The sequence below is a fragment of the Hemitrygon akajei genome, chromosome 11 (assembly GCF_048418815.1).
Source record: "Hemitrygon akajei chromosome 11, sHemAka1.3, whole genome shotgun sequence".
NCBI lineage: Eukaryota > Metazoa > Chordata > Chondrichthyes > Myliobatiformes > Dasyatidae > Hemitrygon > Hemitrygon akajei.
The window spans coordinates 170,142,531-170,214,619 of record NC_133134.1 but is presented as its reverse complement, the minus strand read 5'-3'; the positions used below and the strand labels follow the sequence as shown (position 1 = coordinate 170,214,619).

Sequence of the window (72,089 nt, the reverse complement as noted above, 5' to 3'; positions counted from 1 at the left end):
CTGCCACCCCCCCCCCACTCCCTCTCCTCCCCCCACCTTCTTACCCAGACTTCACCCCCCCCCCACTCCCTCTCCCGGTTCCACCTGCCACCCCCCCCCACTCCCTCTCCTCCCCCCACCTTCTTACCCAGACTTCATCCCTCTTCTTTTCCAGTCATAATGAAGGGTCTCAGCCTGAGATGTCGACAATTTATTTCAATCCAGTACATTGTGTGTGTTGCTCAGTGGAAAAAGCCCGCTTGCATTTGCCCTGACTATACCCCTCAATCTGGTACACCTCAGTCTCCAGTGTTCCGAGGAATAAACTCCTAACTCATTCATCCTTTCCCTATAACTCAGGTCCTCCAGACCCAGCAACATCCTTGTGAATTTTCTCTGCACTCTTTCAATCTCATTTATATTTTTCCTGTAGGCAGGTGGCCAAAACTGCACACAATGCTCCAGATTAGGCCTCACCGATGCCTTATACAACTTCAACAAAACATCTCATCTCTTGAATTCAATACATTGATTTATGAAGGCCAATGTGCCAAAAGCTTTCTTTATGACGTTATCTACTTGTGACACCACTTACAACGAATTATGGACCTGTACTCCCAGATCCCTTTGTTCTACCACATTCCTCGGTGCCCTACTGTTCACTGTGAAAACTTAACCCAGTTGGCCCTCCTCCAGGAGGACGGCACACTTGCCGTAGGGTTTGGAGGCTCGTGTGTCTCAATGACCCGGAGAGCTATGTTGGCTGGAATCAGGGCTTTATGCTTTGGCTCTTGGTGGGGTCACCCAGGCCAAACAGGTCAAAGTGTAGAGGCCTGAGTAAGAGTGGCCCACTGGTTCTCCTGGTTTGGGAGTTGAGTTCAGGGCTAAGAACTGTAACTGGTCGGTCAGACGGTTACAGAAACAGCAATGAAGAACCCTTCTACATCTGTGTGTGATATTATTTCTGAGACTGACTTCAGTGAAAACCGAGCTTCTGACATGATGAAGGAAGCCCCAAGCACCAGCACAGATGGAGGCCCTTCTTTGCTGCCCTAAAAGCCAGTGGCATAACTGGCAGTAGAGAGGTCGGTCCTACCTCACACCTGTCTGCATTAAATTCCATCTGCCACTTTTCAGCCCATTTTCCCAGCAGGTCCAGATCCCTCTGCAGCCGTGGTAGCTTTTCTCACTGTGAAAGCTGATAACCAGATTCTCTCAGACACTGAGAGAATGGGAGAAATTGACATGGAACAAGGCCTGTGGTGAAAACACAGAATGAATCCTTTTTGACAGGAAAATCAGTTAAAAAAAAACAACTCCTTCAAGGCTTTCCTGAAACTTGGTTTAAGTAAAATTAAATTATTGATGTGGAAGAAGATTGGTGGAACCCTAAGGCTGGGAGAACCAGCGATGTTCAGCGAACAAGCGAGTAATGAAAACCATCAAGTATAAAAAAATGGAAATAAAACAAAATTAAAAGTGAGAGGAAATTGAAGCAATGAATTAAAAGTTAAGAAATACAAAAACGAAGAGTTGCATTTTTCTAGTGTTAAGTCCACACACAGACCAATTAGTGTACCACAGACTCCAACAAGAGCAGGGGGAATAATCATTTTCAGTCACATTAGTTTAAAGGCTATCTTGATAAATATATGGATGAAAGGTTTAGAGAGCTATGGGCCCTGTAAATGATCTTGAGAATGAAAGGGTTAAGATATGAGGAGTGTTTCATTGCCTTGGGTCTGTTCTCACTGGAACTTAGAAGAATGAGGGACGATCTCATTGAAACCCATTGAAAGGCCTAGACAAAGTGGATGTGGAGAGGATGTTCTCTATAGTGGGGGAGTCTAGGACCAGAGGACACAGATAGAGTGGATGTGGAGAGGACGTTCTCTATAGTGGGTGAGTCTAGGACCAGAGGACACAGATAGAGTGGATGTGGAGAGGATGTTCTCTATAGTGGGGGAGTCTAGGACCAGAGGGCCCAGATAGAGTGGATGTGGAGAGGATGTTTCCGATAGTGGGGGAGTCTAGGACCAGAGGACACAGATAGAGTGGATGTGGAGAGGATGTTTCCGATAGTGGGGGAGTCTAGGACCAGAGGACACAGATAGAGTGGATGTGGAGAGGATGTTTCCTATAGTGGGGGGAGTCTAGGACCAGAGGACACAGATAGAGTGGATGTGGAGAGGATGTTCTCTGTAGTGGGGGAGTCTAGGACCAGAGGCCACAGATAGAGTGGATGTGGAGAGGATGTTTCCTACAATGGGGAGTCTAGGGCCAGAGGACACAGATAGAGTGGATGTGGAGAGGATGTTTCCTATAGTGGGTGAGTCTAGGACCAGAGGACACAGATAGAGTGGATGTGGAGAGGATGTTCTCTATAGTGGGGGAGTCTAGGACCAGAGGGCCCAGATAGAGTGGATGTGGAGGATGTTTCCTATAGTGGGTGAGTCTAGGACCAGAGGACACAGATAGAGTGGATGTGGAGAGGATGTTTCCGATAGTGGGGGAGTCTAGGACCAGAGGACACAGATAGAGTGGATGTGGAGAGGATATTCTCTATAGTGGGGGAGTCTAGGACCAGAGGGCCCAGATAGAGTGGATGTGGAGAGGATGTTTCCTATAGTGGGTGAGTCTAGGACCAGAGGACACAGATAGAGTGGATGTGGAGAGGATGTTCTCTGTAGTGGGGGAGTCTAGGACCAGAGGACACAGATAGAGTGGATGTGGAGAGGATGTTTCCTATAGTGGGGGAGTCTAGGACCAGAGGACACAGATAGAGTGGATGTGGAGAGGATGTTCTCTATAGTGGGTGAGTCTAGGACCAGAGGACACAGATAGAGTGGATGTGGAGAGGATGTTTCCTATAGTGGGGGAGTCTAGGACCAGAGGACACAGATAGAGTGGATGTGGAGAGGATGTTTCCTACAATGGGGAGTCTAGGGCCAGAGGACACAGATAGAGTGGATGTGGGGAGGATGTTTCCTGTAGTGGGGAGTCTAGGAGCAGAGGGCACAGACAGAGTGGATGTGGAGAGGATGTTTCCTATAGTGGGGGAGTCTAGGACCGGAGGGCACAGATAGAGTGGATGTGGAGAGGATGTTCTCTATAGTGGGGGAGTCTAGGACCAGAGGACACAGATAGAGTGGATGTGGAGAGGATGTTTCCTATAGTGGGGGAGTCTAGGACCGGAGGGCACAGATAGAGTGGATGTGGAGAGGATGTTCTCTATAGTGGGGGAGTCTAGGACCAGAGGGCCCAGCCTTAAAATAGAGGGACATGAATTTAGAATAGAGATGAGGAGGAATTTCTTTTGCCAGATGGTGGTGAATCTGTGGAATTCACTGCCACGGGTGGCTGTAGAGGCCAAATCATTGAGTATATTTGAAGTGGAGGTTTATACTGTAGGTTCTTGATTAGTAAGGGTGTCAAAGGCAAGAGAATGGAGCTGAGAAGGATGTTAAATCAGCCATGTTTGAATGGTGGAGCAGAGTCGATTGGCCAAATGGCCAAATTCTGCTCCTCTGTCTTACAGGACGAAAGTGGGCAGGTGGGACTAGTTCACTGTGCAACAGGATTAGCATGGAGGATGTGTTAATTGATGGCTAAAGCTGGACAGGAAATGAGGGCATCTTCACATTGACATAGTTGTGGGCAGGTAATTGGTTTAGTGTTGGTCGTATAGTCAGAGTCATAGAACACTACAGCACAGAAACAGATCATTCAGCACAGTCCCTGTTATTCTGCCTAGTCCTATCAAATTGCAACTGAACCGTAGTCCTCCATGCCCCTCCCATCCACGTACAGTGCTGTGCAAAGGGCTTAGGTACCAATATATAGATAGGGTGCCCAAGACGTTTGCACGGTAATGGAGTAATTTTATGTATTGCACTGTACTGCTGCCAGAAAAAAGCAAATTTCTTGACATATGTGAGCGATGATAAACCTGATTCTGATATGGATCTCTATTGCGGACTGAGAGTGGGAAGGGGGAAGGGAGAGGGGAATCATGATTGGGAAAAGAGGAAGGGAGAGGGGAGGGAGCAGGAAGCCCCAGAGAGACATTCTGTAATGATCAATAAACCAATTGTTTGGAATCAAATGATCTTGACTGGTGTCTCAGGGCTGGGTGTGTCCGCACAGGCGCCATCCCCACTTCGACACTCCTCCTTTGTCACCTGTCCCACACTCTTTCCGCAGAGCTCCACCCTCGCCATTCCCGAAACCCTTCGCTCCTGCCGCATTTACAAACTCGCTCTCCGCTCCACATTGACAAATACAGTACTGTGCGAAAGCCTCAGGTACCACTGCGCAGATTTCCCTTCAATGTTGAAGTCAAACCCATGCCCACCGCCTCTCACGGCTGCTCGTTCCACTCTTTCTCCAGGCTTATCGAACACTTCACCTTTCACCTCTAATTGTAGCCATATCCTCATAATTTTCTACACCACTATGAAATCTCTTTGCATTCTCCGATGCTCCAAGGAATAAAGTCCTAACCTATTAATCTTTTCTATATAGCTCGAATTGTCTGAGAGCAGCCCTTCTGCATGCTTTGTATTCAAGTTGCAACCTCGATTTCTCGGTCCCAGGAAACTGAATCTGAATCAGGTTTAATATCACCGGCATGTGTCGTGAAATTTGGTGTTATGTAACAGATGTACATTGCAATAATTATTATTTTAAAAACTACAGTATATATTACAATAAGAAATTTATATATAAAATAAATTAAGTATGTAGTGCAAAGAACAGCAAAAGAGTAGTGAGGTAATGTTCATGGGTTCATTGTCCATTCAGAAATCTGACGGCAGAGGGGAAGAAGCTGTTCCTGAAACATTGATTGTGTGTCTTCAGGCTCCTGTACCTCCTCCTTGATGGTAGCAATGAGAAGAGGGCATGTCCTGGGTGATACGGGTCCTTCATGATGGATGTCACTTTCTTTAGCATTACCTTTTGAAGGTCCTTGATGTGGGAGAGGGTAGTGCCCATGATGGAGCTGGCTGAGTTTACAACTTTCTACAGCTTTTTCTGATCCTGTGCGGTAGTCCCAACCCCCTCACCCCCATACCAGATAGTGATACAAACAGTTAGAATGCTCTCCACAACACACCTGTAGAAATTTTTGAGAGGCTTTGGTGACACACTAAGTCTGCTCAGACTCTTAATGAGATATAGTTACTGTGTTGACTGGAGATGGATTTGAATTCCGAAACTCCGGACTCCTGACTCAATCTACCCGCAGAGCCCCAGCTGACACACTGAGTGTGATTATATATCATTGAACAACACCTGGCAAATGTGGATTGCCTGAAATAGCAATTATCAGGAGAAAAGTGAAGGCAAAGATAATTACAATAACTCCTCAACTTAGGAAAGAGATAGGTTCCTGTCATTAAACTAAATAGCATTGATTAAATAGACTGAGCAAAATGTATTTCAGTGCCGTGTATTCTCATGGGCAGTGCACTATTCCCTACAGCTCAAAATAGCTTCTTAGCTTGAAGATGCATACCTTATAATGTACACAATTTTCAACGGTGTGATAATGACAATGTGTAAGCTAGACATTCAGAAGCTGGGGGATCACTGTGTAAAATGGGTAAAAGAAACTTGAGCCATCATTGAGCACATCTATAAGGAGCACAACCACAAGAAAGGTGCATCCGTCGTCAAGGAGCCCCCACTGTGCTGCCATTGGGCAGGGGGCACAGAAGCCTCTGGTCCCATGCCACCTGTGAGAGTTACATAGAGACCTCAGCAATTCAAACCAAACTAAAGATTTATTACGGAAAAACTATCAAGAGCTCAAGTATGCTGTACACTGACAGTACCCAGAGAACTCGGTCTGAGTTTCACCAGACTGAGCAAAGAGGGGTTGGCAAGCCCCCTGAAATACCCCTTGGAGCATGTAGAAATTCAGGACCAATCAGACAGCCCCAGTGTCCAGACAAGCCAACAACTCCAATACTGTGCTAATCAATTTATCCTAAACTGAATAAAAGAGCTAAATACAAAGAGAGCTTTTGATCCCTATGATCCCAAATGAGTCGTCTGCAATGCAGAGTGAAAACCCAGACCTCGTTCAAAGACAAACAATTAGACATAAAAGGAAGACAATGCATAATCACAAGGTGTCACTGAGAAAATACAGTCTGCATCCTAATTGAAAGGAATTCTCTTTTTTAAAACGAACCCTGGTTGTGGCACCACCAGGTTCAGGTGCAGTTATTACCCTTCAACCATCAGGCTCCTGAACCAGCGTGGATAACTTCACTCACCTCAGCACTGAGTACCGGAGTTGGGATGTTATGATGAAATTGTGTAAGACATTGGCGAGGCCTAATTTGGAGCATTGTGTGCAGTTTTCCTCCCCGACCTACAGCAAAGAGGTAAATAAGGTTGAAAGAGTACAGAGAAAATTTACACGGATGTTGCTGCTTCTGGAGGAGCTGAGTTCTAAGGAAAGTTTAATTAGGTTAGCAACTTATTCCTTGGAAATGACAAGACTGAGAGGAGATTTGATAAAGGTATATGACTGGTACAGATAAGGTAAATGCAAGCAGGATTTTCCACTGAGATTGGATGGGATGACAGCCAGAGGTTATTTAAGAAAGTTTGGGTGGTCAGGTATGGGGGGCTCTGGGCTGGGTGCAGGTCGGTGGGACTGATGGCCAGGAGAAACTACTGTTACAAGGATCTCCCCTTGTAATACTGATCAGCGAGCACAGAGAATCTATATTTACTGACAAGTAACTTCTATTGTCGTCACAATTAAAGACACGTGGATTTACAAACTAACTACCTGTGTGCACCCCACTAGAATTCCTGACCCTCCATGAACAGTCAATGAAGAGAAAAGGTATTACCCGGGAAAGGAGTCTACACTGGCCAGGCATTCCTCGTAGTCCTGATCTCCACGTGTCCGTGGGGTCCTCCTTATCCATGATGGTTGGTCTGTGGTTGCTGGGCGTTATCACCTCTGAGTATTTGGAGCTCCTACATAGGAACATCAGAAATAGGAGCAGGAGTCGGCCATCTGGCCCATCGAGCCTGCTCCGCCATTCAATAAGATCATGGCAGATCTGGCCATGGACTCATCTCCATCTACCTGCCTTTTCCCCGTAACCCTCAATCCCCCTGCTATGCAAAAATCTATCCAACCTTGTCTTAAATATATTTACTGAGGCAGCCTCCACTGCTTCATTGGGCAGAGAATTCCACAGATTCACCACTCTCTGGGAAAAGCAGTTCCTCTTCATCTCCATCCTAAATCTATGCCCCTGAATCTTGAGGCTATGTCCCCTAGTTCTAGTTCTAGTCTCGCCTACCAGTGAAAACAACTTTCCTATCTCTACCTCATCTATCCCTTTCATAACTTTATATGTTTCTATAAGATCTCCTCTCATTCTTCTGAATTGCAGCGAGTACAGTCCCTGGCGACTCATAATCTAACCCCCTCATTTCTGGAACCTCCTCTGCCCCACCTCCAAAGCCAGTATATCCTTCCTCAAGGAAGGAGACCAGAACTGCATGCAGTACTCCAGGTGTGACCTCACCAGTACCCTGTACAGTTGCAGCATGACCTCCCTGCTCTTAAATTCAATCCCTCTAGCAATGAAGGCCAACATTCCATTTGCCTTCTTGACAGCCTGCTGCACCTGCAAACCAACCTTTTGTGTTTCATGCACAAGCACTCCCAAGTCCCTCTGCACAGCAGCATGCTGCAATTTTTACCATTTAAAAATAATCCCCTCTTCCATTTTTCCTGCCAAAGTGGATATTTACCAACATTATACTCCAGAGTAACACCCATGTCTACCAAATCCCTGCTTTCTATCAGTTAACCAATCCTCTCTCCGTGCTAATATATCACCCCCAACTCTATGCATGCTTATCTTATGGATAAGTCTTTTATGCAGCACCTTATCGAATGTCTTCTGGAAATCCAAGTAAATAATGTCCATCTGTTCCCCTCTATCCACTGCGCTCATTATATCCTCAAAGAACTCCAGTCAGTTTGTCAAACAGGACCTGCCTTTGTGAATCCATGCTGTGTCTGCCTGATGGATCCATTTCTTTCCAGATGCCTCACTATTTCTTCTTTAATGATAGCTTCAAGCATTTTCCCAACTACAGATGTCAAACTAACTGGTCTACAGTTACCTGCCTTTTGCCTACATCCTTTTTTGAACAGTGATGTGACACTTGCCATCTTCCAATCCACCAGGACCTGCCCAGAGTCCAGAGAATTTTGCTAAATTATCACCAAAGCCTCTACCATAACTTCTGCCATTTGTTTCAGTACCCTGGGATGCATTCCATCAGGACCAGGGGACTCGTCTGTCTTCAGGCCCACAAGTTTGCTCCTGGCTCTTATAGTGCTCCTCATCAATTGAACTGTTGGCTCTCCATCCCATTGGCTTAAGGTCACCTGACCTACCTGGGTCACTTTCTTACTGGCCATTGTACAGGGCTACAACCAATATTGTTTCATGGCTCTGCCCACCCCAGCCCTGTGTATTTGAATCTTTCAACCAAACCAGTTAAATGAGACGACCCAGACAGAGTCTAATGAGGTTACAGATTGTTTCCTTAGCATGTCTGGCATTTTATGTAGTAAGTAGTTACTCATCAGAGAATGGTCATTACCTGAAGCTCCTTGTGTCCACACTCAATTGCTCCGATTAGATTGTCCCAGAGCGAGAATCAGGTCAGAGTCGATGGCTACCTCTTTGAGAACGTGCTCAGGTTTAGCAGATCATTACCTGAAGCTTCTTGTGTCCGCACTCAATTGTCTGATTAGATTGTCCCAGAGCGAGAATCAGAGGCCATGAAATGGGGAGGGGGAGGAACAAAGACAGCTGGTTTGAATGCTTCCCCTGTCCTTGATTAGACTGTAGTTTCTTCTGACCAACACTACAATATGCAGTTAGCGGATTTGATGAACCAAAGGCAGGGGAAACAGCCAAACCAAATTGTTGTCTTTTATGTGGACTCTGACCTGATTCTCGCTCTGGGACGATCTGATCAGGCAACTGAATGTGGACACAAGGAAGTTCAGGTAATGACCTGCTAAACCTGGGCCCACTCTCCGATGAGTCGCTACTTACTATGTAAATGCAGATCTACCAAAGAGGCAACCTGATACTCCATCTGGGTTGCCTCATTTAACTGGTTTGGACCAGCCAGGAGTGAAAGACAGAAATACACAAGGCTGGGGTGGGCAGAACTATGAAACAACATTGGTTGTAGCCCTGTACAAGAATCAAAATGAAAGTAACAGAGGTAGATCAGGTGTCTTTGAGCTAATGGGATGGGTGTTCAATTGATGAGGAACACTATAAGAGTTAGGAGCAGCAAATATGTAGGGACTATAACTCGCCAGCAACCATCGCGAATGAGGAGGACATGTGCTGGCGAATGCCTGGCCAGTGTAGACTCCTTTCCCGGGTAATACCTTTTCTCTTCATTGACTGTTCATGGAGGGTCAGGGATTCTAGTGGGGTGCACACAAGTAGTTAGTTTGTCAACCCACGTGATCTTTAGTTGAGACAATAAACGTTACTTGTCGGTAAATTCAGATTCTCTGTGTCTCACCGATCATTATTACAAGGGGTGATTTTTGTCACAGAATTGGTGTCCCTGTTGGGCGCTCGAGGATAAAGCTCTTCGTTCAGTGGGAGACTTGAGTTGTACTATGTGGGTGAGGTACAGAGAGACCTGAGGCTGGGTAATTTGCGGTTTCTAACCCAGGATGAAGAATTCGGGAAATTCTGCAAATCCAAAGGATTCGGATTATTTTGATTGGAAGGGACATCTCCAGAAATACGTGTTGGGGAAGTGGCCACAATATGAGGAGTCTGTAGGTCACCTGGCTGTGAAGGGAGATCTACGGGGCAGGAAGTTTAAACAATTACAAAAACCAGTAGCAGCTGGCTGTTTAATTGAGAAATTCATAGAATTACAAAAGAATGCTAAGGCAGAACGTCACAGATTAGAATCGGAAAACGAATATCGGCAAAAAGCTGAAGCCGAGTGAGATAGGTTAGAAGGAGAGCGTAAAAGGCTCCAAAAGGAGGTGGAAACCTTTTGAGAAAAGGTTACTGATTTACAGGGTCAGACAGGTATGGATCTGATGCTTATGAACCAGTTTCAGAGGAAGTGTGAGAAATCACTTAAAGAGAAAAGTAAACTAGAGGAAGGATGAAGTGGAAGGATTAAGGAAAGAGTGCAGTGATTTAAAGACGGCTATGAATGTGGTTCAGAAATCGGCACAGGAAAGGAAGAGTAACTCTGGCCATCGTGCAACATGTTTAAAGCAGATTCAAAAGCTACAGGACCAACTTGCTGCACAGCAAGCAATAATATGTGCTTTTGTATATGAATAAGGGGAGGAAGATGAATATGGAGCTGTGGATTGGCGTGATTTAGCAGATGAAGCTACAGTTAGCATAATTATGAAGCACCATTTGCTGAGGAATTCCCACTGACACCATCCCAACGGGAGCCGGTGGTACTGTCTGCACAATTGGCACCCCTAGTTACTATTAGAGAGGGGGTAGCAAATCAAAATCAGAATATAACACCATTTGGGGTACAGCAGCTGAGGCCGGGCGAGATTACTAAGGATATCAGGACATCCAGACGATCGGCCTGAGCTTTTCCAAGCAACTAGTCATCAGAGAGTAATACATGGCCTAGAGGAAAGGAAACTCGTTACAACATGTTTACATCCAAATATACACTCAGCTTTGCCAGATATACAACGACACGGTGGGGGAATAAATGAGGAACTGAAAAACGTAATAATGACTGTTGTGGGAGTTAACGGGGGGACCCGGTAGACGCACTAGCCAAATGTTACCAAAGGAGAGGTGAACATCCCACTGCATTTGTATCCCGTTTATGGACTGTGTTCCAAGGGGTGTATGGGACAGCATTAGAGCAGGACCAGTTAGGACCAGAGGCCTCAAATAGATGGTTGAGGGCACTGGTGTCTCACTGTACCAATGAATCTAAAAAGGCACTGGTCCTTCTGAACCCACACACACTGAGGCATGGTCACTGAGGAAAATGAGTAGAGTGGGGGAAAAAGGAGATACAAAGACCAACTAAGCCTTTCAATGGGAAGGTGATGCCTGTGAAAAGCCTGGAGAAATGAGGGTAGGGGACCCACCCCGAGGGCCTCCCTGCCACTCTGTCAAAGGACAAGGAAGAGCAGAGGAAATGGAACAGGGCCAGGAACAGAAGGTGGAGTTTCTTGACCCCTCTTGACCACAGTTATAACATTTAATTACTCCACCTTCAGCGGTCAAACATTAAGAGAGAATGTCCAAACCCGAGTTGAGAAAGAGAGAGCAATGTAGTTTGCCCTTGGAGGGGCCAGAAAGACGGAGCCCACAAAATAACATGGTGGAGACACCACCATCCAGGGGATTGTACCCTGAGCTTCAGTGACCGTGTCAGGCCTCACCAATGTGGGTGTGTGACACACGGTGGGATGAAACCGGAAAATCTCTAGTGAGTGGTAGGGTCAGACGTGGCCCTGTTACCTTTTTATGGGAGATACAAGGCAAAATTATCTTGTGGATTCACAGGACATTCACAAATGGGACATGTGAGTGTACCATTGGAAGTTAGAATAGGAGACATAGCATTGGAACATTCACTGGTGTTAGTGGAATTACCCAGGGAGCGGGAACATATACTGGGGTGTGATTATATGGCCAAAGTGGGGCTTTGCTTTGACCCAGTTAGTTGTATGATTTGGCAGATGCCAACTGGCATGAATAACATATGCCACATGCAGATCCCGGCAGGAGAATATCAGGACAGAATCTGCACAATGGGTGAAATTTGGATACAACTGGAAGAGCTGAGCAATGATCAGAAGGTGCAGCAAATTTTTGTACAGAACTCGGGGGCATTTGCAAGGCACAAGCATGACTGTGGAAAGATAGCTGGCATTGTGTGCATACAAGGTCCAGACCCCAAACCACAGAAGCAATATGGGTTTCCAAAAAGAGCAGAGGAAGACGTTGGTAAAGTAATACAAAGTTTGGTACAACAAGGGGTACTGAGGCCAGTAGCCTCTAATAACAACTCACCCATGTGGCCAGTGAGGAAACCAGATGGTAGTTGGAAGTTGACAAAAGACTATCGAGAGCTGAATAAAGTAACTCCGTTAACAGCCCCAACTGTAGCAACTAACCCGGAGACAGTGGTCAAACAGAATGAAAGAGCGTAATGGTGCACAGTTCTAGACATAAATGATAGATTCTGGGTTATCCCACTCAAACAAGAGTGTCAATACAAGTTTGTATTTACCTTTCAGGGACAGCAGGGACTGTCCTACAACATGGGTTCCATAATTCCCCATCTATATTTCATCTGCGCTTAGGGGAAGGGTTAAAACAGTGTTCAAAGCCTTTGCGCTTGGTACAATATGTAGGTGATCCATTTTCACAGAATGAAGCCAAGCAGGAACATTATTAACTATTGACAGAACTGCTGCAATTATTACTTGCATTGAGACTAAAGATAAACCCTAAAAAAAAAAACAGGTAATGAAACAAGAAGTTAGTTATTTGGGAATAATCTTGACACTGGGAAAAAGAAAAATTGGTAAGTGAGAAGTAGAATCAGTTATGAAACTGCCTATTCCCCAAGACCTGAAATGCACTTAGCAAGGAAAAATGGAAGAGCAGATTATTATTTAAATGGTAAAAATATTACAGCATGCTGCTGTGCAGAGGGACTTGGGAGTGTTTGTGCATGAAACACAAAAGGTTGGTTTGCAGGTGCAGCAGGCTGTCAAGAAGGCAAATGGAATATTGGCCTTCATTGCTAGAGGGATTGAATAAGAGCAGGGAGGTTATGCTGCAACTGTACAGGGTACTGGTGAGGCCACACCTGGAGTACTGTGTGCAGTTCTGGTCTCCTTCCTTGAGGAAGGATGTACTGGCTTTGGAGGCGGTGCAGAGTAAGTTCACCAGGTTGATTCCAGAGATAAAGGGGTTAGACTTTGAGCAGAGGTTGAGCTGCCTGGGACTGTACTCGCTGGAATTCAGAAGAATGAGAGGAGATCTTACAGAAACATATAAAATTATGAAAAGAGTAGGTAAGATAGAGGCAAGAAAGCTGTTTACACTGATAGGTGAGACTAGAACTAGGGGACATAGCCTCAAGGTTCGGGGGAGTAGATCTGGGAAGAAGATGAGGAGGAACTGCTTTTCCCAGAGGGTGGTGGGTCTGTGGAATTCTCTGCCCAGTGAAGCAGTGGAGGCTGCCTCAGTAAATATATTTAAGACAAGGTTGGATAGACTTTTGCATAGTAGGGGAATTAAGGGTTATGAGGAGAAGACAGGTAGGTGGAGATGAGTCCATGGCCAGATCAGCCACGATCTTATTGAATGCTAGAGCAGGCTCAACAGGCCAGAAGTCCTACTCCTACTCCTGTTCCTTATGTTCTGGTGGCCTAAGATGAAGGATGATATGGTCCATTATGTTAAAAATTGCTTGATTTGCACACAATATAATCCTGTCAGAAATGTAAAGAAAGGAGCCCTTTGACACATCAGGCCAGTGGAGGGGCCTTGGACTAATTTGCAGATAGATTCTGTTGGTTCCTTACTACACCCCCCCCCCCCCCCCACCGGAGGGTACAAATATATTCCGGTAGAAATAGGTATCTTTATGAAGTGGGTGGAAGCTTTCCCAGCTAAGACAAACACAGCAAAGGTCACTGCGAAAATCCTATTGGAAAGGATATTCACTCGCTGGGGACTACCCCAGAGTATCAGGCACACATTTCACTGCCCAGGTAAGGCAAGATGTCATGGCACTTTTAGGGATCAAACGAAGATTTCACATACCCGATAGACCTCAGTCTAGTGGGATTGTGGAAGGGATGAATCAAACACTAAAAATGATGAATGCCGAAATGGTGCAACAAATGGAACAACATGGCAAGTAGTTTCGCCTTATGCCTTGATGATAATAAGGAATACAGTGGCATCTTCAACCGGTTACACTCTTTATAAACTTATGACTGGAAGGGACATGACAGGATTAGAGAAGTGTTAGAATTAGGTTTGTCAGAGCCCAAAATTGATGGGATTGTGTCAGAAAACTGGGTACAACAATTGGTAGAGACAGTGAAAGAGGCCAATTATGTGGGAGCCCACCAAACAGGAAAGAAGAAGCAACAGAGTAAAGCCGACTTTGACTCAAACGTCAGTCCCATGGAATTAAGCCCAGGACAAAGAGTAATGATTAGAATACACCAACTCACTTCATTTTTAAATCCAAGGTTTGCAGGGCCCTATGAAATTATAGACAAAGCAAGTCCTTCAGTTGACAAAGTACTGACTTCTCCAGATAAGATACCTTATCAACCAGCTCAATTTGGTGAGAGAGAAACAAGAATGTTATTACCATGGACACGTAACAATTGATGTCCACGATGGCCCCGTTTGGAGAATGGAACAACTGCTTCAGGAAGATTGGACAGTAATTTTCAGTTCCCTCATCCTGAGAACCAGGGGAATTTTGTCAGATAGTCAAAGAAAAGGAAAATATGCCAGTGCTTGTCCCTTCTATCCTGAGGAAAAACGGATGCCTTGACTCCAAAGACAATTGGGAGTCTGGATGGTCCAGAAAAACAAATAGAAAAAATGGACTTAAAATAATTTAAGATTTAAACTGAAAATAAGAGCAGATATTACCCTTGTGTGTTACAGGTTTAATTCAACATGAAGAGAATAATATATATTGCTGCGATGGAATTAACCATGACTGGGACCGTGGTCCATCTTGCTCCAGAGCCAGTACAGTGGACAAATGTTTCAACAGTGATGTCATTGTTTGGAAAACATTCAGTGAACAAATACAAATCTTCTCAATGGACACGGGGAATATGGTCTATCAAGGAGAAATGGAGGACTCAAATTTGTTTTATACTGGGGTAGATGGCTTGACAAGCGTGGACAAAACCCTAGGTATTGTAGAAGCAGCAGTTGCCATTCAGAGTTGAACTCAACATAGGATTTTTTTCTCTCAGGATTTTCTCCTGAAGTCTTCCCTATGAGTGAGTACAGCCACAAGGCAGCGGGTGTTACAAGGAGACGTTGGGAGTGGATCCAGGTGCAGGACACAGACAACAGAGGTAGTATAAACAGAACAGAGTTTATTGAAGGCCAGGGAGCAAGGACAAAAAATGTCAACATGGACATAAACATTGGATAACAAACTGATAAACCCTGGACTAGGGCTTGTACTCGGACTCAACTTGGACTTGGACTCGACTCGGAACTTGGATCTTGACTTGGACTCAGAACTTGGACTTGGAACTTGGCTGGGACACAGAGCCTGGAACTGGAACATAGCTTGGAGCCTGGAACTTGGACTGGACTTAGACAATGAAAAGACAGAACACCCAACTCGGAGTAATGGCAAACAGCCGGACCTACTCAGCTGGAAGGACTTGGACAATGAAGGGACAAAACCACACTACAGTCCATTCTTATCCAGGCTCAGAGTGGAAGCAAAACAACCTGCAACACTCAGCTGGACGGCAGGCTCTTGGCTCGACCCCAGGAACTTGACTCGGCCCCGGAACTTAACTCGACTCAGCCCCAGAACTTGACTCGACTCGGACCCGGAACTTGACTCGACTCAGCCCCGGAACTTGATTCGACTTGGGCTCGGTACTTGACTTGACTCAGAAGATGGTCCCTTATTCCCAGTGGCATACACGCATACCGCGCCGGCTACGGTGAGCAATTCTCAGCCGAACACAAAAACAACAGAATTCGTACCTTACTCAGAGCTATGGCAAAACGGCCAGCAACTCAGGTGGGCACGAAAATGACTGAGTTGGCTAAGCAGCTACAGGCACCGACGCAACTTAGAGTCCATGATTCTCAGTGGTACCGGTGATGGTACAGACTTCTCGGCAGCCCGGAGCGTGAATCGCCAGACTGGCTTCCGGTGACAGTCCAGCAAATGAGTAGCTGTAACCTGGAGCTTATATGCTCCGGTTTGATCAGGTGCCTTAATCAAGGTGCCCAACAGAACACGGGGAAAAGGAAATAACTGGAATGAGGATTTCACGGACCAGACCATGACAGCGGAGTTTTGAGATCAGAGTTTTCCTTCTCCTAGATAAGCTGCCAAACATGGCTGACAGGCCCCATCTGCCCAAAGCAACAGTTTTATTTAAGTCACCAGTAACTCACCTTTGCCTCTTCTCCTGTCAGTAGAAATGGTTCTCCCGGGCTTAGTAGCTAAACCACATGTGAAGGCCAGGAGCTGGTTTTGGATGTCAAAGGCTATTTGAGATGCCCGTCATTGGGAGCATTTACAAGGCAATGTGGAGCTTATCGCCACTACCATTCCCAGCTATAAAAACATTAAAGAATCGACTTCTCTAACTTCCGTTAATGCCCCTCCTCCCCTTTTTACCCCATCCCTGACATATTTAGTTGTTTGCCTGTTCTCCATCTCCTTCTGGTGCTCCCCCCCCCCTTTCTTTCTCCTGAGGCCTCCCGTCCCATGATCCTTTCCCTTCTCCAGCTCTGTATCACTTTCGCCAATCACCTTTCCAGCTCTTAGCTACATCCCACCCCCTCTGGTCTTCTTCTATCATTTTGCATTTCCCCCTCCCCCCTCTACTTTCAAATCTCTTACTATCTTTCCTTTCAGTTAGTCCTGACGAAGGGTCTTGGCCCGAAACGTCGACAGTGCTTCTCCTTATAGATGCTGCCTGGCCTGCTGTGTTCCACCAGCATTTTGTGTGTGTTGTTGATTAAAGAATCTGTGACATTTTTGAGCATTTGGAAAAGCATGACTTTGCATGGGGCATTTCAGGTTTTATATTTTTAAGGAGTTTGTATGCTCTCCCCATGACTGTGTGGGTTTCCTCCAGGTGCTCCGGGTTCCTCCCACATTCCGAAGAGGAATGAGTTAGGGAGGACATGCTGTGTTGGTGCCAGAGGTGCGCTGTCATGTCAGGGCACATTTTGCTGTGTTTTAATGTACACGTGACAAATAAAGCTAATCTTTCAATGTCAAAGAAAAGCTAAAATTAATCTTTGACATATTCATCAAAATCATTAATAAATATCACCAAAGCAAAGTACGCTACTCTGATTCCTGCAGCACGGCATCTGTCACAGAGCCTCCAATCTGAAAACCAACCAGGTGGGCACGAAGAGAGTACTGATGAAGGTTCTCGGCCCAAAACGTTGAGTGTTTATTCCCCTCCTTTGACGCTGCATGACCTTCTGTGTTCCTCCAGCATTCCATGCATGCTAATCTGCTTGGTCACATCTGCACATGCGTCTGCTGTCCTTTCCCTTCTCACTTTTTGTAAATGTTATTTAGTGATACAGTACAGAACACGTCCTTCTGGCCCTTTGAGTCACTCTGCCCCAGCAACCCGTGACAACCCCAGTTTAACACGAACTCAGTTATGGGACAATTTTACAATGACCAGTTCACACTGTTGACTTTGTGAGGAACCCCACACATTCCATGGGTGGAATTTACAGAGACTCCTTAAAGAGGACACTGGGTTGAACTCCAAACTCCAACGCCCTGAGCTGTAATAGTATTGTGCTAACCCTATGCTACCATGGAGACCACCTTAGAGTTGAAGCAGTTTTTAAGAAGGAATGGCCTAAAATTCCTCCAAGCCGGTGTGCAGGATGGACCAACAGTTACTGGAAACGTTTGGTTGAAGTTATTGCTGTACAAGGGGGTCGCACCTGTCCCTGAAAGCAAAGGTTCACATACTTTTCCCAACAAGTACATGTAATATTAGGTCATTTTCTCAAGAAATAAATGAACAAGTGTAATTTTTTTTTGTGTTATTTACTTAATTGGGTTCTCTTTATCTCATTTTAGGACTTGCATGAAGATCTGATTACATTTTGGGTCATATTTATGCAGAAATAGAGAAAATTCTGCAGGGTTCACAAACTTTCTAGCACCAATGAATAAGGACTTCACGTTGTCATTGTTAGTCATTACTAAATCAACTGTAAATTACTTTCTCTTTTCAATGTATTTAAAAAGAGGCTCATCTATTGTGCATCAGTGTTGTTATTGTAGGAGCTTGTCTTGGAAGAATTGGTCAGCAGAATACAATCAAATTCAGCACCAGCTTCCCAATTGTCCTTCTCAAACCAGCTAATGAATCTGCATGAAGTGTAATTGTGCTGGTAATTCCAACATTCTCAGCACTCAATGTCTTTCGTTTCTAGCCACATACAAAATGCTGGAGGAACTCAGCACCTGTGGAAAAGAGTAAACTGTCAACGTTTTGGGCCGAAACCCCTCCTCAGGACCCTTTTTCTCTCTCTTTTCCAGTCCATAAAATTATGTTCCCACCATATCTCCACTCTCCTACCTTAACATCTCTTTCATCCACTTTAACCCAATCCTTCCTTCCTTCAGTGTGAGAGATAACCACGTCCTTTCATCAGCACAGTTGCTTTACAGCGTCAGTGTTCAACTCCCGTCACCATCTGTGGGCAGTCTGCACATTCTCTCCATGATTGCGTGGGGTTCCTCGCACATTTAGGGTTAGTAAGTTATGGGCGTGTTATGTTGGTGTCAGAGGTGTGCTGACACGTGCAGGCTGCCCACAGCACCTCCTCGGACTGTGTTGGTCATTAATGCAAAAGATGCATTTCGCTGTAGGTTTCGATGTTTTGATGTCATCATAGTCATTACGTGCGTGTCGTATGACATGGGCATCATGGTTTCATGACCACGATTGTTCTACAGAAGCGGTTTGCCATTGCCTTCTTCTGGGCAGTCTTTACAAGACGGGTAACCCCTGCTATTATCAATACCCTTCAGAGGTTATCAGTGGTCACATAACCAGGACTTGTGATCTGCACCATCGACCATCCACCACCTGCTCCCATGGCTTCGCGCAACTCTAATCGGGGGATAGGCAGGTGCTACACCTTGCCCAAGGGTGACCTGCGGGCTAGCGGAGGGAAGGAGCATCTTACGCCTCCTTTGGTAGAGACGTATCTCCATCCTGCCACTCTACATGAAGTACACGTGACAAATAAAGCTAACCTGGCAAAGAACCACGTCAAATCACTCACCTCATAGACAAGGCGGTGGCAGCTGCAGTGGCCTCTTGGACATGCTACTTCTGTAGTTCTCACAGCTTCCATCACTTTTTATAGCGTCCTCCCTCCTTGCTGCTGCTCCTTCTCTTTGTCGTGCATTTGCATCTGCTCCCAGAATTACAGCCTCCGTTCCCGAGACTGCAGGTCCATCCGTCTCTCTGGCGACTGTCGGAAACTCAGTCCTGTAGTTCACAGCCTCGGTGGTAAAGCAAACTGTTGATCACATTTGCAGATTCAGATTCAGATTTATTTATCACATGCAACATACATTGTTCACTTTAACAACCATCTCAACTAGGGATGTGCTGGGGGGGGTAGCCTGCACATGTCACTATCCATTCTGGCACTAATATTGCATGCCTACAATGTTCAGCAGAACAACAGAAGCAGCAACACAAACAACAGTAAAACAAGCAACTCACACAAAATGCTGGAGGAACTCAGCAGACCAGGCAGCATCGAGGAAAAGACTACAGTCGACTGCGTCCTGCCAAAGGGTTTGGGCCTGAAACGTTAACTACATCCTGCCAAAGAGTTCTGACACAAAACGTCGACTGGACTCTTTTCCTAGATGCTGCCTGGACTGCTGAGTTCCTCCAGCATTTTGTGTGAGTTGCTTTGGATGTCCAGCATCTGCAGAGTCAACAATAAAACAAACTAAGGAACATTTGATGCTCTGGGCTCCTACTCACTGGAACTCAGAGGATGAGGAGTGACCTCAATGAAACCTGTCGAATGTTGAAAGGCCTTAATAGAGTGGACATGGAGACGATGTTTCCTATGGTAGGAGAGTCTAAGGCCAGAGGATAAGCTCAGAACAGAGTGGCGTTCTTTTAGAACAAAGATGAGGAGGAATTTCTCTGGCCAGAGAGTGGCGGATCTGTGGAATTCATTGCCACAGGTGGCTGTAGAACCCAAGTCATTGGGTATATTTAAGGCAAAGGTTGAAATATTCTTGATAGAGTCAGAACATGAAGGGATATGGGGAGAAGACAGGACTGGGGTTGAGAGGGAAAATGGATAAGCCATGATGAAATGGCAGAGCATACTTGATGGGCCAAATGGCCTAATTCTACTGCTATATCTTGTGATGTTATGGTCTAAAACAACAACAGCAATTCAAACCACTTTTTCTCACTGCCACCCACCCACTCACACACACACAGAGGCCTGTATCCCAGGACAGGCTGCCTCTGGACTTGTAGTCCTTGTCCCTGAAATCTCAGACTCGCCAATATGGGGCCTGTGACTTATAGACAAGCTGACTGTGATTTTCATAGCATGTGTTACAAAATAACTAAAAATCTTTAAACTGTTGGTATTTAGATCATGGGTATGTAGAGAATGAAAGGATATGGTGTGGAGTCGAGGGTTTAGATTAGAAGAGGATTAAGATATGTAGAGGGTTTAGAGTAGTAGAGGGTTTAGATTAGTTGAGGGTTTAGAGTAGTTGAGGGTTTAGATTAGTTGAGGGTTTAGAGTAGTAGAGGGTTTTAGATTAGTTGTGGGTTTAGATTAGTTGAGGGTTTTAGATTAGTTGAGGGTTTAGATTAGTTGAGGGTTTAGAGTAGTAGAGGGTTTAGATTAGTTGAGGGTTTAGATTAGTAGAGGGTATAGAGTAGTAGAGGGTTTAGATTAATTGAGGGTTTTAGATAAGTAGAGGGTTTAGAGTACTAGAGGGTTTAGATTAGTTGAGGGTTTAGAGTAGTAGAGGGTTTAGATTAGTTGAGGGTTTAGATTAGTAGAGGGTTTAGATTAGTTGAGGGTTTAGATTAGTAGAGGGTTTAGAGTAGTAGAGGGTTTAGATTAGTTGAGGGTTTTAGATAAGTAGAGGGTTTAGAGTACTAGAGGGTTTAGATTAGTTGAGGGTTTAGATTAGTTGAGGGTTTTAGATAAGTTGAGGGTTTAGATTAGTAGAGGGTTTAGATTAGTTGAGGGTTTAGAGTAGTAGAGGGTTTAGATTAGTTGAGGGTTTTAGATTAGTTGAGGGTTTAGATTAGTTGAGGGTTTTAGGTAAGTAGAGGGTTTAGATTAGTTGAGGGTTTAGAGTAGTAGAGGGATAGAGTAGTAGAGGGTTTAGAGTAGTAGAGGGTTTAGATTAGTTGAGGGTTTAGATTAGTAGAGGGTTTAGAGTAGTAGAGGGTTTAGATTAGTTGAGGGTTTTAGATAAGTAGAGGGTTTAGAGTACTAGAGGGTTTAGATTAGTTGAGGGTTTAGATTAGTTGAGGGTTTAGAGTAGTAGAGGGATAGAGTAGTAGAGGTTTTAGAGTAGTAGAGGGTTTAGATTAGTTGAGGGTTTAGATTAGTAGAGGGTTTAGAGTAGTAGAGGGTTTAGATTAGTTGAGGGTTTTAGATAAGTAGAGGGTTTAGAGTACTAGAGGGTTTAGATTAGTTGAGGGTTTAGTGTAGTAGGGGGTTTAGATTAGTAGAGGGTTTAGATTAGTTGTGGGTTTAGATTAGTTGAGGGTTTTAGATTAGTTGAGGGTTTAGATTAGTTGAGGGTTTAGAGTAGTAGAGGGTTTAGATTAGTTGAGGGTTTAGAGTAGTAGAGGGTTTAGATTAGTTGAGGGTTTTAGATTAGTTGAGGGTTTAGATTAGTTGAGGGTTTAGATTAGTTGAGGGTTTAGAGTAGTTGAGGGTTTAGAGTAGTAGAGGGTTTAGATTAGTTGAGGGTTTTAGATAAGTAGAGGGTTTAGATTAGTTGAGGGTTTAGAGTAGTAGAGGGTTTAGATTAGTTGAGGGTTTTAGATTAGTTGAGGGTTTAGATTAGTTGAGGGTTTAGAGTAGTAGAGGGTTTAGATTAGTAGAGGGTTTAGATTAGTTGAGGGTTTAGAGTAGTAGAGGGTTTAGATTAGTTGAGGGTTTTAGATAAGTAGAGGGTTTAGAGTACTAGAGGGTTTAGATTAGTTGAGGGTTTAGATTAGTTGAGGGTTTAGAGTAGTAGAGGGATAGAGTAGTAGAGGGTTTAGAGTAGTAGAGGGTTTAGATTAGTTGAGGGTTAGATTAGTAGAGGGTTTAGAGTAGTAGAGGGTTTAGATTAGTTGTGGGTTTTAGATAAGTAGAGGGTTTAGAGTACTAGAGGGTTTAGATTAGTTGAGGGTTTAGTGTAGTAGGGGGTTTAGATTAGTAGAGGGTTTAGATTAGTTGTGGGTTTAGATTAGTTGAGGGTTTTAGATTAGTTGAGGGTTTAGATTAGTTGAGGGTTTAGAGTAGTAGAGGGTTTAGATTAGTAGAGGGTTTAGATTAGTTGAGGGTTTAGAGTAGTAGAGGGTTTAGATAAGTTGAGGGTTTAGATTAGTTGAGGGTTTTAGATTAGTTGAGGGTTTAGATTAGTTGAGGGTTTAGAGTAGTAGAGGGTTTAGATTAGTAGAGGGATAGAGTAGTACAGGGTTTAGAGTAGTAGAGGGTTTAGATTAGTTGAGGGTTTAGATTAGTTGAGGGATTTAGATTAGTTGAGGGTTTAGAGTAGTAGAGGGTTTAGAATAGTTGAGGGTTTAGATTAGTAGAGGGTTTAGATTAGTTGAGGGTTTAGAGTAGTAGGGTTTAGATTAGTAGAGGGTTTAGATTAGTTGAGGGTTTTAGATTAGTTGAGGGTTTAGATTAGTTGAGGGTTTAGAGTAGTAGAGGGTTTAGATTAGTAGAGGGTTTAGATTAGTTGAGGGTTTAGAGTAGTAGAGGGTTTAGATAAGTTGAGGGTTTAGATTAGTTGAGGGTTTTAGATTAGTTGAGGGTTTAGATTAGTTGAGGGTTTAGAGTAGTAGAGGGTTTAGATTAGTAGAGGGTTTAGATTAGTTGAGGGTTTAGAGTAGTAGAGGGTTTAGATTAGTTGAGGGTTTAGATTAGTTGAGGGTTTTAGATTAGTTGAGGGTTTAGAGTAGTAGAGGGTTTAGAATAGTTGAGGGTTTAGATTAGTAGAGGGTTTAGATTAGTTGAGGGTTTAGAGTAGTTGAGGGTTTAGAGTAGTAGAGGGTTTAGATTAGTTGAGGGTTTTAGATAAGTAGAGGGTTTAGATTAGTTGAGGGTTTAGAGTAGTAGAGGGTTTAGATTAGTTGAGGGTTTTAGATTAGTTGAGGGTTTAGATTAGTTGAGGGTTTTAGATAAGTAGATGGTTTAGATTAGTTCAGGGTTTAGATTAGTTGAGGGTTTTAGATAAGTTGAAGGTTTAGATTAGTTGAGGGTTTAGATTAGTTGAGGGTATAAGATTAGTTGAGGGTTTAGATTAGTTGAGGGTATAAGATTAGTTGAGGGTTTAGATTAGTTGAGGGTTTTAGGTAAGTAGAGGGTTTAGAGTAGTAGAGGGTTTAGATTAGTTGTGGGTTTTAGATTAGTTCAGGGTTTAGAGTAGTAGAGGGTTTAGATTAGTTGAGGGTTTAGATTAGTTGAGGGTTTTAGATAAATTGAGGGTTTAGATTAGTTGAGGGTTTAGATTAGTTGAGGGTTTTAGATAAGTTGAGGGTTTAGATTAGTTGAGGGTTTTAGATAAGTAGAGGGTTTAGATTAGTTGAGGGTTTAGATTAGTTGAGGGTTTAGATAAGTTGAGGGTTTAGATAAGTAGAGGGCTCTGTTATAGGATTCAAACTAAACACTTTGGAAGCTGTGGTAGAACAAATGGAAAATCCTGCCAATTCTGGACAACGTTTCTCACCCTCTGCATGTGCCTTGGCTGAACAGAGGAGCCCTTTTAGTAATAAACTAAGACAACTGCACTGCTCCAAAGAGAATCATATGAGTCAGCCTATAGCTGGGAAAGTGATGACCCCCTCCTGTTAGACTGATTGTGGTAACGTTTTTTTTTATTCTTGCTACTTCTTTTCTAATATTTATATCTGTGCACTTGTAATGCTACTGTGACACTGTAATTCCCTTTGGGATCAATATGGTATCTATCTACCTATCTATCTATCTATTTATCTGTCTATCTAACCTGCGGATGTATCTCTGTAGGGATGCAGAATTAACTTGGAGATGTGTCGCTGTTCGGATGCCTGAGTAACTTGGAGATATATTTCTGTAGCGATGCAGAAGTAACTTGGATATGTATCTCTGTAGGAATATCTAAGAAACTGGGAGATGTATCTCTGTAGAGTTGTCTGAATAACTGGAGTTGTAACTCTGTAGGGATGCAGGAATTAACTTGGAGATGTATCTCTGTCAGGATGGAAGGAATAAATTGGAGATGTATCACAGTGGGGATATATGAGTAATTTGGAGATGTATCTCCATAGGAATGCAAGCAGAGCCTTGATCTGAATCTCTGTGAAATGCAGGGAATAATTTTGAAACTTAGCTCTGTAGGGATGCTCGGAATAACTTGGAGATGTATCTCTGTAGGGATGCAGCAAGTAACTTGGCGATGTAACCATGCAGGGGTGTCTGATTACCTTGGAGATGTATCTCCGTAGGGATGTAAGGAGTAACTTGGAAATGGTACCTCTGAGGAGAAGGAGTAAGTAACTTGGAGATGTATCTCATCAGGAATGCAGGAAGTAAGAACATCAGAAATAGGAGCAGGAGTCGGCCATCTGGCCCATCGAGCCTGCTCCGTCATTCAATAAGATCAGTGCTAAAAACACAAACAAGAGAAAATCTGCAGAGGCTGGAAATCCGAGCAACACACACAGAATGCTGGAGGAACTCAGCAGGTCAGGCAGCATCTTTGGAAAAAAGTACAGTTGACGTTTTGGGCCAAAACCATTCGGCAGATCAATGCTGATCTGGCCATGGACTCACCTCCACCGACCTGCCTTTACCCCATAACCTTTAATTCCCCTACTATGCAAAAGTCTATCCAACCTTGTTTTAAATATATTTACTGAGGGAGCCTCCACTACTTCATTGGACAGAGAATTCCACAAATCTACCACTCTCTTGGAAAAGCCGTTCCTCCTCTTTCCATCTTAAATTTACTCCCCCAAATCTTCAGGGTATGTCCCCTAGTTCTAGTCTCACCTACCAGTGGAAACAAATTTCCTGCCTCCATCCTAACTATCCCTTTCATTATTATATATGCTTCTATAAGATCCTCTCATCCATCTGAATTCCAGTGAGTACAGTCCCAGGTGACTCAATCTATCCTCATAGTCTAACCCCTCATCTCTGGAATCCCCCTGGTGAACCTCCTCTGCTCTGCCCCCAAAGCCAGTATATCCTTCCTCAAGTAAGGAGACCAGAACTGCACACAGTACTCCAGGTGTGACCTCACCAGTGCCCTGATAGCCTGCTGTACCTGCAAACCAACCTTTTGTGATTCATGCACAAGCACTCCCAAGTCCCTCTGCACAGCAGCATGCTGCAATATTTACCATTTAAATAATAATCTGCTCTTTCATTTTTCCTTCCAAAATGGATGACCTCACATTTAACAACATTGTACTCTATCTGCCAGACCCTTGCCCACTCAGTTAACCTATTCATATCTCCTTGCAGACTCTCCATATCTTCTCAATTTAGTATCATCAGCAAACTTAGATACACGACACTCGGTCCCCTCTTCCAGATCGTTAATGTATATCGTGAACAGTTGAGGGCCCAGCACCGACCCCCGCGGCACACCACTCACCTACTCTCTGCTTTCTATTAGTTAACCAGACCTCTATCCATGCTAATACATCACCCCCAACTCTATGCACGCTTATCTTATGGATAAGTCTTTTATGCAGCAACTTATCGAATGTCCTCTGGAAATCCAAATAAATAATGTCCATTTGTTTCCCTCTATCTACTGCGCTCATTATATCCTCAAAGAACTCCAGCAAGTTTGTCAAAATGGACCTGCAATTGCAGAATTCATACTGTGTCTGCCTGATGGATCCATTTCTTTCCAGATGCCTCGCTATTTCTTCTTTAATGATAGCTTCAAGCATTTTCCCAACTGCAGATGTTAAACTAACTGGCCTATAGTTACCTGCCTTTTACCTACATTCACTTTGGCATTTGCTATCTTTCAATTTGCCAGGATCTGCTCAGAGTCCAGAGAATTTTGGTAAATCATTACGAAAGCCTCTACTATAATTTCTGCCATTTCCTTCAGTACCCTGGGATGCATTCCATCAGGACCAGGGGACTTGTCTATCTTCAGGCCCACAAGCTTGCTCAGCACTACCTCATTAGTGATAGCTGTTGTATCGAAGTCCTCACCTCCCATCACATCCATTCCCATTCTCTAAGCAACTTGGAAATGAATCTGTAGGAATGCGGGACATGTACTGTATCTCTTTAGGGATGTCAGAGAAACTTTTAGCTGTATCTCCGTAGGGATGTAAAGAGTAACTTAGAGATGTATCTCTGTGGGAATGAAGGAAGTAACTCGGAGATGTAAATCTGCAGGGGAGAGGACATAATGGAGATGTACTGTTTCTCTGTACGTATGTCCGAGAAACTTGGAGAAGAATCTGTGCAAGAATGCAGCAAGTAATGGAGCTGTATTGTATCTCTGTAGGGTTGTCTGAGTAACTTGAAGAGGAACATGCAGGAATGCAGGTAGTAGCAGAGATATACCTCATCTCTGTAGGAATATTTAAGAAACTTGGAGATGTATCTCTGTAGGGGTGTCTGAGTAACCTGCAGAGGTATCTCTCTAGGGACGCAAGGAGCAACTAGTACATGTATCTCCAATAGGGATGCATCAAGTAACTTGGATGTATACTTCTGTAGGAATGTAGGAACTAACTTAGAGATGTGTCTTCATAGAAATGCGGGAACAAACTTGGAGAACTATCTCTGTAGGGATGCAGGAAATATCTTGGAGATGTATCTCCATAGGGATGCATCAAGTAACTTGGATGTATACTTCTGTAGGAATGTAGGAAATAACTTACAGATGTGTCTTTATAGAAATGCGGGAACAAACTTGGAGAACTATCTCTGTAGGGATGCAAGAAATATCTTGGAGATGTATCTCTGTAGGGATGTCCGAGGAACTTGGAGATGTATCTCTGTAAGCATAAGATGTACTTCCTGAAAACATACAGAGATACATCTCCAAGATACTTAGACATCCCACAGAGATAGATCTTTCTTCATTCATCCCACAGAGGTTCATCTTTCTTCAAGTTACTTCATTCTTACAGAGAATGTCTGAATAACTTGGAAATGTATCTCTGTAGGGATGCAGGAATTAACTTGGAGATATATTGCTGCAAGGATGTCTGAGTAACTTGGAGATCTCTGTGGGAATGCAAGACGTATCAAAGATGTACTATCTCTGTAGGAATGTCCGAGTAACTTGGAGATATACCTCTGTAGAGATGTTGGGAGTAGCTTGGAGATCTCCCTAGGGCCGCAGGAGGTTACTTGGAGATATATCTCCTTAGGGATGCAAGAGGTAGCTTGGAGACGTATCTCTGTAGGGATGTCAGGAGTAACTTGGAGATCTATCTCTGTAGAGATGTTGGGAGTATCTTGGAGATGTATCTCTGCCAGGATGCCCGAGTAATTTGGAGAAGTATCTTTGATGGGATGCCTGAGTAACTTGGGATGCAGGAACTAACTTGGAAATGTATCTCTGCAGGGATGTCTCTATCTGGCACGTTGCTCCCCATTCTATTCCATGGCTCCTTATTTTCCCTCCTCCTCCCTCTTGCCAGCTGAGTACTGCAATTTCCCGAGCTTATGACTCCATTCTTTGCTTCTCTTTAATCATTTATAATTCCCTACTCACCAGATAGTCTAGCCGTACGTTCCTTAGAATCCCATGGAAATGTCATACCACATCGCCTCTGAACTTCTTTTTGATAAGCTTCCAATGGACAATTGGGAATACTCCCAATGGAAAGTTAATGTCAAGATGTCATGGAAAGGTGGAACATAAAGAAAGCTCCATTTGCTGAGATGTTATAGACTTTTATAAGATTATGAGAGGCATAGATAGAGTAAGTAGTGAGTACCTGTTCCCCAGGGAAGAAATGCCTAAGAGCAGAAGGCATGCATTGAAGGTGAGAGGGTGTAGGTTCAAAGGGGATGTGAAGAGGAAAGGTTTTGTTCGGGGAGCGTTGGATGCCTGGAGTGCTCTACCTGGTGGAGGCAAATACGTTAAAGACTTTTAAGAGACATCTGGATAGGCACATGGATGTTTGGAAGCTGGAGGGATATGGGCATGGTGTAGGTAGGAGTGATTAGTGGGTGTTTTTGATTTGCTCTTTAGCTGGATCGCAACAACAATGTGGGCCGAAGTCCTGTTCCTGTGCTGTACTCTTTTAAGTTTTATGTTCTGTTCATTCTTTCTTTCTTTCCTCTCTTCCCCCAGCTAAAGTTTGGCCTCTCCTTACCTTCTCTTGCTTCTATACTTCCTTATTTTTACTGAACTGCTGTGTACTAAGATGAAGCATTGTCATCTCCAGCTACTCAGTATGCTGTTTAAATTGAACTATTTTATCATTGACCATGTTGTTGATACAATCACCCTGGAGTCTGCTTCCTTTTGCTGTTCTTTCATTGAGTTTATATGATCTGTAATGAGCATTCACTTTGCATTGTGAGGCTTCAATTGATTGAAGAGAGTATCAACGACTTAAATACTTTTGGGTATTTTGAAACATATAATATGTAAATTACTGAGTCATAATAGAGCAAAACCTTCTCACTCAGTAGAATTTAAAGTTCATAGTAAATTTCTAATCAGTAAATAAATGAAGAAATAAATAATACTGAGAACATGAGTTGTAAAGAGTCTTTGAAAGTCAGTCTATGTGTTGTGGAATCAGTTGAGGTGAGTGAAATTGTTCAAGCTAGTTTCGAAGCCTGATGGAAGTTGTAGGTGATAACTGTACCTGAACGTGGAGGTGTGGCTCCTGTACATCTTGCCCAATAGTAGTAGCAACAGAGAGCAGGGCCTGGTTGGAGGGTGGCCTTTGATAATGGATGCTGCTTTCTTGCGGCAGCATGCCTCATAAATGTGCTCAGTGGTAGGGAGAGCTGTAAGGATGAAGGGGAAGGAAAATCTTGAGCAATAGAGTTCTTATAGTATAGAAGGAGGCTACTTGGTTCATTGAACTGATGCCAGAGCAAGAATTGCACCAGTTCCATTCCCCACCAATGCCTAGTATCCCACAATCCAGAACCTATCCAGTCTCCTTGTTGATCCACTCCGGGCAGCGGGCTTCAGATTATCACCACTTTGTGAACAGACTGTCTTTCCTCATCTATCAGGTCCCTTCTTCTTCAGTCCTTTACCTCTTCCACCTGTCACTTCAGTCCCCCCATTCTCCACCCACCCACCTTCCCCCTACATGGGCTGCCAGCTTGTACACACCCCCTTCCCTCCACCTTCTCTTTCCAGCTTCTTCCCCCTTCCCTTCCGGTGCTGATGAAGAGTCTCGGCCTGAAACGTTGACTGTTTATTTCCCTCTATAGATGCTGCCCAAACTGCTGAATTCCTCCAGCACTTACTGTGCTCGATAGAGCAGATTTGATGGGCCTAATGGCCTATTTCTACTCCCATGTCTTATGATCTTATAAGAAACTGCAAGGGTAAAAGGATCCAGCTGGGATGTGGACCACAGATCACAACGGGAAACAGAAGAGGCGCATCAAAAGGGCGAAGTCATGGGAAATTTCAACATGCAGGTCGATGGGGAAAATCAGGTTAGGAATGGATCTCAGGAGAGCGAGTTTGTTGAACGCCTGCGAGATGGCTTTTTAGAGCAGTTTGTCATTGAGCCTACTAGGAGATCAGCTATACGGGATTGGGTGTTATGTAATGAACCAGTGCTGATTAAGGTAAAAGAACCCTTAGGAGGTAGTGTTCACAATATGGCTGAGTTCAATTTGACATTTGATAAGGAGAAAGTAACAGTATTTCAGTGGAGTAAGGGAAATTACAGTGGTATGAGAGAGGAGTTGGCCAAAGTGAATTGGAAGGAGCTGCTGGCAGGGATGTCAGCAGAGCAGCAATGGCGTGTGTTTCTGGGTAAAATGAGGAAGGTTCAGGATAGATGTATTCCAAAAATGAAGAAATACTCAAATGGTAAAATAGTTCAACTGTGGCTGACAAGGGAAGTCAAAGCTAAAGTAAAAGCAAAAGAGAGGTACCAGCCTTGAATCAGCCGGTCTCCAGAGCTACAAAAATCCAGCACCCTGAGGGTGCGCTAGTCCTCCTGGCCGTGTCCTTGGGATGTCAAAAAGTGGCTGGTCGTGAGGCCCTGAGAGCCGGTCCCTTTCCTGCAAAAAACCACGTCAGAGTGTAACTCTGGGTCAGGGTCTTCAAGAGAACCTTGAAAAGGTAAAAAAGAGATATCAAAGACAGAAATAGAGCTGCTTTGCATCAGCCTTCACTGTGGAAGACAGTAGCAGTGTGCCAGGTGTTAAAGGGCGTGAGGGAAGAGAAGTGAGCACAGTTACTATTACAAGGGAGAAGGTGCTCGAAAAGCTGAAAGACCTAAGGGTACATAATAGACAATAGGTGCAGGAGTAGGCCATTCGGCCCTTCGAGCCTGCACCACCATTCACTGTGATCATGGCTGATCATCCACAATCAGTACCCCGTTCCTATCTTCTCCCCATGTCCCTTGACTCCACTATCTTTAAGAGCTCTATCTGACTCTTTCTTGAAAGCATCCAGAGAATTGGCCTCCACTGCCTTCTGAGGCAGAGCATTCCACATGTCCACCACTCTCTGGGTGAAAAAGTTTTTCCTCAACAATCTAAATGGCCTACCCCTTATTCTTAAACTGTGGCCTCTGGTTCTGGACTCCCCCAACATTGGGAACATGCTTTCTCCCTCTAGCATGTCCAATCCCTTAATAATCTTATATGTTTCAATTAGATCCCCTCTCATCCTTCTAAATTCCAGTGTATACAAGCCCAGTCGCTCCAATCTTTCAACATATGACAGTCCCGCCATCCCAGGAATTAACCTTGTGAACCTACGTTGCATTCCCTCAATAGCAAGAATGTCCTTCCTCAAATTTGGAGACCAAAACTGAACACACTACTCCAGGTGTGGTCTCATCAGGGCCCTGTACAACTGCACAAGGACCTCTTTGCTCCTATACTCAACTCCCCTTGTTATGAAGGCCAACATGCCATTAGCTTTCTTCATTGCCTGCTGTACCTGCATGCTTACTTTCAGTGACTGATGAGCAAAGACACCTAGATCTCGTTGTACTTCCCCTTTTCCAAACTTGACACCATTCAGATAGTAATCTGCCTTCCTGTTCTTGGCACCAAAGTGGATAACCTCACATTTATCCACAGTAAACTGCATCTGCCCACTCACCCAACCTGTCCAAGTCACCCTGCATTCTCCTACCATCCTCCTCATATTTCACACTGCCACCCAGCTTTGTGTCATCTGAAAATTTGCTAATGGTACTTTTAATCCCTTCATCTAATTCATTAATGTATATTGTAAATAGCTGTGGTCCCAGCACCAAGCCTTGCGGTACCCGACTAGACACTGCCTGCCATTCTGAAAAGGACCTGTTAATCCCTACTCTTTGTTTCCTGTCTGCCAACCAATCTTCCATTCATGTCAGTACCCTACCCCCAATACCATGTGCTCTAATTTTTCCCACTGATCTCCTATGTGGGACCTTATCAAAGGCTTTCTGAAAGTCCAGGTACACTATATCCACGGGCTTTCCCTTGTCCATTTTCATAGTTACATCCTCAAAAAATTCCAGAAGATTAGTCAAGTATGATTTCCCCTTCGTAAATCCATGCTGACTCAGACCGATCCTGTTACTGCTATCCAAATGTGCCGTTATTTCAGCTTTTATAATTGACTCCAGCATCTTCCCCACCACTGATGTCAGGCTAACTGGTCTATAATTCTCTGTTTTCTCTCTCCCTCCTTTCTTAAAAACTGGGATAACATTAGCTACCTTCCAATCCACAGGAACTGATCCTGAATCTATAGAACATTGGAAATGATTACCAAAGCATCCATGATTTCTAGAGCCACCTCCTTAAGTACCCTGAGATGCAGACCATCAGGCCCTGGGGATTTATCAGCCTTCAGTCCCATCAGTCTACCCACTACCATTTTCTGTCTAATATGAATTTCCTTCAGTTCCTCCGTTACCCTAGCTCCTCTGGCCACTATTTCATCTGGGAGATTGTTTGTGTCTTCCCTCGTGAAGACAGATTCAAAGTACCTGTTCAACTCATCTACCATTTCCTTGTTCCCCATAATAAATTCACCCGTTTCTGTCTTTAAGGGCCCAACTTTGGTCTTAACTAATTTTTTCCTCTTCACATACCTAAAGAAGCTTTTACTATCCTCCTTTATATTCTTAGCTAGCTTACCTTCGTACCTCATCTTTTCTCCCCATATTGCCTTTTTAATTATCTTCTGTTGCTCTTTAAAAGTTTCCCAATCCTCTGGTTTCCCACTCCTCTTTGCTATGTTATACTTCTTCTCTTTTATTTTTATACTGGCCTTGACTTCCCTTGTCAGCCACGGTCGCCCCTTACTCCCCTTGGAATCTTTCTTCCTCTTTGGAATGATCTGATCCTGCACCTTCTGAATTATTCCCAGAAATACCTGCCATTGTTGTTCCATTGTCATCCTTGCTAGGGTATCCTTCCAGTCAACTTTGGCCAGCTCCTCCCTCATGGCTCCATAGTCCCCCTTGTTCAACTGTAATACTGACACTTCTGATTTTCCCTTCTCCCTCTCAAATTGTAGATTAAAACTTATCATATTATGGTCACTACCTCCTAATGGCTCCTTTACCTTGAGTTCCCTTATCAAATCTGGTTCATTACACAACACTAGATCCAGAATTGCCTTCTCCCTGGTAGACTCCAGTACAAGCTGCTCTAAGCATCCATCTTGGAGGCACTCCACAAACTCCCTTTCTTGGGGTCCAGTACCAACCTGATTTTCCCCGTCTACCTGCATGTTGAAATCGCCATAACAACCGTAGCATTACCTTTGCGACATGCTAATTTTAACTCTTGATTCAACTTGCACCCTATATCCTGGCTACTATTTGGGGGCCTGTAGATAACTCCCATTAGGGTCTTTCTGCCCTTACAATTTCTCAGTTCTATCCATACTGACTCTACATCTCCTGATTCTATGTCACTCCTCGCAAGGGACTGAATTTCATTCCTCTTCAACAAAGCCACCCCACCCCCTCTGCCCACCTGTCTGTCCTTTCGATAGGACGTATACCCTTGAATATTCATTTCCCAGCCCTGGTCCTCTTGCAGCCATGTCTCTGTTATTCCTACAACATCATACTTACCAACTTCCAACTGAGCTTCAAGCTCATCCACTTTATTTCTTATACTTTGTGCATTCATACTTTTAATCCATTACTCCCCTCACCTTTCACATCGGTCCCTATTGCACTTGGCCATACTCTCCGATCCCTTCCTGAGCTTTCTGCCCTGTTAATTCTGTTGTCTTTCTTAACTTTTCTTATTCTCTCTTTCCCTTTAACTCCATCCTTATATTTCCAGTTCATCTCCTCTCCCCCACTACTTAGTTTAAACACACCCGTGTAGCAGTGGCAAACCTGCCTGCCAGAATGCTGGTCCCCCGCCTGATAAAGTATCCCAGAACAGATCCCAGTGGTGTAAGAATCTAAATCCTTGCTTCCCGCACCAGCTCCTCAGCCATACATTCAGATCCCCTATCACCCTGTTCCTGCCCTCTCCAGCATGAGGAACTGGAAGCAAACCGGAGATAACCACCCTGGAAGTCCTGCTTTTCAGCCTTCTTCCGAGTTCTCTGAAGTCCCGCTGCAGAATGTCCTTCCTCTTCTTCCCGACATCATTTGTGCCAACATGCACAAACCAGATGAACTGCACCTAGGATTCTGAAAGAGGCAGCAGTAGAGAATGTGGAGGCATTAACAATGATCTTTCAAAAATTATTGGACTTTTGCATGGTGCCAGAGGACTGGAAAATTGCAAATGTCACTCTACTCTTTAAGAAAGGAGGAAGGCAGCAGAAATTAAATTATAGACCAGTTAGCCTGACCTCAGTGGTTGGGAAGATGTTGGAGCCAATTGTTAAGGATGAGGTTTTGGAGAATTTGGTGACACAGGACAAGATACGGTTTCCTTAAGGGAAAATCTTGCTTGACAAACCTGTTGGAATTCTTTGAGGACATTGCAAGTAGGCTAGATAAAGGAGATGCATTTGGATGTTGTATATTCGGACTTTCAGAAGGCCTTTGACAAGGTTTCACACATGAGGCTGCTTACCAAGTTAAGAACCTATGGTATGACAGGAAAATTACTGGCATGGTTGGAGCATTGGCTGATTAGTAGGAGGCAGCGAGTGGGAATAAAAGGATCCTTGTCTGGTTGGCTGCCAGTGACTAGTGGTGTTCCGCAGGGAATGGTGTTGGGACCACTTCTTTTTATGCTGATGTTAATGATTTGGATGATGGAATTGATGGCTTTGTGGCCAAGTTTGCAGATGACACGAAGATTAGTGGAGGGGCAGGTAGAGTTGAGGAAACAGGTAGGCTGCAGAAGGACTTCGACAGATAAAGAAAATAGGCAAGAGATTGACAAGCGAAATAAAACATTGGAAACTGAACTTTGGTAGTAAAAATAAATGTGGAGACTATTTTCTAACAGGGAGAAAATCCAGGAATCTGAGATGCAAAGGGATTTGGGAGTCCTTGTGCAGAACACCCTAAAGGTTAACTTGCAGGTAGAGTCAGTGGTGAGGAAGGCAAATGCCATGTTAGCATTCGATTCAAGAGGTTTTGAATACAACAGCAAGGATGTGATGCTAAGGCTTTATAAGGCACTGGAGAGGCCTCACCTTGAGTATCGTGAGCAGTTTTGGGCTCTTCATCTAAGAAGAAGATTGGGCTCTGGTTCAGAGGATGTTCACAAGGATGATTCTGGGAATGAAAGGGTTATCATACGAGAAACGTTTGATAACTCTGGGTCTGTACTCACTGGAATTTAGAAGGACGAAGGGGGAACCTCATTGAAACCTTTCGAATATTGAAAGGCCTAGACAGAGCAGATGTGGAAAGGATGTTTCCCATGGTGGGGGAGTCTAGGACAAGAGGGCACAGCCTCAGAATAGAGGGGTGTCCATTTAAAGCAGAGATGTGGAGAAATTTCTTTAGCCAGAGCGTAGTGAATTTGTGGAATTTATTACCACGGGCAGCGATGGAAGCTAAGTCGTTGGGTGTATTTAAGGCAGAGCTTGTTAGATTCTTCACTGGACAGGGAGAAGGCCGGGGAGTGGGATAAAGGATCAGCCATGATTGAATGAATGGTGGAGGAGTCAGAATGGCCTAATTCTGCTCCTATGCCTTATGGCCTTAGTGTGCGTTTTCTCATCCATCCTCTGTTTCGTTATGTCTGAGTGACAGTAACAGCATTTGAGTGGGAACACTGGCTTCAAGTTCATCTGTGGTGACATGGTGATACATGCGTTCATAGTCAGGTTTATTTTCATATTCTCAAGTACTATAAAATAAAGTAAGTTTTTTATTGCACCTGTGAATGCATGCCCTAGTGCATATGACAATAAATTCCTTTTTGATGGACTTTTTCAAGTCCTCTTTTTGAAAGAGAAGCTACGCTGACTGGGAAAAGCTCGCAGTTCTGATCTTATTGCTGCAACTCTTCTGGATGTTCAGTGCCGCCCGGGTAACACCTCATTTTCATTTGGAGACACAGTGGGTAGCGGGCCCTCTGGCCAACAAGCCTGCACACCCACAACTAAACCAGCAATGTGGGAGGAAACCAGAGCACCTGGGAGAAACCCATGCGGAGAATGTGCAAACGTCTTAGGCACATTTATTCAGCTAGGACGCCTCAGACTTTTGCACATTACTGTATTTGTCAATGTGGAGTGGGGAGCGAGTTTGTAAACCTGGTGGGAGCAAAGGATGTTGGGAACATTGAGGATGGAGTGCTGCAGGAGGGGTGTGGGACAGGTGATGGAGAAGGAGTGCCAGGGATGGGGTGCAGACACACCCAGCCCTGAGACACCAGGCATGGTCATCTGATTCCAAACAACCAGTTTATTGATCATTACAGAATGTCTCTCCGGTGCTTCCTGCTCCCTCCCCTCTCCCTGCCCTATTCCCACTCTCAGTCCACAATAGAGACCCATATCAGGTTTATCATCACCTAACTACGTAATGATTATTTTTGCAGCAGTACAGAGCAATACATGAAGTTACTGGAGGACAGAGCAAATGTCTTAGGCACTCTATATATGTATGTGCGGAAAATCATTTGCACAGTACTGTGCAAACTCTTTCCAAGCAGCAGCAGGGACTGAAGCCCAGTCACTGGTGCTGTAATAGTGTGACCCTTACTGCTACACTACCGTATGGGGGAGATAACTGTAAGTGCAATCTGAACGAGTTTAAAATAACCCCATTGCTTTTGAAATGTTATTACTGGAAGAGATGTACCTTAGAGCTTTTTTTTAGATCTTTTATGCCCTTGTTAACCCGTGTCACTTGGTTTAATGAATTCTCCTTCTCCTGAGTTGGGGATTTATCACTTGAAATTCAAGGCCACAACTTCAGGCCATAACTTATTCCAACTGCCAAGATAAGAATGACTTAATAAAATGAGAAGCCAAGCACCAAGGGATCCAGAAGTTGGTGTTTTACTTGGCACGTAACTGGCGGTTTGTTGAGCTCCACTCGCCCTCATTCCCAGAGGAGAATTGGCTGGCTACCGGAGGAAGATGTGCCAGGGGCTTTGCACACCTCTGTTTCAGTGCTGGCTGTGCGTCACAAACACTGCAGTCAGAAAATGGAAACCAGTCTATGCAATATTAGGCTCAGTAAACCACTGCGCATTTTGTTTTTATTCTCATCACTCCAGGATAATTTCCACGATTGGTTGTCTTCCTTGTCACAATCAAAATAAAGTAGGAATAGGAGGAGGTCACTTTGCCCTGCCTTTTATTCAAGAGGCAAAGATCGAGTGGACAGCTGGAGAGCTTTTCCCAGGATAGAAATGACTGGTATGAGGAGGCATCATTTTCAGGTGTTTGGGGGTAAGTATGGGGGGTGGTGTATGTCAGACAGGAGTTTTTTTACACAATGAAGGGTTGAAGGGTGGTGGTGGAGGCAGATACATTAGAGGTATTTAAGAAGTTTTTAGATAGGCATGTGGATGATAGAAAAATGTAGGGCTGTGTGGGAGAGAGGGGTTAGATTGATCTTAGGGTAGGTTAAAAGGTCGGCACAAATTTGTGGGTGAAGTAGCCTGTGTTGTGTGGTAATTTTCCATCCATGCTCTGTTTTCTATTAACAGAATTGGAATTATTTCAGCTTGAGTTCCCCAGCCGTCATGGTGAGATGTGAACTTGTTGCCCCTGGACCAAAGGTTCAGATTTCCAGCTACTAATCCAGTGACTTAATCATTGCGCAGTCACATCCCTTTTCAAAGAACCTTCAAGGAAGAGGTTAAACACAGGAGCTTCTGCACGATGCTCAAAATCCAGAAGAATGCACACAAAACGCTGCAGGAGCTCAGGAGGTGAGGTAGCATCTATAGTGAGGAATAAACAGCCGACGTATTGGGCCATGACTGTTCTTCAGGATTCACGGGCAGCCACCACACGGTCCTTGACAGATTGGGAGTCGGGGCCCAGTGTCATGGAATGCAAGATGACGGGGGGGCCCTTTGCTGCTGCCGCCTTCCTCCACCTTCACTGTCATTGCGATGTGTCATCACCTTCCGCCAGCTCCACTTGACTGGACCGCTCTTTGACCGCAACTTTACCACCGTAGGTGGGCGACCCCACCAGGAGCTAAGCACCGGGAGGAACTGCTCTCAGGATCCCCAGAACTAAAAAGCCACAAACTCACCACGACAAAGTGACAATCCTTAGAGATTTCCATCAAAGCCAGGGCAAACCGCACATTTTTAAACACGTATCCGTCAGTACCAGGTAAATAAATCTTCAGAGCAACCATTTTGCTAATGAAACTTGTTAGTTTTAAAACTCAGGGCACTGGTACAGAAAAATTAATTGGCTCAGCCTTGTAGAATCTATTTTCACAGTGAGCATTACCTTGTCAAATCCCTCACGGAGAGGGCTCAAAATGAATCGTCATTCAAGCCACCATCCAGAATTTTAAATCTGGTTGTTCCCTTGATTTTTCAGAGGCAGATTCTTTCAGATAAATTTAACAATGTTCTGTTGAAATATGCATCGTATTCTTCCAGTATAATTAATGTGGGTGTTTAGAGCAGATCCCAACAGATAAGGCTTCTCAGGATCAATAGTCTAGACACTATGCCAAAGTGTTTAAAGAATTTTACTGTTCATTTTATTTTTAGAGTGCTGCCTACTTGGTCGAGGCATGAGTGGACGACCGAGGCCTCCGCTGATGTTGCATCCTACCTCAGGGCAGTACGATTCAGAGAGCACGCTGTTGTCCACGCAGCGGGCTCCCCCTCTCCGTGCAGCTGACGAATCCGAAGGAACGGCGGAGACTGATACAGTTTGACACCAGTGGGGTCACAGAAGTTGCCAGTCAGCGTTGAACCGCTTTAGGGACTCCAGCTCCAGAATTTCCCTCCTGAAGCCTTCCCCATGAGTGGGTGTAGCCGCAAGGCAGCTGGGCTTTTGAGATCAGAGTTTTCCTTCTCCGAGGTGAGCTGCCAACACAGCTGACGTGCCTCATCTGCACAAATTAACGGATGATGGATGATACAATAGCTTTGGCCTCAGCTCGGGCTGGCTACATAGGTAGGCACGTTTAATGTCAGAGAAATGTATACAATATACATCCTGGAAATTCTTTTTCTCCGCAAACGTCCACGAACACAGAGGAGTGGCCCAAAGAATGAATGACAGTCAAATGTTAGAATCCCTACTCCCTCCCACATATAAACAGAAGCAAAGCTACGACCCCCCTCCCAGCACCAGCATCGGCACCCCCCACCGAGCACTGAAGCGTGCAGCAAAGTGTGAATGAGGACACAGGCTTGCAGTAGCCCAAAGACTATTGTTCACCCAGTAGTCAACATACTCTCTCTATCTAATAAGGGGAAAAGAGGTGTGCCATTTTACATTACTGCTGTTAGGGAGTGTCTCCACAGGGTGGAGTGGGGCGAGGCTTGCTTTAGAGTGTAGACAAAGTACTCAGGGGTTGGCAGGGCAGAGAGACCATTTCTTCAGGTGGAGATTCTGGAACCACAGGGCAAAACCCAAAACAGGTCCAATATCACTGGCATGTCATGAAATGTGTTGTTATGCAGCAGCAGTAAAAATACTATGAATTACTACAAAAAGTGTATAAAAATTAAGTTAAATAACTGGTGCAGAATGAGAGGAAAAATACAGTGAGTTCATGGATCCCACAATCTACAGACTCACATTCAGTATTTATTTATTTATTCGTCTATGTATCTATTTATTTATTTGTTTGTTATTAGTTTTGATTTGCATTTGCGCAGTTTGTCAGTCTCTGTTTGTAGTTATTCATTGATTCTATTCTAGTTCCTTGTTCTACTGTGAATGCCCACAAGAAAATCATTCTCAGGGTTGTATATGGTGACATATACGTACTTGACAATAAATTTACCACCAGGTTCTAGGACAGCTTAAAGCTGAAAAGGGTGACCAAAGTGAATGTGGGTTCTTTGGAGGACGAGAAGGGGGAATTGATATTGGATAATGAGGAAATGGCCGAGGCTTTGAATGCCTATTTTGTGTCAGTTTTCATGGTGGAGGACATGTCTAACATGCCAAAGAGAGATGTTATGGATGTGATGGGAGGTGAGGACCTTGACACAATACCTATCACTAAAGAGGTAGTGTGGGCCTGAGGATAGCTAAGTCCCCTGGTCCTGATGGAATGCATCCCAGGGTACCGCAAGAAATGATAGAGGTTATAGTTGAGGCTTTGGTGATAATTTACCAAAATTCTCTGGATGCTGGGCAGGTCCTGGCAGGTTGGAAGATGGTGAATGTCACACCACTGTTCAAAAAAGGATGTAGGCAAAAGGCAGGTAACTATAGGCCAGTTAGTTTAACATCTGTAGTTGGGAAAATACTTCAAGCTATCATTAAAGAAGAAATAGCGAGGCATCTGGAAAGAAATGGATCCATCAGGCAGACACAGCATGGATTCACAAAGGCAGGTCCTGTTTGACAAACGTACTGGAGATCTTTGAGGATATAATGAGCGCAGTGGATAGTGGGGAACAGATGGACATTATTTACTTGGATTTCCAGAAGCTGTTCAATAAGGTGCTAAACAAAAGACTTATTCATAGGATAAGCATGCATAGAGTTGGGGGTGATATATTAGCGTGGCTAGAGGATTGGTTAACTAATAGAAAGCAGAGAGTTGGGATACATGGATGTTACTCTGGTTGGCAATCAGTGGTGAGCGGTGTGTCACAGGGGTCAGTCCTGGGCCTGCAATTGTTCACGATATACATTAACGATCTGGAAGAGGGGATCGAGTGTAGTGTATGCACATTTGCTGATGATACTAAACTGAGTGGAAAAGCAAATTGTGCACAAGATGCAGGGAGTCTGCAGAGAGATATAGATAGGTTAAGTGAGTGGGCAAGGGTCTGGCAGATGGAGTACAATGTTGGTAAATGTGAGGTCATGCACTTTTGAAGGAAAAATGAAAGAGCAGATTATTATTGGTCACCACAGGGTGACCAAGGATGGGAGCTCAACATCCAGGGATATTCAATATTCAGGAGGGATAGACAGGAAAGAAAAGGAGGTGGGGTAGCATTGCTGGTTAGAGAGGAGATTAACACAATAGAAAGGAAGGACATTAGCCTGGAGGATGTGGAATCGATATGGGTAGAGCTGCATAACACTAAGGGGCAGAAAACGCTGGTGGGAGTTGTGTACAGGCCACCTAACAGTAGTAGTGAGGTTGGGGATGGCATTAAACAGGAAATTAGAAATGCGTGCAATAAAGGAATAGTAGTTATAATGGGTGACTTCAATCTACATATAGATTGGGTGAACCAAATTGGTAAGGGTGCTGAGGAAGAGGATTTCTTGGAATGTATGCGGGATGGTTTTCTGAACCAACATGTCGAGGAACCAACTAGAGAGCAAGCCATTCTAGATTGGGTATTGAGCAATGAGGAAGGGTTAGTTAGCAACCTTGTCGTGCGAGGCCCCTTGGGTAAGAGTGACCATAATATGGTGGAATTCTTCATTAAGATGGAGAGTGACATAGTTAATTCAGAAACAAAGGTTCTGAACTTAAAGAAGGGTAACTTTGAAGGTATGAGATGTGAATTAGCTAAGATAGACTGGCAAATGATACTTAAAGGGTTGATGGTGGATATGCAATGGCAAGCATTTAAAGATCGCATGGATGAACTACAACAATTGTTCATCCCAGTTTGGCAAAAGAATAAACCAGGGAAGGTAGTGCACCTGTGGCTGACAAGGGAAATTAGGGATAGTATCAAGTCCAAAGAAGAAACATATAAATTAGCAAAAAAAAGCGGCACACCTGAGGACTGGGAGGAATTCAGAGACCAGCAGAGGAGGACAAAGGGCTTAATTAGGAAAGGGAAAAAAGATTATGAGAGAAAGCTGGCAGGGAACATAAAAACTGACTGTAAAAGCTTTTATAGATATGTGAAAAGAAAAAGATTGGTCAAGATAAATGTAGGTCCTTTACAGTCAGAAACAGGTGAATTGATCAGAGGGAATAAAGACATGGCCGACCAATTAAATAACTACTTTGGTTCTGTCTTCACTAAGGAGGACATAAATAATCTTCCGGAAATAGTAAGGGACCGAGGGTCTAGTGAGATGGAGGAACTGAGGGTAATACATGTTAGTAGGGAAGTGGTGTTAGGTAAATTGAAGGGATTAGGCAGATAAATCCCCAGGGCCAGATGGTCTGCATCCCAGAGTGCTTAAGGAAGTAGCCCAAGAAATAGTGGATGCATTAGTGATAATTTTTCAAAACTCCTTAGATTCTGGATTAGTTCCTGAGGATTGGAGGGTGGCTAATGTAACCCCACTTTTTAAAAAAGGAGGGAGAGAGAAACCGGGGAATTATAGACCGGTTAGTCTGACATCAGTGGTGGGGAAAATGCTAGAGTCGGTTATCAAAGATGTGATAACAGCACATTTGGAAAGAGATGAAATCATCGGACAAAGTCAGCATGGATTTGTGAAAGGAAAATCATGTCTGATGAATCTTATAGAATTTTTTGAAGATGTAACTAGTAGAGTGGATAGGGGAGAGCCAGTGGATGTGGTATATTTAGATTTTCAAAAGGCTTTTGACAAGGTCCCACACAGGAGATTAGTGTGCAAACTTAAAGCACACAGTATTGTGGGTATGCTATTGAGGTGGATAGAGAATTAGTTGGCAGACAGGAAGCAAAGAGTGGGAGTAAATGGGACCTTTTCAGAATGGCAGGCAGTGACTAGTGGGGTACCGCAAGGCTCAGTGCTGGGACCCCAGTTTTTTACAATATATATTAATGATTTAGACGAGGGAATTAAATGCAGCATCTCCAAGTTTGCGGATGACACGAAGCTGGGCGGCGGTGTTAGCTGTGAGAAGGATGCTAAAAGGATGCAGGGTGACTTGGATAGGTTAGGTGAGTGGGCAAATTCATGGCAGATGCAATTTAATGTGGATAAATGTGAGGTTATCCACTTTGGTTGCAAGAACAGGAAAACAGATTATTATCTGAATGGTGGCCGATTAGGAAAAGGGGAGATGCAACAAGACCTGGGTGTCATTGTACACCAGTCATTGAAGGTGGGCATGCAGGTACAGCAGGCGGTGAAAAAGGCAAATGGTATGTTGGCATTCATAGCAAAAGGATTTGAGTACAGGAGCAGGGAGGTTCTACTGCAGTTGTACAAGGCCTTGGTGAGACTGCACCTAGAATATTGTGTGCAGTTTTGGTCCCCTAATATGAGGAAAGACATTCTTGCCATAGAAGGAGTACAGAGAAGGTTCACCAGATTGATTCCTGGGATGGCAGGACTTTCATATGAAGAAAGAGTGAATTGACTAGGCTTATACTCACTGGAATTTAAAAGATTGAAGGGGGATCTTATTGAAACGTATAACATTCTAAAGGGATTGGACAGGCTAGATGCAGGAAGATTGTTTCCGATGTTGGGGAAGTCCAGAATGAGGGGTCACAGCTTAAGGATAAAGGGGAAGTCTTTTAGGACCGAGATGAGGAAAAACGTCTTCACACAGAGAGTGGTGAATCTGTGGAATTCTCTGCCACAGGAAACAGTTGAGGCCGGTTCATTGGCTATATTTAAGAGGAAGTTAGATATGGCCCTTGTGGCTAAAGGGATCGGGGGTATGGAGAGAAAGCAGGTACAGGGTTCTGAGTTGGATGATCAGCCATGATCATACTGAATGGCGGTGCAGGCTCGAAGGGCCGAATGGTTTACTCCTGCACCTATTTTCTATGCTTCTATGTTTCTATATGCTTTTGACTTGTAGAAAAGCCTGCCATGGCTGGCCAATGATTTCAGGCACAGGTTTTTCTCATTGACTTGTTGGTCAATTTTTATCAATTCAGGTCCATTGCACGCCTGATCAATATGCAGGCTGGTGATTAAGGAATGGGGATCTATGGGCAAAGAGATGAGTAAGAAAGGGTGTGAGTAAAGTGATTACAATAAAGATTAATTTCACTAATCATAAACACAGGAGATTCTGCAAAAATGGAAGGGATAGAGTTATCAGTAAAGTTGGGTTGCTCTCTTAGGATGGAAGGACGTTACTGGGTCTCAGGGGTTTGCTCACTCTGGAGGGACCTGTCCTTAAAGAGTCCATCCAGTCTGAGGAGGATGTAGACCCAAGGTAGACACAGATAAAGCCCTCCCCACATGGAGCACTGTAACTGGAAAGCAGTATCCATTGTCAAGGAACCTCACCATACAGGCCATGCTGTTTTCTTGCAGCTGCCATCAGGAAGGAGGTACAGGAGCCTCAGGTCTCACACCACCAGCATCAGGAACAGTTATTACCCCGTAAACATCAGGCTGCTGAACCAGAGGGAAACTTCACTCATCTCAATATTGAACTGATTCCACGACCTGTGGTCTCACTTTCAAGGACTCTTCATCTCATGTTCTCAATACTTAATGCTTATTTATTTATTATTACAATTACGTTTTCTCTTTTTTGTATTAACACAGTCTGATGTCTTTTGCGCATTGTTTGTTTGTCCGTATGTGTTGTGCGGTTTTTCATTGTGTTTTGTGTATTTAATGGGAATGCCCACAAAAAGAAGAATCTCCAGGTAGCATATGATGAGATACATGTATGTTGGTAATAAACTTACTTTGGGCTTTGAACGTTGAAGCCCCATCCAATTTTGCACTTCCTTTACATTTGCCCAGCCAGCTGCTAGTTCCTTCTGCTGTACCATGAGCCGATACAGAACATGAGGGCAAGGTTACTAACAGGTTCTGTCAGGGAGAAGTCATCCATCCATTGAGGACAACCCAGATAAGTGTGAGGTGGTTCATTTTGGTAGGTCAATCACGATGGCAGAATATAGTATTAATGGTAAGACTCTTGGCAGTGTGGAGGATCAGAGGGATCTTGGGGTCCGAGTCCAGAGGACACTCAAAGCTCAAAGATTCTGTGGTTAAGGCGGTGTACGGTTTATTGGCCTTCATCAATCATGGAATTGAATTTAGGAGCCAAGAGGTAATGTTGCAGCTATATAGGACCCTGGTCAGACCCCACTTGGAGTACTGTGCTCAGTTCTGGTCACCTCAGTACAGGAAGGATGTGGAAGCCATAGAAAGGGTGTAGAGGAGATTTACAAGGATGTTGCCTGGATTGGGGAGCATGCCTTATGAGAATAGGTTGAGTGAACTCGGCCTTTTCTCCTTGGAGTGCTGGAGGATGAGAGGTGACCTGATAGAGGTGTACAAGATAATGAAAGGCAGTAATCATGTGGATAGTCAGAGGCTTTTTTCCCAGGGCTGAAATGTTTGCCACAATAGGACACAGGTTTAAGGTGCTGGGGAGTAGGTACAGAGGAGATGTCAGGGGTAAGTTTTTACTCAGAAAGTGGTGAGTGCATGGAATGGGCTGCCAGCAACGGTGGTGGGGTGGATACGATAGGATCTTTTAAGATACTTTTGGATAGATACATGGAGCTTGGAAAAATAGAGGGTAAGCCTAGTAATTTCTAAGGTAGGGACATGCTCTGATCAACTTTGTGGGCTGAAGGGCCTGTATTGTGCTGCAGGTTTTCTATGTTTCTATGTTTCTATATCGGAGGGATAGGAAGGTAGGCAGAGGGGGTGGTGTGGCTCTGCTGGTAAAGAATAGCATCAAATCAGTAGAAAGATGAGAAATAGAATAGGAAGATATTGAATCCTTGTGGGTTGAGTTAAGGAATTGCAAGGGTAAAAGGACCCTGATGCCAGTTATATACAGGCTGGTAGGTGGACCACAGGTTACAACAGGAAATAGAAAAGGCGTGTCAAAGGACAATGTTATGGTAGTCATGAGAGATTTTAACATGCAGGTTGACTGGGAAATTCAGGTTGGTAATGGATCTCAAGAGAGTGAGTTTGATGAATGCCCACAAGATGGCTTTCTAGAGCAGTTTGTTGTTGAGCCTACTACGGGATCAGCTATACTGGATTGGGTGTAATGTAATGAACCGGAGGCAATTAGGGAGCTTAAGGTAAAAGAACCCTTAGGAGGCAGTGCTCACAATATGATTGTGTTCAACTTGAAATTTGGTAGGGAGAAAGTAAAGTCTGATGTAGCAGTATTTCAGTGGAGTAAGGGAAATTACAGTGATATGAGAGAGGAGTTGGCCAAAGTAAATTGGAAGGAGCTGCTGGCAGGGATGACAGCAGAGCAGCAATGGTGTGATTTTCTGGGAAAAGTGTAGGACATGTGTATTCCAAAAATGAAGAAATACTCAAATGGTAAAATAGTACACCCGTGGCTGACAAGGGAAGTCAAAGCTACTGTAAAAGCAAAAGAAAGGGCATACAGCAAAGCAAAAAGTAGTGGGAAGGTAGAGGATTGGGAACCTACAGAGAGCAACTAAAAATATCATTAGAAATAAAAGATGAAATATGAAAGCAAACTAGCAAATAACATCAAAGTGGATAATAGAAGTCTTTTCAAGTAATTTTAAAATAAAAGAGAAATGAGAGTGGATATAGGACCACTAGAAAATGAGGCAGGAGAAATAATAACAGGGGACAAGGAGATGGCTGATGAACTAAATGAGTATTTTGCATCAGTCTTCACTGTGGAAGACACTAGCATTGTGCCTGATGTTGTTGAGTGTGAGGGAAGAGAAGTGGGTGCAGTTACTATTACAGGGGAGAAGGTGCTCAAAAAGCTGAAAGACCTAAAGGTACATGAGTAATCCAGACCAGAAGAACTGCAGAGGAACCCTAGGGTTCTGAAAGAGGTAGTGTTAGCATTGTGGTAGTGTGGTAGCATTAGAAATGATCTTTCAAATATCATTGAGCTGGCATGGTGCCAGAGGACTGGAAAATTGCAAATGTTACGCCACTATTTAAGAAAGGAGGAAGGCAGCGGAAATGAAATTATAGACCAGTTAGTCTGAGCTCAGTGATTGGGAAGATGTTGATGTCAATTGTTAAGGATGAGGTGGTGGAGTACTTAGTGACATGGGACAAGATGGTTTCCTTCAGGGAAAATCCTGCCTGACAAACCTGTTGGAATTCTTTGAGGAGATTACAAGTAGGATAGATAAAGGGGATGCAGTGGATGTTGTATATTTGGTGCCACATACGAGGCTGCTTACCAAGTTAAGAGCCCATGGTATTACAGGAAAGTTACTAACATGGTTCGAGCATTGGCTGAATAGCAGGAGGCAGCGAGTGGAAATAAAAGGATCCTTTTCTGTTTTGCTGCCAGTGACTAGTGGTGTTCTGCAGGGGTCGGTGTTGGGACCACTTCTTTTTATGCTGTATATCATGATTTAGATGATGGAATTGAGGGTTTTGGTGACAAGTTTGCAGATGATACAAAGATTGGTGGAGGGTAGGTAGTATTGAGGAAACAGGTAGGATGCAGAAGGACTCAGACAGATTAGGAGAATAGGCAAGAAAGTGACAAATGAAATTCAATGTTGGAAAATGCATGGTCATGCACTTTGGTAGTATAAATAAATGTGTGGACTATTTTCTAAATATGGATTGAAAAATCTGAGATGCAGAGGGACTTGGGAGTCCTTGTGCAGAACACCCTACAGGTTAACTTGCAGGTGGTGAGGAAGGCAAATGCCATGTTAGCATTCATTTCAAGAGGTCTAGAATACAAGAGCAGGGCTGTGATGCTGAGGCTTTATAAGGCACTGGTGAGGCTTTGCGAGTATTGTGAACAGTTTTGGGCCTCTCATCTTAGAAAAGATGTGCTGGCATTGGAGAGGGTTCAGAAGAGGTTCACAAGGATAATTCCAGGAATGAAAGGGTTATCATATGAGGAAAGGTTGATAGCTCTGGGTCTGTACTCACTGGAATTCAAAAGGATGAAGGGTGATATCATTGAACCTTTCGAATGTTGAAAGGCCTAGACAGAGTAGATGTGGAAGGGATGTTTCCCATGATGGGACAGTCTAGGACAAGAGGGCACAGCCTCAGGATAGAGGGGTTCCCTTACAAAACTGACATGCAGAGAAATTTCTTTAGACAAAGGGTGGTGAATTTGTGGAATTTGTTACCACAGGCAGCTGTGAAGGTCAGGTCGTTGGGTGTATTTAAGGCAGAAATTGATAGGTTCTTGATTGGACTTGGCATCAAAGGTTACGGGGAGAAGGCTGGGAACTGGCGTTGAGGAGGAGATAGGAGAAAAGGACCAGCCATGATTGAATGGCGGAGCAGACTTGATGGGCCAGAGGGCCTCATTCTGCTCCTGTGTCTTATGGTTTGATGCAGCAATGACAGACAGCGCCAACATAACTGACACTGTAAAGCAGACTGAAGAGTGGCTGAAGGTTACTAGCAAATTCAGTCTTCAAGTACAGGAAGAAGTCATTCCATCCATTGAGAACAACCCAGTAAAGTCTCTTGGAAAGTGGTCTAATGCAGCAATGACAGACAGCGCCAACATAACTGACACTGTAAAGCAGACTGAAGAGTGGCTGAAGAAGCTTGACAAAACTGGACTCCCTGGTAAATTTAAGACATGGTTGTACCAACATGGTCTTCTACCACAGCCACTCTGGCTTTTCACTGTGTACGAGTTTCCCCCTGACCACTGCAGAAGGCACTAAGGGAAAAGTCAACAAGCACCTGGGGAGGTGGCTGGGGATCCCCACAAGTTTTTCTTCCATGGGGCTCGACATAAGATCAGGTCAGCTACAGCTCCCGTTGTATCAGTAGTGGAGGAGTTCAAGGTGGTAAAGTGTAGAGTGGTGTGAACACTGAAGTGCTCCATTGATAAGTTGGTAAATCAAGTAGGAGTCACAAAATTGGGCTTAAAGTGGGCCGCCAACTTGGCCATAGACCAGGCAGTAAGCTCACTGCAACTGACAGACATCATTGGCAATCCAAGGCCTCGGCTCAGCATGCTTCCAATGATGGGGGAGTGCAAGTGCAAGGGATAGGCATGGCATAGTCCAGGCAGAAGTACAGAACCGTGAGGATTATTGAAGGCCGTGAAGTTGAGTTCTCAGGGCACCTGGACAAAATAGGATCTTTCCAAGTGCAAGGTCACCTGGGCAGAGCTTTGGAGACTGGAGCCCTTCCTTCTGCGGTTTGTGTATGACACTCTCCCTACACCATCACAGCTGCAGATATAGGGGCTGAAAAAGGACTTTAACTGCAAGCTTTGTGAACAGCGGCATTCACTGGAACACATACAGGCTGCAAAACAGCTTTACACAAGGATGGTACAGGTGGCACTTTTGACAAGGTCCTGCAGTCCCTTGCTGACACATTGGAGTGGTAGAGGGGTATAAAGAGACCAGCTGGCAGAGGCAAACAGGGCGGTCATTTTCATCAAGGAGAGGGACAGGCCAGTCATATCAAAGAGGCCTAAATCCAATCTGCTGCAAACTGCCAAATCATGGGAGCTGAAGGTCGATGTGGGGAGGAAACTGCAGTTCCCAGAGCTAGTGCAAACCACACTTCGACCACACATCTTACTGTGGTCCACTGAAGACAAGAAAATCATCCTGGTGGAGCTCACGGTACCGTGGGAGGATGCTCACAAGAGGAAGGCCCTTAAGTACCAGTCCTTAGTCCAGAAGTGCAGGGACAAAGAATGGCAGATGTGGCTATTCCCCGCGTAGATTGGCTGCAGAGGGTTCCCATCAAGGACATTACTGTCTGTGCTGGCCTTTGATGAAAAGAACAAGAACCAAGCAGCTTGCAGGATGGGGGAGGAAGCAGAGAGAACCTCTTGCTGGATACGCAGCAGAAGAGAGGAGTTGAGCTGGAAGTCAGGAGCAGATGGGCGGTGACTTGGCCACCATCCCCCTCCCCTGACTGGCAAAAATAAAGCAAGCATTGGCACCACCACCGAACACTCGAGCGTGAGCAAAGACACAGACTTGCAGTTACCCCAGAGACTTTGCATTTCACCCAGCGTTCGACAGACCACAGGCTCTCTCTCTCCCTAATATGGGAGAAGGAGGTGTCTCCATCTTCCCAGCGAGCGGGGAAACATAACATACAATGTTATGTTAAAAGTCTGTAACGTCACTTTTTCCAGGCTCTGTTCCCAAAGATCCCAGGTCTTTGGGCACACAGCAGTAGATTTTCCGACTCCCCCGATGACAGATGGCACTCCTGCCGTGACACTGACCCTCGATCCTCCCGTCTCCAGGGCCCTGAGATCTTAGGCTTCCAAGTCTTAGGTTTCTTCCTACATTCCAAAGATGAGCAGATCAGGATCAGTGTTCATATACCCTGTTGGTGTTGGAGGCATGGTGACACTTACAGGTGACAACAAATTGGTTGTCACTATGTCTTATGGTCTTATGTTTTGAAATTTGTCCTCAGGCTGAACCTTTTGCGCGTCGAACAGTGGCCAGTCCTGAAACCCTGAGAATGGGTCCCATTCCCATTAAGAACCATAATCAGTGTGTAACTCCAAGTCAGGGTCTTCGAAAGAACCCTGAAAAGGAAAAATAGACACATTAAAGATGGAAATAGAGCTGTTTCCAAAGATGCAAGCAAAGGAGTCACCGTTTAGTGCCATCTGACCTCCCCAACTCCCTTCCTGGTTCCTCCATCTGCAGCCCTCTGATTGCCGCCAAAATTCAAAGTAAACTTACTACCAAAGTACAGGTGTGTCACCATGGGCAATCCCAAGATAGGCTTTCCTGCAGACACACTGAGTAAATGCGTGACAGTATGATAACAATAATAGAATCACTGAAAGTCCGAACCAACTTGGTGTTCAACCAGCATGAAAAAGACAACAAACTCCGCAAAATAAAAATAAATAAATAAGCAATAAATATCGAGAACATGAGATCAAGTGTCCTTGGATGTGGGAACATTTCAGTGATGGGGCAAGCGAAGTTATCCCCTTTGGTTCGAGAGCCTGATGGCTGAGGGGATAATAACTGTTCTTGAACCTGACAGTGTGAGTTCTGAGGCTCCTGTACCTTCCTCCTGATGGCAGCAGCAAGAAGAGAGCCTGGTCTGGGTGGTGGGAGTCCCTGATGCTGTTTTCCTGAGACAGTGTTTTGAGTAGATCCAGCCATCATATGCCCAGTCTCTCTTGCTATTGCTTCTTCTTCACCCTTCACCTCTTCCACCTTTCACCTGCCAGCTTCTTACTTCACCCCCTCCCTCACCCACCCACCTCACCCCTCACCCAGTCTTACCTATCACCTGCCAGCTTGTAGCTCCTTCTCCTCCCCCGATCTTCTAATTCTGGTGTCTCCCCTCTTCCTTTCCAGTCCTGTAGACTCACAGAACACTAAGGCACAGAAATCATTATTCTGCCGAGCCCTACCAACCTGATGAAAAGCCTGGGCCCGGAGCAGTCTCCTCATTACCCATTTCTGGAGATGCTGCCTGATCTGGGGAGTCCCTCCATCATTTTGTGTGTGTCACTCTGGATTTCCAGCACTGTGTTATGCCACTCCTCCACTCAACTGCCTGAGCTGGATCCAACCATTCAGCCATCACCTGCTCCTATTCTCTATCCTCTCATAGTCCACACAGCAAAAGGAACTCACAGCTGGCAGGAGTAAATGTAAAGCAAGTCCAATATCGTCCGGGGCTTCCATTGTGTTCATTGTCGTCTTCAGCCTGGATAAACACTTTACGGACAGAACCTCCAGGACTGAGCAAACCCTTGAGACCCAGCAAAGACCATCCCTCCTAACAGAGCAATCCAACTTCCATTTCCGCAGCCTTTTTTCGTTCACAAAGGGTTCTGAATGATCTTATCGACTGGCCCAGAGTCAGCAGTGAAAGACTAAATAAAGAGCAGCAAGCTGAAATCGTTGCTAAGTTTTGATTCTGATGGAGTGTTAAATAATGCTTCTGCAGATTCCAAACCACGTGTCGCCATCTGTACAGTACAGAGCGGAGGAGTGTGGGGGAGTGTGCACAGGAGCAGGCCCTTTGGCCCATCGTGTCAGCCTGACCCATGATAGCAATCTAAACCAATCCCATCTACCTGTACATGATCCGGATCCCCCCCCCCCCCCAACAATTCACTGTTTATGTGCCTGTCCACATATGTCTTAAACATTCTTACACAAGAGATTCTCAGATGCTGGAAATCCAAAGCAACACACACAAAATGCTAGACGAACTCAGCAGGTCAGGCAGCATCCGTTGAGAGGAGTAAACAGTCGACGTTTCGGGCCAAGACTTTTCAACTGGTTGTTCTAAACTTTGCTGTTGTTACTGCCTGTGCCATCTCCTATGGAAGCTCATTCCAGGTACCTACCACTCTCTCTATGACAAAGCATATCTTGTAAATATCCTTTAAGCTCTCTCCATCCCACCTTAGCCCTATGCACTCTAGTATTTGGCATTTACCTGGGAAAAAGATTCTGCCTGCCTGCTCTATTTGTGCCTTATCAGGTTGCCCGTCAGCCTCTGATGCTCTGGAGAAAACAACCCCGTGTGTCCATCTTCTCATAGCTAATACTTTTCATTCCAGGCAACATTCCGGCAGAGACAGCAGATGCTGAAGTCCAAGGCTGGGGGATCTCAGTGAGTCAGGCCGCAGCTGTTGGGCGGGAAGGAACCGATGGAAGTGTCTCAACCCAAGGCGACAGTGGCCCACTTCCCTCTACGGACAGTGCAAAACAAGGTAGTGTTCACGGGTCCATTCCAAACTCTGATGGTGGAGGGGAAGAAGCTGTCGAGTGTGTGTCTCCTGTGCTTCCTTCTCGACGGCAGCAGTGAGGCGAGGGCATGTCATGTGTGATGGGGGTCCTTCCCGATTGATGCCTCCTTTTTGAGTCATCACTCCTTGAAGATGCCCGGGGGTGATATGGAGGTTAGTGCCCACGGTGGAGCCAAATGAGTTCACAACTTTCTTTTGATCATGTGCGGTAGCCACCACCAACAACCCCCCACCCCCACCTATCCACCATTCCAGACGGTGATGCAGTCAGTTAGAATGCCCTCCATGCTGAAATATAGCCGCTGCTGTACCTTCTCCGTAACTGCATCGACATGGTGGGCCCAGGATTGATCCTCAGAGATGTTGAAACCCAGGAACTGGTTCTGCCTCATCGAGGTAGATCTAGAAAAAGGAAAAGAAGTTGCCGCTGGGGCCAAGTACAGATCTGTAGTTACATGCCTGGTTACTGCTGGGCTAATGTTTCATAATGACGATCCAAAATGATTCAAACGAAAGATCATCTAACTGAAGCAATTTGGGATTTTGCTCCGCTTGGTGAACATTTCCAGAACTCCCTGTTATATTCCAGGTTTCCAGAATTTTGTGGGGTTTTTTTTGTTTGAAAACCTGCTGAATTTCAAAGCAGATCGGAATAATTTGTTGATGAGCTCCAGTTGTTGTTGAGTTCCAAGGGAGATTAGGTCTACTTTTGGCTGGATGGCAGAGTGGCTGCTGTTGACTTCCAAAGACTAGCTGGAATAGGTATAGTCTGGTTGGATTCCAGGATAGACCAGGTCCAGGTGTTTCTGGATTCCAGAACAGCATTGGTCCAGCTGTTCTTGGATTTCAGGGTAGCATAGGTCAAGATGTCCATGGTTTCCAGGATAACATAGGTCCAGATGTTTTTGAACTTCAGGGTAGCATACAGTAGGTCCAGGTGTTTTTGAATTGCAGGGTAAGCCATGCGTGTTGGAGTCCAGAGTACCTCATGTCCAGTTGCTTATGTATGAAGCAGACCACACCTGGGTTTTGCTGGTTCCATGGTACTCCATCCAGTTCTGTTGGGCTCCTGATTAATCCCAATTGAATCTCCAGTTGTTGAAGTCTGCTCCTGACTAATTAGGGGGCTTCGAGCAGCAACTGAAGGGATGAATCAATGAGTGAATTTTGTTTCGTTGTTCAGCACGCCTCGATATCTGGGGACTTTAATACATTCCCAGAACTATCAAACCCTTGCATTAATGAACAACAAGCCATTTCACAGAGGGGCTTAGTCTTACTAATTTTCTTCCACAAAGGAGAGATCAGCTTATCCAATATTTGAATTATTCCCTTAGATGAAAAGCAATGGAAGCTTCTCTTTCTAAATTACATTACAACTTCAAATTATCCTTTAATACAAATTAATTCAAATTACCAAAAGTACATTGAGAAGACATAAGGTTAAGAGAGCCATTTTTTATCTGCAGCCTGAAAATAAAACGTCATGATTTTGCAAATCTCAGCTTACAAAATATAAAATTATAAAATGTTTACGATGGCATTACGTTTTTGTTTTAACCTACAGGACTTTCTAAAAGGTCTTGCAGCCTAAAGTGAGGCCATGCCGGTGGAACACAGAACCGGAGCAAAACCCTGTTGTTTATTTCTCTTTAACTTCGATTGAGCTTGCGGAATCTGTTTGTGTAATCTCTCACTACAAGGTCACCTCAAGCTATCTCTGGATGGTCACAGAATTATTAAATTGGAAGAATTCCAACATATTCAATGTTCATTTACAGTGAGTCCTACCACAACATGAAATCTGGTTTCATCAGGAATTCACTGGTGAAACTTGAAAAAATTAATTGGTTTTAAAACAAATGTTGCAGTTACAGGGAGACTGGAATCAAACTGATAGCAGAGCACATTGGCAAAGAGTCAGGAGAATTTGTTCAACGGCAGTCAGGGGATTGTGGTGGGGAAGAAGCCAATTATGAGTCCGGTTCATGGGGGGAGGGGAAGATTCGAAACTGGGTTGTTTGTTATACTATCAGGGCGAACCCACACCTGGATCAGACAACATCTCAAAAGGGAATCAAAAGTTCTTAAAATGGAATCAAGGATCAGCTTGATTCACCATGCACATTCACATGTATTTGGAATTTGCTGTAGTCCGTCAGCAAGACGACAACATTCAAGGGGTGCAGCGGTTTGCTTGACGCTATTTCAGCTCATGGCTGTCGGAGTTCAGAGTGCAATTTCAGTGTCCTTTATTTGTTCGTTTGTCCTTCCTGTGATCATGTGGGTTTCCTCCGGGTGCTCTGGTTTCCTCTCACAGTCCAAAGACGTACTGGTTAGTAGGTTAATTGGTCATTGTAAATTATCCTGTGATTGGGCTAGGGTTAAATCGATGGGTTGATGGCAGTGCGGCTCGCTGTGACTGAAGGGACTGTTCCACATCGCAGCTCTAAAATAAAATGAAAAATAAAATTAGCAAGAATGAAGAATTATAAAAATAAAGTTAGAAGTACAGATAAGGAATAAAATATGCATAAATACATAAATACGAGCATTACTTACACTGTGAACAGCATTATCCAAAAATAAAAACATTCAACAATTATAAAGAATAAAGAATTATATAATAATAAAGTTAGAGATTAAATACAGATGTGGATAAAATGTGCAAAAATACATAACGAGCAGCATGTATTTACAATGTAAACAGTATCATCAAAATATAAAATTATAAAATGTTTACGATGCAGTGGTAGGGTAATAGATAGAGGGGGTGGGGGGCTAATTTAGAATGGTTGATCAGATTAACTGTCTGGGGGAAGAAACTTTTAAGATGGCATTACGTTTTTGTTTTAACAATCCTACAGGACTTTCTAAAAGGGACCTTTTGGAAAGGGGAGTTTGCAGGGTGGGTGATGTCTGCAATGATTTTTCCTGCTGGACACGCTCCAGTCCTTCAGTGATGGTAGATTGCATCGTAGAGAGCATCCTCACATCAACACTGTCTGGTTCGGTTTGGTAATCATTTAAAGCAGAAGAATCTTCGGGTACAATCTGATGCTGTGGCTAAGACGTACGGTCTTCATTAGTCAGGAGATTAAGCTCGATGAAACTCTGGTTAGACCACACTTGGAATATTGTGTTCAGTTCTAGTCACCTCATTAAAGGAAGGATGTGGAAGCTTTAGAGAAGGTACAGAGATGATTTACCAGGATGCTGCCTGGTTTAGAGAGCATGTCTTATGAGGAAAGGTTGAGTGAGCTACAGCTTTTCTGTTTGGTGTGAAGGAGGATGAGAGGTGATTTGATGGAGATGTATAAGGTGATGAGGAATAGATAGAGTGAGCGGCCATTGATATTTTCCCAGTTTGGAAATGGCTAATCCAAGGAGGCATAATCTTAACATGATTGGAGGAGAGTATGGAGGGGATGTCAAGGTAAGTTTTTTGATAGAGAAAGTGGTAGGTGCATGGAGTACCCTGCCAGGGAGAGAGCTGAGGCAAAATAGAGCCAGCGTAGATTTTTGGAAAGGGGTGTAGAAATGATTCACAAAAGCAGTTTGAGGGATTAGTCCTTAGGCTAAAGGTGGGTTTGTTCTTGTTGGAACAAGGAGAGGGGATATCTAAGAGAGGGATTTAATATTGGAAAAGGAATACAGAGTAAACAGTAATCGTTAGTTACCTTATCACAGGTACCAATGTACATTGAAAAGCCTTTGCCTGTGTGCCATCTGGATGGACCATTCCGTACGTAAGCACATCAAGGTAGTACAAAAGGACATCAGCATGCAGAATAAAGTGTTACAGATCTAGAGGAAGTGCAGTGCAGGCAGACAATAAGGTGCACAGGCCATGCCATGACAAAGTAGATTGTGAATATCAGAGTCCATCTTCATCATATAAGAGTCTTATAACAGTGAGGTAGTGTCAGGAAATGTAGAGAAGGCTTGACCCAAAAGCAAAGCACCAGAGACAATTCAGTGAGCAGCAATAAGTTTAATAATAAACTGCAAAATAACAAGCCACACGGAGCCACGAAACAAGAGAACAGATACTTAACATGACAAGCAACAAGATAACAGAAACCCAGGTTGAGGCTGGCTGGTTCAGTGAGGGGTGCTACACTGCCTGCTGTTCCATACCCAGACCATGGCTGCCCTTCTCCTACCTGCGGACAGGCAGAGGCTAAAAGGCAAAGCTTCGGAGTTCCCACAACAAAGAGGCGGTCGCGGGACGCAGAGGAGTGGCTACAGGATTGCTGCAGGGCGATGGCCTGGGCTGTGTCCCAGGACTCATCAGACTGTATGATTACACCTCAGCTGTCACCGACTTTATAAAAATATTTGCAGGCAAGTGTGCCCCCCACAACCCAGGCCAGGCTCTCTTCGTGCTGCTGCCACCAGGAAGAAGGTACAGGAGCCTCGGGACTCACAGCACCAGGTTCAGGAACAGTTATTAACCCTCAACAATCAGGCTCTTCACTCACCCTGTCACTGAACTGTTGCCACTACCTATGGACTCACTTTCAAGGACTCTTCATCTCATGTTCTCAATATTTATTGCACATTTATTTATTATTTATATATATACTTTTATTCTTTCTTTTTGTACTTGCACAGTTTGTTGTCTTTTGCACACTGGTTGTCTGCCCTGTTGCCACAGTCTTTCATCGATTCTGTTATGGTTATTGGATTTATTGAGGATGCCCACAAGAAAATCAATCCCAGGATTGTATATCATGACATATATGTGCTTTGATAATAAATTTACTTTGAACTTTGAGAGTTGGATTTAGATCGGCTGCAGGTGATGAGTTGAAATGAGTGGCAGGTGGGTCCTGTCAGCTGGGTGGAGATTGTTTGTGCTGGCCTGGCAGAATGAAGCTGTCCTTAAAGCAGCCAGTGCACGTTCTCGGGCATTTGTGCCTTCTTCCTGGAAAAGAGGGAGAAAAAGTGAGCAACTCTCACTGGAAGAGGGGTTCAAGAACCAAAAGTGATGGGAGGAGATATCTTACATGCAAGACTGAGAGAGCACTGTTAGAGAGAGAACTGGGCCAGATTCAGTTATAAACTTTGATAGGAAGCTGGGAAAGTGGATTTGCAGTGTCTGGGAAGAACCCAGGGAGGAGAGTGCTCCTGCAAAGAACCAGTACAGAATAAATGGGCCAAAGGGTCTGTAGCCATACTGCATCAATTCTGGGATTCTGTTAAGAAATAATCTCATCCATTACCTTTTTGACAGTGTGGAACACACTGCAGCAAATGGGCGAGTTTATAAAGGCTCAGTATACCCATGCTACAGTGCAGGCTTTCCAAGTCATGCAATAACTGTGTCATAAAGGCAATTTATTTTTACAAAATGCTTGCTTCCAGGTTTGTGCTGAGTAAGCTGATAATAATCGGGGAGTGCCAATTGGCTTCAGCTTCACAGACAGACTCACTGCTGGTAATCAGTCAGCACAAACCCTGCTTTCAACTGATTGTGTGGGTTAAGCTGCAATTTCTGTAGGCAACACTCAGGAGGTAGCAGTGTCAGGAACTGTAGAGGAGACTCGACCCAAACATAGAACAGCAGAGACGGTTCAGCTGTAAGCGATAACTTTAATAATAAACTGCAAAATAACAACCACGAGGGACCACAAAACAGAAGAGGACAGACACTTAACACAACAAGGTAACTGAAAGCTAGCAGCAACTGACTGGTTCGAATGACTGAACAAGGGTTATGAGTGAGAGCGGGTTTAATAGGCTGCAGGTGATGGGTTGGAGACAAGTGGCAGGTGACTCCTGTCAGCTGAGTGGACACAGGCAGGAGCTTCCAAGTTCAGGCCTGACAAGCAGTGAGCAACAAGTGAAGCAGGGAGAAGGAGAAAGTCAACAAGAAAGTTGTTTTGTCTAAAAGGAGCGCTGTCTCAGGACAGCAGCATCCAGGCCATGCTCTCTACTTGCAGGATGAAGGTACAGAGGCTTTAGCTCCTATGCCACCGGTTCAGAAACAATTATCACCCCTTAACCATCAGGCTCGTGAACCAGACTTCACTTCACTCGCCCCATCTCTGAACTGTTCCCACAAACTATGGACTCACTTTCAAGGACTCTTCATCTCAAGTCTTCTATACCATTTATTTATTTATTTATCTATCTATCTATCGATCTATTTATTAATTAATTATTTCATTTGTTTCTTCTTTCTTTTTTGTACTGTATTTGCAAAGGCCATTACCTGTTGCACACTGTTTTTTGTCCATCTTGTTGAATGATTCTTCACTGATTCTATTGCATTTCTTTGTGAATGCCCACAAGAAAATGAATCCCAGGGTTGTGTATGGTGACAGATTCAATACGTATTTTGATGATAAACTTACTTTGAGGCAGGAAGGGAAAAGGGGAAGAGGAAATTGGGAGAACACACATCAGTCCTTGTCAAGGAGTCAGGGGTAGAAAGGGTGAGCAGCTTCAGGTCCCTGGGTGTCAGCATCTCAGAATATCTATCCTGGGGCCAACACGTCGATGCAACTATGAAGAAGGAACGCCAGCGGCTATATCTCATTAGGAGTTTGAGGAGATTTGGTATGTCACCAAAGACTCTGGCAAATTTCCACCGATATACTGTGGAGAGCATTCTAACTGGTTGCATCGCTGTCTGCTGTGGAGAGGCCACTGCACAGGATCAGAAAAAGCTGCAGGAAATTGTAAACACAGACAGCTCCATCATGGGTGCGAGCCTCCCCACCATCAAGAACATCATCAAAAGACATTGCCTCAAGAAAGAGACTTCTACCATGAAGGACCCTCACCATCCAGGACATGCCCACTTCTCATTGCCCACATATTTAATTATTTATTGAGATCCCGAGCGGGAACAGACCCCTCTGCCCTTTGAGCCACGGCACCCAGCAGTTCCCTTATTTAACAGGACAGCTTACAGTGACTAATTAACCTACAGCTTTGGACAGTGGGAGCACCTGAAGGAAGCCAACGTGGTCACGGGGAGAACATGCAAACTCCTCATAGGCAGCAGCAGGAATTGAGCCCTGGTCTGTGGCCTCTGAACCCATAAACATTATTTCACTATCTTTGTATTCTTTTTGCAGTACATATTTATTTTTATATATTCTTATTGTAATTTATAGAAAGACTTATGTATTACGCACAGAACAACACATTTGTCAGTGATGATAGACCTGATTCTGATGTTGGTTGCTAATGTCTGAGGAATATTCTATTTCTAGCACTTGCAATATATGCCAGGAAATCAGGGAACCATTCTCTGTTTTGACATTTTGCCTTTTACAATCCTGGCTATCCCTCCATCACTCTTCGCCCTCCCACCCCCCCCCACCCCCCATCCACCCTGGCTCCCACTCACACACTCCTCCGATGACTCCAGTTGCCCAGGTGAAGATCGGCATGTCCAGCACCACTTGCACCTTCAGGACGAAGCTTGTCAAGTTCAAATGTGGACACTGTTTTTCCCTCTCTGCAGATGCTGCCCGAACTGCTGTATGTTTCTGGAGTTCTCAGTCACTATTCCAGATTTCCAAGGCTCTGGTTTGCCTTTCAGTTAACATGTTTGTCTTTCTGTGCCTCCGATGCTGCTCTACCATCTCTACAATCCTGGATCCTCCAATCCCTTTCATTCCTATGATGTGCTTATAGCTGTTATGGCCCCTGACACTAGAATTCCCTCCCAAACTTCACCTCTTCCTCCTCTCACCTTGGACCAATATTTAACTCACATCCCAAATCTCTCGTAAATGTTGTATAACACATTTCTGAGGCCTAATCTGGAGTATTGCGTGCAGCTTTGGTCCCCTACCTACAAGAATGATATCAATAAGACTGAAAGAATGCAGAGAAAATTTACAAGGATGTTGCTGGGATTTGAGCACTGGAGTTAAAGGGAGGGGTTGGATAGATTAGCAGTTTATTACGTGGAGTGTAAGAGAGTGAGGGGAGATTTGATAGAGGTATACATAGGGGATAAGTGCAAGCAGTCTTGTTCCACTGAGGTTGTGTGGGACTAGAACTACAGGTCATGAGCTAAGGGTGAGAAGTGAAATACTTAAGGCAGGGATTCCCAATCATTTTTATGACAATGAGCCTTACAGTAAACTGAAAGTCTACGGACTTCAGCTTGAGAACCCTTGATTGAAGAGAACCTGAGCATGAATTTCTTCATTGGGTACAAATAATGTGCAGTGTGTGTACGAATAATTTGCAGTGTGGGTACAAATAATGTGCGGTGTGGGTACAAATAATGTTCAGTGTGGGTACAAATAATGTGTAGTGTGGGTACAAATAATGTTCAGTGTGTGTACGAATAATGTGCAGTGTGGGTACAAATAATCTGCAGTACGGGTAAAAAATGTGCAGTGTGGGTAGACAAGTAATGTGTAGTATAGGTAAAAATAATGTACAGAATGGTAACAAATAAAATGCAGTGTGGGTACAAATAATGTGCAGTGTGGGTACAAATAATGTGTAGTGTGGGTACAAATAATGTGCAGTGTGGGTACAAATAATGTGGTGTGTGGGTACAAATAATGTGCAGTTTGGGTAGACAAGTAATGTGTAGTATGGGTAAAAATAATGTACAGAATGGGTACAAATAAAATGCAGTGTGGGTACAAATAATGTGCGGTATGGGTACAAATGATGTGCAGTGTGGGTACAAATAATGTGCAGTGTGGGTACAAATAATGTGCAGTCTGGGTACAAATAATGTGCAGTCTGGGTAGAAATAATGTGCAGTCTGGGTACAAATAATTTGCAGAACGGGTACAAATAATGTGTACTGAGGGTAAAATTAATGTGCAGTACGGGAAGAAATAATGTGCAGTGTGGGTACAAATAATGTGCAGTAAGGGTACAAATATTCTGCCGTACGAGTACAAATACTGTATAGTGTGGGTACAAATAAAGTGCAGTGTGGGTACAAATATTCTGCCGTACGAGTACAAATACTGTATAGTGTGGTTACAAATAATGTGTAGTGTGGGTACAAATAATGAGCAGTCTGGGTACAAATAATTTGCAATACGGGTACAAATAATGTGTACTGTGGGTAAAATTAATGTGCAGTACGGGAAGAAATAATGTGCAGTGTGGGAACAAATAATGTGCAGTATGGGTACAAATATTCTGCCGTGCGAGTACAAATACTGTATAGTGTGGGTACAAATCATGTGTACTGTGGGTAAAATTAATGTGCAGTACGGGAAGAAATAATGTGCAGTGTGGGTACAAATAATGTACAGTGTGGGAAGACAAATAATGTGCAGTGCGGGTGCGAATAATGTGCAGTACAGGGACAAATACTGTGTAGTCTGGGTACAAATAATGTGCAGTGTGGGTACAAATAATATGCAGCGTGGGTACAAATAATGTGCAGTATGGGCACAAATAATGTACAGTGTGGGTAGACAAATAATGTGCAGTGTGGGTATAAATAATGTGCAATATGGGGTAAAATAATGTGCAGTGTGGGTAGACAAATAATTTGCAGTGTGGGTACAAGTAATGTGCAGTGTGGGTAGAAATAATGTGCGGTACGGGTACAAATAATGTGCAGTGTGGGAACAAATAATGTGCAATGTGGGTATATATATTGTGTAGAGTGCGGAAAATTAATGTGCAGTACGGGTACAAATAATGTGCAGTTTGGGTACAAATAATGTGCAGTATGGGTATAAATAATTTGCAATACGGGTACAAATAATGTGTACTGTGGGTAAAATTAATGTGCAGTACGGGAAGAAATAATGTGCAGTTTGGGTACAAATAATGTGCAGAATGGGTATAAATAATGTGCAGTGCAGGTGCAGATAATGTACAGTGTGGGCACAAACAATGTGCAGTACGGGAAGAAATAATGTGCAGTTTGGGTACAAATAATGTGCAGTGTGGGCACAAACAATGTGCAGTACGGGAAGAAATAATGTGCAGTTTGGGTACAAATAATGTGCAGTGTGGGAAGACAAATAATGTGCAGTGTGGGAAGACAAATAATGTGCAGTGCGGGCACAAATAATGTGCAGTGTAGGCACAAATAATGTGCAGTGCAGGTGCAGATAATGTACAGTGTGGGCACAAACAATGTGCAGTACAGGGACAAATACTGTGTAGTCTGGGTACAAATAATGTGCAGAGTGGGTACAAATAATGTGCAGTGTGGGTACAAATAATATGCAGTGTGGGTACAAATAATGTGCAGTACGGGTACAAATAATGTGCAGTGTGGGTACAAATAACGTGCAGTGTAGGCACAAATAATGTGCAGTGTAGGCACAAATAATGTGCAGTGTGGGTACAAATAACGTGCAGTGTAGGCACAAATAATGTGCAGTGTGGGTACAAATAACGTGCAGTGTAGGCACAAATAATGTGCAGTGCGGATGCAAATAATGTACAGTGTGGGCACAAACACAGTATGTACACAAAATGTACACAGTGCAGTACAGGTACAAATAATATGCTGTGCGGGTACAAATAATGTGCAGTGTGGGTACAAATAATGTGCAGTACAGGTACTTTGTGATATGGTGCAACTCAAACTACCTGCGTCTCAATATCACCAAGACCAAGGAGATGGTGGTGGACTTTAGGAGATCTAGGCCTCATATGGAGCCAGTGATCATTAATGGAGAATGTGTGGAGCAGGTTAAGACCTACAAGTATCTGGGAGTACAGTTAGACGAGAAGCTAGACTGGACTGCCAACACAGATGCCTTGTGCAGGAAGGCACAGAGTCGACTGTACTTCCTAAGAAGGTTGGCGTCATTCAATGTCTGTAGTGAGATGCTGAAGATGTTCTATAGGTCAGTTGTGGAGAGCGCCCTCTTCTTTGTGGTGGCGTGTTGGGGAAGAAGCATTAAGAAGAGGGACACCTCACGTCTTAATAAGCTGGTAAGGAAGGCGGGCTCTGTCGTGGGCAAAGTACTGGAGAGTTTAACATCGGTAGCTGAGCGAAGGGCGCTGAGTAGGCTACGGTCAATTATGGATAACTCTGAACATCCTCTACATAGCACCATCCAGAGACAGAGAAGCAGTTTCAGCGACAGGTTACTATCGATGCAATGCTCCTCAGATAGGATGAAGAGGTCAATACTCCCCAATGCCATTAGGCTTTACAATTCTACTGCCAGGACTTAAGAAATTTTTAAAAGCTATTATTAATGCTTTTTGAGATGGTGATTTAGATGCATATCATATTTTTTTTTACTGAGTTAAGTATTGTATGTAATTAGTTTTGCTAGAACAAGTGTATGGGACATTGGAAAAAAAAGTTGAATTTCCCCATGGGGATGAATAAAGTATCTATCTATCTATCTATCTATCTATCTATCTATCTATCAAATAATGTGCAGTGCGGGCACAAATAATGTGCAGTGTAGGCACAAATAATGTGCAGTGCGGATGCAAATAATGTACAGTGTGGGCACAAATAATGTGCAGTACATGGACAAATACTGTGTAGTCTGGATACAAATAATGTGCAGTGTGGATAGACAAATAATGTGCAGAGTAGGTACAACTAATGTGCAGTGTAGGCACAAATAATGTGCAGTGCGGGTGCAGATAATGTACAGTGAGGGCACAAATAATGTGCAGTGTGGGTATAAATAATGTGCAGTACAGGGACAAATACTGTGTAGTCTGGGTACAAATAATGTGCAGAGTGGGTACAAATAATATGCAGAGTGGGTACAAATAAAATGCAGTGTGGGTACAAATAATGTGCAGTATGGGTATAACTAATGTGCAGTGTGGGTAGATAAATAAAGTGCAGTACGGGTACAAATAATGTGCAGTGTGGGTACAAGTAATGTGCAGTGTGGGTAGAAATAATGTGCGGTACGGGTTCAAACAATGTGCAGTGTGGGTACAAATAATATGCCGTACGCGTACAAATAATGTGCAGTGTGGGAACAAATAATGTGCAATGTGGGTATATATATTTTGTAGAGTGCGGAGAATTAATGTGCAGTACGGGTACAAATAATGTGTAGTGTGGGTAAAATTAATGTGCAGTACGGTTAGAAATAATGTGCAGTGTGGGTACAAATATTGTGCCGTAGGAGTACAAATAATGTGCAGTGTGGGTACAAATAATGTGCAGTATGGGTAGACAAATAATGTGCAGTGTAGGTAAAAATAATGTGCAATATGGGTTAAAATAATGTGCAGTGTGGGTACAAGTAATGTGCAGTGTGGGTACAAATAACGTGCAGTACGGGTACAAATAATGTGCAATATGGGTACGAATAATGTGCAGTGTGGGTAGACAAATAATGTGCAGTGTGGGTACAAATAATGTGCAGTGTGGGTAGACAAATAATGTGCAGTGTGGGTACAAATAATGTGCAGAATGGATACAAATAATGTGCAGTGCGGGCACAAATAATGTGCAGTGTGTGTAGACAAATAATGAGCAGTGTGGGTACAAACAATGTGCAGAATGGATACAAATAATGTGCAGTGCGGGCACAAATAATGTGCAGTACAGGTACAAATAATATGCTGTGCGGGTACAAATAATGTGCAGTGCGGGTGCAAGGTATGTACAGTGTGGGCACAAATAATGTGCAGTACAGGGACAAATACTGTGTAGTCTGCTTACAAATAATGTACAGTGTGGATAGACAAATAATGTGCAGAGTGGGTACAAATAATGTGCAGTGTGGGTACAAATAATGTGCAGTGTGAGTACAAATAATGTGCACTGTAGGCACAAATAATGTGCAGTGTGGGCACAAATAATGTACAGTGTGGGCACAAATAATGTGCAGTACAGGGACAAATACTGTGTAGTCTGGGTACAAATAATGTGCAGTGTGGATAGACAAATAATGTGCAGAGAGGGTACAAATAATATGCAGTCTGGGTATAAATAATGTGTACTGTGGGTAAAATTAATGTGCAGTACAGGAAGAAATAATGTGCAGTGTGGGTACAAATAATGTGCAGTATGGGTACAATCATTCTGCCGTACAAGTACAAATACTGTATAGTGTGGGTACAAATAATGTGTAGTGTGGGTACAAATAATGTGCAGTGTGGGTACAAATAATGTGCAGTGTGGGTACAAATAATGTGTAGTGTCGGTAGACAAATAATGTGTAGTTTCGGTAGACAAATAATGTGCAGTGTGGGTACAAATAACGTGCAGAGTGGGGAGAAATAATGTGCCGTGTGGGTACAAATAACGTGCAGAGTGGGGAGAAATAATGTGCCGTGTGGGTACAAATAATGTGCAGAACGGGCTCTGTCGTGGGCAAAGTACTGGAGAGTTTAACATCGGTAGCTGAGCGAAGGGCGCTGAGTAGGTTACGGTCAATTATGGATAACTCTGAACATCCTCTACATAGCACCATCCAGAGACAGAGAAGCAGTTTCAGCGACAGGTTACTATCGATGCAATGCTCCTCAGACAGGATGAAGAGGTCAATACTCCCCAATGCCATTAGGCTTTACAATTCTACCGCCGGGACTTAAGAACTTTTTAAAGCTATTATTAATGCTTTTTGAGATGGTGATTTAGATGCATATCATATTTTTTTTACTGAGTTAAGTATTGTATGTAATTAGTTTTGCTACAACAAGTGTATGGGACATTGGAAAAAAGTTGAATTTCCCCATGGGGATGAATAAAGTATCTATCTATCTATCTATCTATCTATCAAATAATGTGCAGTACAGGTACAAATAATATGCTGTGCGGGAACAAATCATGTACAGTGTGGATAGAGAAATAATGTGCAGAGTGGGTACAACTAATGTGCACTGTAGGCACAAATAATGTGCAGTGTGGGTACAAATAATGTGCAGTGCGGGTGCAGATAATGTACAGTGTGGGCACAAATAATGTGCAGTACAGGGACAAATACTGTGTAGTCTGGGTACAAATAATATGTAGTGTGGGTACAAATAATGTGCAGTGTGGGTACAAATAATGTGTAGTGTGGGTACAAATAACGTGCAGAGTGGGGAGAAATAATGTGCCGTGTGGGTACAAATAATGTGCAGAACGGGCTCTGTCGTGGGCAAAGTACTGGAGAGTTTAACATCGGTAGCTGAGCGAAGGGCGCTGAGTAGGATACGGTCAATTATGGATAACTCTGAACATCCTCTACATAGCACCATCCAGAGACAGAGAAGCAGTTTCAGCGACAGGTTACTATCGATGCAATGCTCCTCAGACAGGATGAAGAGGTCAATACTCCCCAATGCCATTAGGCTTTACAATTCTACCGCCAGGACTTAAGAACTTTTTAAAGCTATTATTAATGCTTTTTGAGATGGTGATTTAGATGCATATCATATTTTTTTTACTGAGTTAAGTATTGTATGTAATTAGTTTTGCTACAACAAGTGTATGGGACATTGGAAAAAAGTTGAATTTCCCCATGGGGATGAATAAAGTATCTATCTATCTATCTATCTATCTATCAAATAATGTGCAGTGCGGGCACAAATAATGTGCAGTGTAGGCACAAATAATGTGCAGTGCGGATGCAAATAATGTACAGTGTGGGCACAAATAATGTGCAGTACATGGACAAATACTGTGTAGTCTGCGTACAAATAATGTACAGTGTGGATAGACAAATAATGTGCAGAGTGGGTACAAATAATGTACAGTGTGGGTATAAATAATGTGCAGTACAGGGACAAATACTGTGTAGTCTGGGTACAAATAATGTGCAGTGTGGATGGACAAATAATGTGCAGAGAGGGTACAAATAATATGCAGAATGGGTACAAATAAAATGCAGTGTGGGTACAAATAATGTGCAGTATGGGTAGATAAATAAAGTGCAGTGTGGGTACAAATAATGTGCAGTGTGGGTACAAGTAATGTGCAGTGTGGGTAGAAATAATGTGCGGTACGGGTTCAAACAATGTGCAGTGTGGGAACAAATAATGTGCAATGTGGGTATATATATCGTGTAGAGTGCGGAGAATTAATGTGCAGTACGGGTACAAATAATGTGTAGTGTGGGTAAAATTAATGTGCAGTACGGTTAGAAATAATGTGCAGTGTGGGTACAAATATTGTGCCGTACGGGTGCAATTAATGTGCAGTCTGGGTATAAATAATGTGCAATACGGGTACAAATAATTTGCAGAGTGGATAGACAAACAATGTGCAAAGTGGGTACAATTAATGTACTGTACGGGGACAAATACTGTGTAGTCTGGGTACAAATAATGTGCAGTGTGGATACAAATAATATGCTGTGTGGGTACAAATAATGTGCAGTGTGGGTACAAATAATGTGCAGTGTGGGTACAAATAATGTGCAGAGTGGGTACAAATAATGTTCAGTGTGGGTATAACTAATGTGCAGTGTGGATAGATAAATAATGTGCAGTACGGGTACAAATAATGTACAGTGTGGGTAGACAAATAATGTGCAGTGTAGGTACAAATAATGTGCAATATGGGTTAAAATAATGTGCAGTGTGGGTGCAAGTAATGTGCAGTGTGGGTACAAATAATGTGCAGTGTGGGGACAAATAATGTGCAGTATGGGTATAACTAATGTGCAGTGTGGGTACAAATAATGTGCAGTATGGCTATAACTAATGTGCAGTGTGGGTACAAATAATGTGCAGTATGGGTATAACTAATGTGCAGTGTGGGTACAAATAATGTGCAGTATGGGTATAACTAATGTGCAGTGTGGGTACAAATAATGTGCAGTATGGGTATAACTAATGTGCAGTGTGGGTACAAATAATGTGCAGTATGGGTATAACTAATGTGCAGTGTGGGTACAAATAATGTGCAGTGTGGGTACAAATAATGTGCAGTATGGGTATAACTAATGTGCAGTGTGGATAGATAAATAATGTGCAGTACGGGTACAAATAATGTGCAGTGTGGGTAGACAAATAATGTGCAGTGTGAGTACAAATAATGTGCAGTGTGGGTAGACAAATAATGTGCAGTGTGAGTACAAATAATGTGCAGTGTGGGTAGAAATAATGTGCAATATGGGTATGAATAATGTGCAGTGTGGGTAGACAAATAATGTGCAGTGTGGGTAGACAAATAATGTGCAGTTTGGGTACAAATAATGTGTAGCGTGGGTACAAATAATGTGCAGTGTGGGTACAAATAACGTGCAGTACGGGTACAAATAATGTGCAATATGGGTATGAATAATGTGCAGTGTGGGTAGACAAATAATGTGCAGTTTGGGTACAAATAATGTACAGTGTGGGTAGACAAATAATGTGCAGTTTGGGAACAAATAATGTGTAGCGTGGTTACAAATAATTTGCAGTGTGGGTACAAATAATGTGCAGAGTGGGTACAAATAATGTGCAGTTTGGGAACAAATAATGTGTAGCGTGGTTACAAATAATGTGCAGTGTGGGTACAAATAATGTGCAGAGTGGGTACAAATAATGTGCAGTTTGGGAACAAATAATGTGTAGCGTGGTTACAAATAATGTGCAGTGTGGGTACAAATAATGTGCAGTATGGGTATAACTAATGTGCAGTGTGGGTACAAATAATGTGCAGTATGGGTATAACTAATGTGCAGTGTGGGTACAAATAATGTGCAGTACGGGTATAACTAATGTGCAGTGTGGGTATAACTAATGTGCAGTGTGGATAGATAAATAATGTGCAGTACGGGTACAAATAATGTACAGTGTGGATAGACAAATAATGTGCAGTGTTGGTACAAATAATGTGCAATATGGGTTAAAATAATGTGCAGTGTGGGTACAAATAACGTGCAGTACGGGTACAAATAATGTGCAATATGGGTATGAATAATGTGCAGTGTGGGTAGACAAATAATGTGCAGTTTGGGTACAAATAATGTACAGTGTGGGTAGACAAATAATGTGCAGTTTGGGTACAAATAATGTACAGTGTGGGTAGACAAATAATGTGCAGTTTGGGTACAAATAATGTGTAGCGTGGGTACAAATAATGTGCAGTGTGAGTACAAATAATGTGCAGTTTGGGAACAAATAATGTGTAGCGTGGTTACAAATAATGTGCAGTGTGGGTACAAATAATGTGCAGAGTGGGGAGACAAATAATGTGCAGAGTGGGTAGACAAATAATGTGCAGTGCGGGTACAAATAATGTGTAGTGTCGGTAGACAAATAATGTGTAGTGTCGGTAGACAAATAATGTGCAGTGTGGGTACTCCACTCACAGGAGACCTTGCCCACGCCCAGGATTACAGCTGCACAGGTGGTAGGTCAACTGAGGAAGATCTGTACCAGCAAGGCGGCTGGACCGGATGGAGTTTCCCCACGATTACTGAGGGCCTGTGCGACTGAGCTGGGAGAACCACTACAGCGCATCTTCAACATGAGCCTGGAGCAGAGAAGAGTACCCAGACAGTGGAAAACATCCTGTATTGTCCCGGTACCGAAGAAACCACAACCAAAGGAGTTGAATGACTTCAGACCTGTTGCCTTGACGTCGCACGTTATGAAGACCATGGAGCGGCTGATAATACAGAATCTGAGGCCACAAACCAGGCACGCCCAGGATCCTCTTCAGTTTGCGTATAAGGAGAAGGTGGGAGTGGAGGATGCTATCACGTATTTGCTGCACAAATCACTCTCTCACCTAGAGGGGGTCAGTTGTGCTGTGAGGATTACATTCCTTGACTTCTCTAGTGCCTTTAACACCATCCAGCCCAAGATCTTAAGGCACAAACTAACGGAGATGGGAGTAGACTCTCACATGGTGGATTGGATAGTGGACTACTTGACAGATAGACCTCAGTATGTGCGGTTGGGAGACTGTAGGTCTGACACGGTGGTCAGCAGCACAGGAGCGCCGCAGGGAACCGTACTTTCTCCGGTCCTGTTCACCCTGTACACATCAGACTTCCAATATAACTCGGAGTCCTGCCATGTGCAGAAGTTCGCTGATGACACGGCCATAGTGGGGTGTGTCAGGAATGGACAGGAGGAGGAGTATAGGAAACTGATACAGGACTTTGTGATATGGTGCAACTCAAACTACCTGCGTCTCAATATCACCAAGACCAAGGAGGTGGTGGTGGACTTTAGGAGATCTAGGCCTCATATGGAGCCAGTGATCATTAATGGAGAATGTGTGGAGCAGGTTAAGACCTACAAGTATCTGGGAGTACAGTTAGACGAGAAGCTAGACTGGACTGCCAACACAGATGCCTTGTGCAGGAAGGCACAGAGTCGACTGTACTTCCTAAGAAGGTTGGCGTCATTCAATGTCTGTAGTGAGATGCTGAAGATGTTCTATAGGTCAGTTGTGGAGAGCGCCCTCTTCTTTGTGGTGGCGTGTTGGGGAGGAAGCATTAAGAAGAGGGACGCCTCACGTCTTAATAAGCTGGTAAGGAAGGCGGGCTCTGTCGTGGGCAAAGTACTGGAGAGTTTAACATCGGTAGCTGAGCGAAGGGCGCTGAGTAGGCTACGGTCAATTATGGATAACTCTGAACATCCTCTACATAGCACCATCCAGAGACAGAGAAGCAGTTTCAGCGACAGGTTACTATCGATGCAATGCTCCTCAGACAGGATGAAGAGGTCAATACTCCCCAATGCCATTAGGCTTTACAATTCTACCGCCAGGACTTAAGAACTTTTTAAAGCTATTATTAATGCTTTTTGAGATGGTGATTTAGATGCATATCATATTTTTTTTACTGAGTTAAGTATTGTATGTAATTAGTTTTGCTACAACAAGTGTATGGGACATTGGAAAAAAGTTGAATTTCCCCATGGGGATGAATAAAGTATCTATCTATCTATCTATCTATCTATCTATCTATCTATCTATCTATCTATCTATCATATAATGTGCAGTACAGGTACAAATAATATGCTGTGCGGGTACAAATAATGTGCAGTGTGGGTACAAATAATGTGCAGTGTAGGCACAAATAATGTGCAGTGCGGGTGCAAATAATGTACAGTGTGGGCACAAATAATGTGCAGTACAGGGACAAATACTGTGTAGTCTGGGTACAAATAATGTGCAGTGTGGGAAGACAAATAATGTGCAGTACAGGGACAAATACTGTGCAGTGTAGGCACAAATAATGTGCAGTGTGGGTACAAATAATATGCAGCGTGGGTACAAATAATGTGCAGTATGGGTACAAATAATGTGCAGTGTGGGTAGACAAACAATGTGCAGTGTGGATACAAATAAAGTGCAGTGTGGGTAGACAAACAATGTGCAGTGTGGGTACAAATAATGTGCAGTGTGGGTATAAATAATGTGCAATATGGGGTAAAATAATGTGCAGTGTGGGTAGACAAATAATTTGCAGTGTGGGTACAAGTAATGTGCAGTATGGGTAGAAATAATGTGCAATGTGGGTATATATATTGTGTAGAGTGCGGAGAATTAATGTGCAGTACGGTTAGAAATAATGTGCAGTGTGGGTACAAATATTGTGCCGTAGGAGTACAAATAATGTGTAGTATGGGAACAAATAATGTGCAGTATGGGTACAATTATTCTGCCGTACAAGTACAAATACTGTATAGTATGGGTACAAATAATGTGTAGTGTGGGTACAAATAATGTGCAGAATGGGTACAATTATTCTGCCGTACAAGTACAAATACTGTATAGTGTGGGTACAAATAATGTGCAGTGTGGGTACAAATAATGTGTACTGTGGGTAAAATTAATGTGCAGTACGGGAAGAAATAATGTGCAGTTTGGGTACAAATAATGTGTAGCGTGGGTACAAAT

The 72,089-nt window shown here is 43.8% G+C and overlaps 1 long non-coding RNA gene across 1 annotated transcript; it reads left to right on the top strand.

Annotated features, from left to right (window-relative positions):
* Positions 1–37,482: 37,482 nt before the first annotated feature.
* On the top strand, positions 37,483–44,308 carry LOC140735208 (uncharacterized). Its single transcript, XR_012100726.1, has 3 exons — positions 37,483–37,983; positions 38,376–38,787; positions 43,984–44,308. It is a non-coding gene; the product is annotated as an uncharacterized lncRNA (long non-coding RNA).
* Positions 44,309–72,089: the final 27,781 nt, after the last annotated feature.